Source organism: Cicer arietinum, chromosome 4 (assembly GCF_000331145.2).
Source record: "Cicer arietinum cultivar CDC Frontier isolate Library 1 chromosome 4, Cicar.CDCFrontier_v2.0, whole genome shotgun sequence".
Lineage (NCBI taxonomy): Eukaryota > Viridiplantae > Streptophyta > Magnoliopsida > Fabales > Fabaceae > Cicer > Cicer arietinum.
Window position 1 is genome coordinate 28,625,334 of NC_021163.2, and position 54,486 is coordinate 28,679,819.

At 27.8% G+C, this 54,486-nt stretch overlaps 2 protein-coding genes across 4 annotated transcripts; both read right to left on the reverse strand.

Annotated features, from left to right (window-relative positions):
• Positions 1 to 12,270: 12,270 nt before the first annotated feature.
• LOC101509517 (uncharacterized) lies at positions 12,271 to 14,783 on the reverse strand. 2 transcript variants are annotated; one of them, XM_027333283.2, is made up of 2 exons: positions 14,586 to 14,783; positions 12,271 to 13,363 (listed from the first exon to the last, which is right to left on the reverse strand). In XM_027333283.2, the coding sequence occupies exon 2, from the start codon at positions 13,351 to 13,353 to the stop codon at positions 12,520 to 12,522; it is 834 nt and encodes a 277-aa protein (XP_027189084.1). In that variant the 5' UTR covers positions 13,354 to 13,363; positions 14,586 to 14,783; the 3' UTR covers positions 12,271 to 12,519. The 2 variants fall into 2 exon arrangements, with proteins under 2 accessions (XP_027189084.1, XP_004497877.1); XM_004497820.4 differs by having other exon boundaries at positions 12,271 to 13,358; positions 14,586 to 14,780.
• A 15,725-nt stretch (positions 14,784 to 30,508) lies between these two features.
• On the reverse strand, positions 30,509 to 38,765 carry LOC101509839 (uncharacterized). 2 transcript variants are annotated; one of them, XM_004497822.3, is made up of 9 exons: positions 38,673 to 38,765; positions 38,191 to 38,400; positions 37,226 to 37,603; positions 36,886 to 37,145; positions 34,567 to 34,708; positions 34,044 to 34,415; positions 33,786 to 33,917; positions 33,224 to 33,352; positions 30,509 to 33,092 (listed from the first exon to the last, which is right to left on the reverse strand). In XM_004497822.3, exons 2-9 carry the CDS (start codon positions 38,308 to 38,310, stop codon positions 30,864 to 30,866), a joined length of 3,762 nt encoding a protein of 1,253 aa, XP_004497879.1. In that variant the 5' UTR covers positions 38,311 to 38,400; positions 38,673 to 38,765; the 3' UTR covers positions 30,509 to 30,863. The 2 variants fall into 2 exon arrangements, with proteins under 2 accessions (XP_004497879.1, XP_027189912.1); XM_027334111.2 differs by lacking the exon at positions 38,673 to 38,765 and having other exon boundaries at positions 38,191 to 38,566.
• Between the last annotated feature and the right edge of the window lie 15,721 nt (positions 38,766 to 54,486).

Here is a 54,486-nt window from a genome sequence, read left to right on the forward strand (position 1 = left end):
AGCAATCATTCTTCCCTTTTTGTTTGGTTTATCAGCCAATAACAATGGTTCTTGAGCTCTTAGAGTTCCAACCAAATCTTTTAATTTCATGTTGGTGAAATCTCTTGCTTCTGTAATGGCAGTTACCATTGGCCTCCATTCTTTTGGTAAACTCCTTAGAATTTTTCTTATCCTTTCTTGAACGGAGGATACCTTTCCAAGAGATCTCAAGTTATTCAATATGATGGTTAACCTTGAGAAAATTTCATCAATAGTTTCATCCTCCTTCATTTCAAATAGTTCGAAATCTCTTACTCCCATGTCTATCCTTGCTTCTTTTACATGGCTTGATCCTTCATGATGAATCCTTAGAGTATCCCAGAGCTCTTTAGCGTTTTTGCATTCTTCAACTCTGTCATACTCTTCCCTGCTCAAAGCACACGTTAGAAATAAATGAGCTTTAGAGTTTAGGAGTACCTTTGCATTTTCATCAGCCGTCCATTGTGCTTGAGGTTTCTCATCGGAGGTTGCATCTGCGTTGTTGGTTCTGATGACATGATCTCCATTTTCCACCACAGACCACATGTTGTTGTCTTGTGATATAAGAAATAGCCTCATCTTACCTTTCCAATGATAGTAATCTGTACCGTCAAAGTAGGGAGGTCGGCTGGATGATCCTCCTTCGGGAATATACTTAGCTTTTGACATTTTTCTTTTTGGATCTTTTTCTCTTACACTGTTAGGTGTATTTTTTAGAGAATCTTGCTCTGATGCCAATTGATGTAGCTAAATATCACTAGAAGGGGGGATTGAATAGGGATTTTGCTGTTTAAAAATAATTTTCAAGAGATTTTAAAACTATCCTCTCACTAAGGATGGTAAGTCCGAGGATGGGTTTTTCAAACCTTCAGTTTTGAGTTGAGCAAAAGAGTGAGAGATAAATATGAGAGAGACACACAGAATTTTATAAAGTTCAAAACATATCAACCTCACGCTGAGGATGATTACACAATGTGTATTCTTTAGCTTCACCAAGCTTACAATCAATTTTCAAATATTTCCAAGTGTATCTCACTTGGAAATTGCAAAGTAATATGAAAGTGATTGATTCTAAATACTTTCTCAAAGGATTCACAAAGATATAGTGTAGGATTGAAGAAAGTATGTAGTGAGGATGGGTGTTGCTCTTTATAGCTTTAAGATGTTTGATCTTTTTATGCAATTGTGTTGTGTGTCGTATGATGAAGAGCTTGCTGCATTTTATAGAGGTCCAAGCTCTTTGATGGCCGTTGGAATTCATTACAAAAGATCCAAGGTTTTTCATCCTAATTACAGAACTGTCATTCAGTTTTTTTAGGCCAGGCAGAAGCCATCCTCACGCATGCACAGCTTCCTTGTAACTTGATCTTGAGATGTCTTTGTCTATTCTCTTTTATCAAGAGTGCAAAGCTGTTTCTTTGGCTATGTGAGCTGCAACCTTTTCAAAAACTTTAAGGACTAGGTTGATTTCAACTTTTGAGGTGATGTTGACAAGAGAGAAGGTTACCCTCTTACATAGCACTGTCATACTCGGTCCGAGGATCAGATCTGCTTTCACATGTGATCTTCCATTTTTGGCTTGTTTGTTGTTGCCTTTCGTTAACTTGACTTCTTCATGTATTAATTCGTGCAAGCACAATAAATGATCTGATTTTAGCCTTTGCACATGCTTGATGGGTTGCTTTCAACTTTGTTAGACCATCCTCAGCCTATTATGTCATCCTCTAGACTTAGATCTAGCTATTCTTGTCCTTTTCCTTTTGGCCTTCTAACTTATTTATTTCAAATACTTTTATTTATTCATTATTTGACTTTGTCGTGCATTTGTTTAATGAATAAAAGCATATGTTCTGGAGAGGACAAGTATGTGCAGATTTGAGACTCCATCCTCTTCACGAGGCCATTCTCAGGAATTTCAGTCCTTCAATTTTGTATCAGATTTTTCTCCTTTTTGCCTTGGTGATTAATAACCTATTTTCTTATATGAATACACTCAAAAGCACATATTAGTCATTAACTACAATCATAATCTTTTAAGTAATTTTGTTATCATTAAAATCATTTGAGAGATTTTGTCTCAACATGCTTGTTTGTGGGTAAATATATTCCTACGAGCGAAATAGCTACGAACCCGTGTCCGTGGGTAACCTGTGAGTAATTTGACGTTACCTACGGACTTGTCGTGGATAAAGATAAAATTTGTTGTAGGTAACAAGAGTTTTTCTTGTAGTGGAGGTCATCCTCACGAATTCCAATCCTCCGTATTTGAATCAGATTTTTCTCCTTTTTGTCTTAATGATTAATAACCTGTTATCTTATATGAATTCACTCAAAAGCACAGATTAATCATTAACCATAACCATAATCTTTTAAATAATTTTGTTATCATTAAAACCATTTGAGAGAGATTTTGTCTCAACAAGAATGCCATAAATAAAAACTAGAAGACGAAGAATTCAAGCGAAAACTAGATAATAAGTTAGCAGTAGTTGTTGAGGCTGTAATATATGGCACTTGCATATCATCCAAAAATAAATTCCCTCTGTCTATGGCCTGTCTCAATCAGCCTCTTGGAATGTGGATCCTGCAGACAACAAGAAGTGGAAGAAAACATAACTGAATAACCGAAATCACATATTTGACTAACAGAAGCAAGACTCAAAGTGAGATTAGGAATATAATAAACATTAGAAAGAAACAAGTTAGGTGTGGAGACAGAACCAATGCCTGCTAATGGCATATGAGTACCATTCGTTGTCATAACCGACACAGACGAGGCATGATTCATAGACACAAGATTTATCATCATATGTCATATGGTGAGATGCTCCAGAATCAAAACCCATATGGAAGAAGACATACTTGACATACTAGAGGAGTTCAAACCTTTAGAAGTGGTGGCAGACATGGATGGGATTGAGTGGCAAGAAATTTTTGAAGTTGTTCTGCAATATCAGATATATGGGAAGCAATCTCATATGAGTATACAAAACCAGAACTAGAGCCAGTGGTAGGAGGAGCAGAAGCAACAACATTGGACAATGGCCCCCTAAAATTCTTTTTATGTGTTATCCCCAATTTTGGACAATGTGTTTTCCAATGACCTTTTTCTTTGCAAAATGCACATTCATCATTACCAAGCCCAACCCTCCCTTGAGATTTTCCTTTTTGAACAGGAGCAACAAAAATAGATGGAGGAGTTAAGAGAATTTCTTTATCTGACACACTAGAATGAGTCTTAAATCTGATTTCTTCTGCTAACAATTCACTAACTACTGATTCAACATTTTGAAGAGGGGAACGATGCAAAATACCTCCACGAAGGCCCTCAAAATCATCACGAAGAGCCATCAGAAACCAAACCAGACGTTGCTCCTTTCTCTAATCAATGTACACTTTGACATATTTCAACTCAGTTGATTCCATAAGAGCCAATTGATCCTACAAATTAGTCATTGCCGAGTAAAATTCCTTAATGGTCATATTGTTCTGCTTAAGGGCCCTAATATCACTTTCCAACTGATAACGTTTGGCAAAGTTAGGTTCAACATACAAACATTTTAAGTGACCTCAAATCACTTTAGCAGTATCATATTTTGCTAGTTGCACTTCGATAGACAACTCAACAGAATTATTAATCCAAGTAAAATTTTTTGAATTACTAACATTCCATGTTTTCATATCTTTTACATATTTAGCTTCATCCTTTTTTTATCTGTAGGCTTAACAGAAGTTCCATCAACATAACCCCACATATCTTTTCCAATCAAAAAAATTTTCATCACATAATTCCAATAAGAGTAATTTTGTCCATTGAGGTGGACACTAACAGCTTGAAGAGAATCATCCTTAGCACCAGCCATAACAAATAATGACAGAAAAATAAACCAAACACAATCACTAAGACAAAATAAATTAGTGATAACTTGTCAATAGCATAATCAACAAAAAACCAAACAAAATCGTGCCGGAGACAGAAGAGCAGAACCACGCTAGAAACAGAAGAACAGAATCATACCGGAAACAGAGGGATAGAATCGCGCCGGGAAACAAAGGAAGCAAATTCGTATCGGCCGCAAAACGGGTCGAAAACAGAGGAAGCAAATCGGTACTGACCACAAAACGGGTCGCACAAAATAAATCCACTAAGCTTTGGACTACTTTATAGTAGATCCCAAAATCAACCAAAGTTCTTTGATATCATGTTAACAATGATAATCTAACATAAACATAGAAGAGGAAGAAGAGAAGGAACCCTTGGATAGGGTTTCATAAACAAATGAACCAAACTTAAATGTAATAAGATTACAATATATATATATATATACAAGATAATAGAAAAATTTAAATTACCCTTATTAATATATTAATAATATTATCTAATAATATCCACCCCACCATTTTTTCATGCACCTCAACATCAATGTCTAACACACAACACAAATCTTAACCATTTCCATGTTACGTTATGCATGCCGGTGATAAGCAATTAAAAGAGTACAAAAAAAATAACTAACTATAGTTTTGAATTGAAAGCATGGTTTCTATATACAACACAAAGTAATGACTCAACAACGTACTTATTGACTTCTTGAAAACATTTATCGATAAACTTTTTTTAAGAATATTGTTATAGATATTTATGATCACATATTAAATATGGACTAAAACCAAAAAGATGTTTTAGAATCTATGAATCTTGGAAGAGAAAGGAAAGAAAACTCTTCCCCTATGTCGCTTAGTTAGACGTCAATAACGACATGAGGCATCCCTGCTTGAGTTTAAACTTATTCTAATTAAGCCCAATGTTCGAATTTACAAACCTAACACAGCTCACAAGGAATGAGTTTAATCTAATACAATAGATTTGATATACATTCAATCGCGAACTACAATCAAATAACAAAAATAATTTCTAACTATATTTTGTTTGGATACAAGCCACGTGGAATTTTGAAAATTTAGTGGGTATTTTTAATTGCTTAATTTTGGAGAATTTACTATTCTACCTCAAACTAGGGAATTCTAGAATTCTCTCTATTAAATACTCTAATAAATTTTATACCTACAATAACAATAATATTTATAATATCAAAAAATAACTTTATTTATTATTTTATAAACTTTGTTAGTCAAAATAATTATTCAAGAAAATATTCTTTAAAAAAAATACTGTTTTTATATTATTAACAAACAATTTCATATTTTGTTTGAGAAAGAAAATACTTTTACTTATAGAAAAATAGTGTTTTGTTTTAGAGAAAACAAATGTTTTTAATTAATTAAAAAATTTGTGTTTTTATATTATTTTTAAAAAACATTTTTTTAATATTTATAACTTAAGTAATTTATTGTTATTTATATAATTTAGTTTGAAAATTAATAAAGTAAACTCAGTTTTTAATACTAATAAACAATTAATATTTTTCTGAAATAATAAAGTAAATATTTTTTATAATAATAAATAAACAAGATTTTTCTTTTGTAAAATAATTTATTATTAAAAAAAAATATTTTTATGTTTACTACAAATATTTTGTTAAAATATCATTGTTTTTTTTGTAAGTTGCATATTTTACTTATTTTATTTTATTTTTTGTTTATAAAAGTTTCAATTTTTTAATTTTAATAAAAAGTTGCTACAGTTTTAATTTAATTTCTCTATATTAAAATTGTACAATCTAAAATTCTATTAATTTATATAATATTTAACTTTTTAATGGTCCTTCTCCCAAATTCTAATAGCCACAATCATTATTATTTATGTAATATTTGACTTTTTATATTCAAGATATGTGCGATATTTGATATTAACAGATATAATTATATTTAAATTTTTTTCGAAGTTATTATTAATATTATTATTATTTATGTGTCGGTGACGTACTATTATTAATAAAAAAAATTCGTCTTCATTGGATTGATTTTTGGATTTGTCTTAACCAAATAAAAAAAATTAAATCTCTATTGATATGGTATGATTTTACGTGGTTTAAAATTGACCATTAATATTTAAACAAAATCATTATATTTTTAAAGTTGTGTTATTTTATTTTCTACTGCTATTAATTATAAAATATAGTCACACATATATGATATATCAAACATATTTTCCAGAAATTAACATTTAATAAAGAGTATTTAATCATTGGAAATATTTAATCACTTTACATATTTTTACAAATAAATATTAAGTAGTAGACTTCTTATTTAATTGGAATATCAAACATCAATTTTATTTAATACAATACTAATACTTAAGAACAGTTAAAATTTTAACAGCATCTCATAAATCATCTTAAGTTAATTATGATACATGTAATTTAACCATGTAGGTATCAATAAAAAACCTTAATTTATATTTTTTTTAGTTATTGTTAAGAATATACTTTACTAAAGAAATATTTATAACAAATACCGCTATATGTCAATAAATATTAACAATATAAATAAAACTAATTATATATATGTTTTTACTAATTACTAATATTAAAAAAAATTATTGGCACCATAAAAAAAATATTTAATATGTTTATGTAGGGTAATTCATATATATAAAATATGATATTATTTATAGATAAGATACTAAGTTGTTTTTTCATATCTACCTAGTTTTAAATTCATTATTTTATTATTAAATATAACTATTATTTTAATATTTTTAAGGTAACAATGGCAATATTCAAATCAAGTTAAGAATCAAATCATTTAAGGTATTATCAGAACAATAACTTTTATATAATTTGAAAATATTTAAAACTAAAATATTACTAATTAGAAAATAAAAATTATCAACGAAGAATTATCAACTAAGTAGAAGTCCCTTAAAAAAGTATCAAAATTAGACCATTTAAAATAACTATAAGAAGTAAAAACAAGTATATATATAATTTATAAAATAACTATGATATAGTTGGAAATTTTCTTTGAAAGTTTTAAGAAATGTAGAAGAAAATTAATTTCTAATAGTAACTATTAAAAAATTTACATTCCTAATAAAGTATTATATAGTAAAATCATTTGATCAAAGTTTGCTCTAATTAATTGGACAACTTGAATAAAATTGCTTGAAATTAAAATAATATATCTATCTATATAGTTCCAAAAATCTAGAGAGAATTGGCTTTACCAAATTTTATCATGCACAAACTGTAATTCAAAGAAGAATGAATAATATTGATAATCTTATTATTGATGAGATATGGTGCTCAAATGAGGAGGTTTTGAAGAGAGAAGCGTCTAATTATTTCAAGAAATTATTCCAAGCAAATGCTCAAGTGTGCTCCTCTTCAAAGTAGCTTTATTCCCAATATAGAGGCACTGCAGATAATGCATTTATTGCTCAAGAGCTTTGTCATCATAAGCATACTAAGAAAGGTAAGTAAGGCTGGTTTCATTATGTATAAGATTGATTTTGAGAAAGCCCATAATAGTGTTGATTAGAACTTCATGAGACCCATTCTCTCTGAATTTGGTTTTCCAACACCAACTATTGATCTTATAATGGAATAATGAGAAACTTGACAACTTTGCTCCTATTCGCGGTTTGAGGCAAGGTGATCCTAAGTCTCCCTAGTTATCTTTGTTATATATAGAAAATTTGGCTCTTCTTATCAAAGAAAATATTGAGTTAAATCAGTGGCTTCCCATTAGAAAATATATCACCTTTTCTTTATTGATATCTCACATTTTCTTTGTTGATGATTGTTTACTATTTATGAGAATTTATCAAGTTGGGCTAGTCCATGAAGTTCTTCAAGCTTTTTACAAAGCCTTTGGTATGGAGATCAATATTTATAAATCCAAGTTCCTTCCCTCTAAGAACTTGTCTAGGAAAAAAGTGGTTAAGTTTAAAGGTATGAATAATTTCCAGCATACTTACAATTAATATTGGAAAATATCTTGGGTTTCCTTTGTTTTCTGGTAGGTTACAAATTCAAATTTTTCTTACATCATTAATAAGATTAATTATCTACTAGTCGGCTAGCAATGCAGATTTCTAAGCAGGTCTGGTAAGGTGACACTTGCTAAATTTGTCCTTAGCTCTATGCCTATTTACTCCAGAAGGCGTATGCGATGACATGGCCGACTATGGGCATGTGCAAGCGGACCAACTATGCAATTTCGAAATGAAATATTTCAAAAAAATTTGAAACTTTGGATGAATATAAAATTTTCGAAGTGTGTTTTTTCAAAAAGTTTGGATGAATTTGAAACTTCCGAAGCACATCTACTTCGAAAATTTCAAACCTAGTTTCGAAACTTTCGAAACTTTCAATTTTTTTCTAAAAATTACTGAAACTTCCGAAATTATATATCAAATTTATTACTATAAATGAATTACTATTTATTACTATTAATTTATTACTATAAATTTATTATTATAAATTTATTATTATTTATTACTATTAATTTATTACTATTTATTACTAATAAAAATGCATTTCGAAACTTTCCATGAATACCAAATTTTCGAAACTGGACATATTTCAAAAGTTTTGCAAAGTTTTGCATTTCGAGACTTTCATATTCTTCGAAAGTTTTGAAAGTTTCTGTATTTCGAAACTCTCTTGTTCAACGAAACTTTCATTATTTATGGAAAAAATATACTTCGAAAGTTTCATCATCGTAGAAACTTTAGAAAATTTGGTAAAAACCAGTTTTGAATATGGTCTTTTTCATATGACTGGGGGTGGGAGGTAAAAGTGGGGGTGCACGGTACAATTCCCTTATACCATGCACCCCACACTTAAACTTGTCACCCCTCAATACATATGAAAATACAATTTCAAAATTGATAGTTTCAAAAGTTTCAAATTTTCGAAAATTTAGAAAGTTTCCAAATCTAGAAAGTTTCGAAAGTTTCCAAACCTGGAAATGTTTGAAATAAGGATTACATTTCGAAAATTTGGAAAGTTTCGAAAGTTTACAAATATGGAAAGTTTCGAAATTTCTCTATTTTGAAAGTTTTGAATTGTTTGAAAATTTCGAAAATTATGAAATTTTATATTTCAGAGGTTTCGAATTGTTCGAAAGTTTCGAAAATTCTAAAAATTATCATTTCGAAGCTTTGAAAATTTTGGAAACTTTCGAATATTTTGGAAAGAGGGGTTGAAAAAATAAGAAGTTAAAAAAGTTGAAGGTTTTATAAATGACAAAATTGAATTTTCACGTTGATTGAGAGGATGACAGGTTTAGACATGGAGGTGCAGGGAAGAATCTTCATAAATTTTTTGAATAAAAAAAAAGGTCCAAATTTTTTCACAAACTGGCTTTAGGAAAAAAAAAGGTCCATATTTTTTCACAAAAAAAAAATATCTAGAATCAAATTATCAATGTTATTGATGTTATTTACAAGTTTTTTGTTTTTTCTTTATGTTATTTACAAGTTTTTTGTTTTTTTCTTTATGTTATTTACAATTTAAATAAATTTTATTTTTCGTTTTTAGTGTTTTTTTATTATGGGTCCAATTTTTTAGATTAGAACAAGGCATCCAAAATGTTTAAGACGATCACATGTGATAATATTGATGCTTGCATCAGACAGTTCATATAGGGAGGTAAATGTCATTGGATTAAGTGGAGTACAATCACTCAACCTTCTATTAGAGGCAGTCTTTGCATTATACGAGCTAGATCATTGAATGTTGTTATGTTAGGCAAGCATGTTTGGAACTTCTTCGTAATCCTGATATGTTTTGAATTCAATTAGTATCAACCAGATATCTTCATGATTCCCATACCCTCGAGTAGAACAACTACCATGATGCCTTTTGCTTTTGGCAGTCTATCGTTAAAGCAACAAAGGTTCTCAAACCTATTTATATTACAAGAGTGCGAAGAGGTGATATTTATATTTGGTATGATAAGTGGCTCCCGAATGGGAGACTTTACGATCAAATATCTCTGGTGGAGGAACAAGGTATTGACCTACATGTTGATGATGTATGTTATTATGGTAATTGGAATTTTGATGCCATTTTCCACTCATGTTCCCTTAGAAATCAAGATGGAGATGATGTAACAAATCAGCTTACTCTAAGTTAACATTGGGGTCTAATCTCTTGCAAATTCAAGATATGGTCTGGTCGTGGATTTGGAAACTCAAATTACTTGAGAATATTCTTCGTCATTGTGTGTGGATTATTATGCATGAAAAATTACCTATCAATCATACTTGGTTTACTCACCATTTATCGTCAGATGCTTCTTGCTATAGATGTGGTGCAACAACTTAAACAATCTTGCATATTCTGAGGGATTGCCCCCAAGACCATGCAAGTTTAGAATCATCTTAATTTTCCATCTCACATCCATTTTTACAAGGATGATCTTATCACCTAGTTCAAAATGAATGCAATTGATTAATATGATCCATTTTTCTTTTGTTGTTGGTTGATCTGGAAGTCTTGCAATGAAAATATTTTATTGATAACAATCACACTTTGTAGTATGTTTTGAGCCAAATTAATACTCTTTTTCACTCCACCGTGAAGATGTTTGGTGGTTCCAATAAGGTTTTGATCCCTAGAGTTATTTCTTGGCAATCACCCCAAAGAATTTGGTTATAGTCAATGTTGATGGTAGCTCAATTGGTACTCTGGAGAGTGTTGGGTTTAGTGACCTTCTCAGAAATTCATCTGGAGGATAGATTACATCTTTTTCTTGTATTTGTGGATTCACTTCTAACATTATTGTCGACCTTCAAGCCATCTCATTTGGTTTGGACATTGCTTGGAATCATGGGTTTAGAAACATGATTTACGAATCTGATTCTCAAACGGTGTTGCACTTTACTCAATAGGGTGTATTGTCTACCCATCCTTATGCTCCTTTGTGAAGTATATTCGCTCTGTGATCTCTAACGATTGACATATAGTTTTCATTCACACTTTACGCGAAAGCAATGCTTATGTTGGTCGACTTGTTAAATTAAGTGATTCACTTGACCAAGAGTAATGAGTTTTATGTATGTCCCTCCTCTTTGTCAAATACTTGTTTAGTCGACTCAATAGAAATCCAATTTCTCAAAATTTAATCTCTTAGTTGTTTTTTTGTTTCTATTCCCTCTTGATAAAAATAAAATAAAAATTTGTTTTATTCTCTCCTCTCAAATGTCCTATTAATTTTTGTAACTCCCAATTAGTATCATTAATAATTATTGTAACTTCAATTATCATTGCAATGTTTTCACAACAACGTCGTCTTTTTTTTTTAACATAATCATTTTAATTTATCTTACAAAGTCATTGCAAATTAAACAACAAAACATCATTCATTTATGAGTAATAAGAAAAATAATTCCGGTACAAAGAAAAAGAAAAGGCACAAGAAAAAGAAAAAGAAAAAAAAAATGTATGACTAATAAATGTCTGATAATAAGCCACTCAACTTTCTGGATTTTATTATATAATACTCTATGTAATGTAAGTATGAATTTTTTTTTTATTTAGAGATAAAATGATAAAGAAATTTGCATATAACCGTGAGATCTCAAATCCAAATCTTAAATATGATATCCAACCTAATAATATTAATATTTGTCATTTAAATTATAAATTATGATATTAGTTCTGTTTCTTCAAGGCAAAAGGCTTGAATTATGCTCTTTTTTGTTGTGATGAGTTTTGAGTATCCCTTATATTTTGATTAATACAATTTTGTTTATGAAAAAAAGTTGTAATTTTGTGGGTTGAGTACCCCTTGTATTCCTTTTAAATACATTTTGATTATAAAAAAGATATAGTAAATATAATAGAAGAATCAAGAGGGTTGTGATGTATTTTTATATTTTTAGGGGAAGAGGGTTGAACTTGTTTCTTAATTAGAAGTTATGGCAGATATATTTAAATTATAGCAATTAAAATAAATAAGACAAATTCTGCACAGAATCATTCTATCAATTAAGATTCTTTCTTTAATTTATCAACAATAGATATCCATCTCTATTAAATTATCCCAATGACTCTAACTAATACTATTCATTACAATTTATGCTTACATAAATTGTTATTACTGCGGATTATAATTCATTATTTCTTTTAATGTTTAATTAATGATAGTCTATTACTGTTTCCGAATTCTATTTATTTTGGGGTACAGTAGATTCTGCTTCTAAATTCTGTTGGCATATATATAATCTGAAAGTCACTTCTTGTTGTCTATTTTGTATTATAAATTGTAAAAAATGTATATTATATCTGGACAATGACCACCAATATGTAAAGTACTCATGTAAATTACCAGTTCAAATAGCAGACTAATGTTAAAGACTTAAATTGAGAACTATACTCTAAAGATGAGTTTATATCTGTAATATCAATCTACAAGAAAACAGAGTAAAACATATATACTAGAAACCCATATTGGAATCCAAAACATTTATACCCCAAAACAAAGCTCCAACTACACAAGTTTAAGAGGGCATTCCCTCAATCACCTTCAAGTTCAAAAACCAACTTCTTACCCCGAATACTTTCAGTTTTAATCCATTCAACTTCGTCAAGGTTTAAGTTGTGATGCAAAAAATACAACTTGTTTCACTGCCTTATCATAGCCAGCACCATAGCCAGCTTTGTACTGCAATGAAATTTCACCCTTCAATTCTTCAATTTCAGCTTTCAACTTTTCAATAGTAATCTTGTTAGCATCTTCTTTGATGAGTGATTTTAATCTAATCTTGGAATTTTCCTCCATCAAGTCTTTTTCTCTTGCTACCAGTTGACTTTTTTCCAAGTTTGATTCTTCCAATGTTTTCTTCAATTTATTCAGCTCATCTTTAAGACTAGTCATCTGAGCCATATTTTTCTCAGATTCAGACAACTTCTTTTTCAACTCAGTAATCTCTCCAACATAAGTCTTCTTTTCCTTTTCCATATCACCAAACTTCCGCCCGATAACACGAAGAAGGAAGGTTGTTCGAAAGCAATCTGCCAGGCTAGTTTGGAGTGCACTTTCTAACTCTAACTCCTTTACTTTTTCATGATACTTTTCCATTCTGAAATGTTTCTCAATAAGCTCTCCAAATGGAAAATGGTCATCCCAGATTGATGTGGCATCACCATCACCACCGCCACTGCCATTGATCTGTGTATAAAACGAAGTCCACATTTCATCCACACCAGATAAACTAGGCTGGCTGCTTCCACGAACCTGCACAGGAGGTGAACTGGAAACCTCTAGTCGAGGTCGTTTTGCTTCAACATTCAAAAAGGGTGTGGCCGGGGAATTATTGGTTAGAGCTTTCTGCGGAAAACTCCTTATGAGATCAGCCATTCTCCTACTTTTTCCATGGAATTCTCGCATCTCTTTCCCAGACATATCTTTCACTAACATCGTGACTGTTCTTCATGAAAAAGCAAATGGAAAGCCAAGTTATAAGTAGAAAGCAAAAAATCAGAACATGAATGAAGGAATATTAGAAGAAACTACCCAAATACTGCCATAGGACATCTTCATCATCCTCCAACTTCTTCATAATAAATGAAATATTTTATGAAAGTACTACATCTTTCTGCTCAACAGGGGATAACAATTGTGCAACACTAAAGGGGAACTTGGAATCATACCAGTAGAATTAAGTAGTTACTAAGGGAAAATGAGTAACTTGCTAAGATACTAAAGACTTTCGTTTTAAAATCTTTCTAAGACAAATTATAAGTTGTTAGAATACATCTTCTAGGGATGTTATTAATGGATATATATCCACCCTACAATGTTTTCATCCAACTCACTGTCAACATCTAACACACAAATCCTAACCACTTCCAAAGTACATTATGCATGCCACTGACATGCAATTAAAAGAGAACGACATAAATAATAATAATTACCGCAGGCTTTGAATTGAAAGCATACTTCCTATTTTGATTGAATTTCTCATTATTCATTTTCCATATACAGCACAAAACAATGACTCAACAGCTTATTGATTTCATGATAACATTTAACCAGGGACCGACCGAGAAACTTTTAGTAGTGGAGGCAATATACTTGCCTTTCTCTCTATACATATAAGGATTTGTTAAGGTACACCCGCCTGTTTTTTAGAAGGAATATGTTAGCAAGTTATCACTAAAAAGTGGTTAATACACTTGAAGGTGTATGCTGCTAAAATACTCCTAAAAAATAAGTGGGTGTATGTTAGTAACCCCCATAAACATTTGCTAGAATACACCCAATACTCTAAGGTGCATGTTGCAAAATACTCTTTTACAAAAACTAGTAAGTGTAATCTAGCATTCCCTCTCTATGTATATATATAGTGAAAGCAATAGAAACTCTTCTCTAGTTTTCTATGCCTTCACTTGTGCTAACATGGAGCTGCATTTAACCATAAACAATTTAAAAAAATATTGTCATGGATATTTATGATTATACATATTAAATATGGACTAAAAGTTCATGTTAGCACAAGAGATTTGACATACATGAAATCAACCCATGCATGTTACAATCAAACAACAACAGAAATCATTAATAAGCACATGCAAGTCCAAATCCCTAATTTTTGGAGACGTTTGTTCCTCAATCGAAATTCCAAAGTAGAAATGTATGAGAAGACTCACCACACTTAAAGAGAGAGAATGATGGTGATGATTTCGAAAACATGCACCTTAGCTTCTTCTTTTTTCTACTTTCTCTTTCATTTTCTCTATGCACAGATTTTCTGTGTGTTTCTCTCTCGAATCTCTTCTTTCTCACTCTCTTTCTTTTAAAGTTGTGCAGAGAGAGATGTGTCGTGAGTGATGTGGAGTATTTTTAGTATGATTTTCCCTTTTTACCCTCAAGAATTAATAGCTTGTTCATAATCATGGATAGTTTGATACTGTATTTATTTGGAATTGGATTCTATCTTTCTATGGATATTTGGGCCAAGCTAGTGATTTGTAACTCCATTAATATAAAAAATCCAGCTTAAACCGATTAAATTCATTTTATTTTTCACATGTGTTTTTAAATGGAACTAAATAAACAAATTTTACCTTTATTCATTTTTTGAAAAATTAAATTGACCAATATCGGTTTCATGGTAATAATAATTTGAAAGATGTTTCTTTATATAAATTATCATTTCAAAGGTATATTAATGAGGAGGAAATGTTTGAAGGACGTTGCAAAATCAACTAATTAGGATAATTATTAATAGGTAATTTCTAAACTAATTAAAAAGAAAAAGTTCAAGAACAATTGACCCAATTGTAGTTGTATAATACTTATTTCAGAGTGGGTTCACAAAAATTAATCAATGAAAATCTTCTATTAGAACTCTTGAACTACTAGTAATCTTTGTACTAGTTATAGTAAACATTTTTTAAGTTGGATATAGAGACTTGAATTATGTTTTTTTCGTTTTAATTAATATTTTTGTTTTGTTCTTAAGAGTTTTGGTTTGGTGCTCCACATTTTATTTTCTCCTTTTGTTTAATATATTTTAGTTTGCTCTTTTTATTTAATGTATTTTAATTAGTTTGAAGTTTGACGGTTTAAATTACTTGTGCTAATATGACAGCTTCATGTTTTCTTTCTATTTAAATAAAAAATATTATATTTAGTATTAGAATAATACTTTATTGGTCATTTAATTGAATGTTAGTTTTTATTTTTTATTTTAATTTAACTCTTTATTTAATTTTAAGTAATGATTTGATTATTTATGTCTTAAAATATCAACAATATTATTCTTTGTTTACAGAAATTTAGAAAATCCAAATTTTCATCAAATTCATAGTTCAAATCTTCAAATAAACTTATATTTTTATCTCAAACAACAACATCAAACTCGTCAAATAAATAACTCACATTTTAAGATTTAGGTTAGAGATTTAATTTGGATAAAGATAGAAAGAAGAAGAAGAAGACATTATCTTGGGGATTTGGAGATCAAATCTTAAAGTGTGAGTTCTTTATTTGATGGATTTGATGTTGGAGATAAATATATGAGTTTATTTGAAGATTTGAGTTATGAATTTGATAAATATATAAAAAAAATTGAAATCGATAATGAATTTTCTAGGTTTATTTGAATATGATGATGAATTTTTCTAGGTTTTTGTAAAAAAATAATAAGATTATTGACATTATAACACATAAATAATCAAATTGTTACTTAAAATAAAATAAATGATCAAATCGAAAAGAAAAAAATGAAAAGTAATTACACTCTCACCAGAAATTAAGTTAAGAGACTCTAATAGATATTTTCCCTTAGTATTATCCTAAAAATATATTGAAAAAAGTATATAGATATTATTATTTATTATTTTTCTCACTCTAGCTTATGTACTTACTTTAATAGTAGTATAAAAGATATAATTTTTTTTTATAAGAAAAATTTCTTAATATTTAATATATTACTCGACTGAACCAAACCAAACCAATTTATTCTTCGTCATTATCTTGATTTGTTTCCGATTTCATAAAAAACTATTGCAAAAATCTAAACAAACAAACTTTTTTAATTTGTTTGAATTTTTCTCTTTATTGTTACACCCTTTAAGAATAAATAGGGGGAATGAGAGGAAGAGAGAAAAGAGAAGAACAGATAATTAATAGTATTATTCCCTTATTTTTCTTTTTTTTTTTTAAATCGATACTAAGATTAAATAGATCGTATAGATTTTCATCATGGTCTAAGTGTATAGTTCTTTAGGAACTCAACCACAAGTCTTTTGTATTTGATAAATCTTTTACTATTTCAAGAGCATATTCAATGAACATAAATAAGTTTGTTTCAAATCATACAAATATCAAATAGATTTTATATATTTCAATTAAGGGTATTAAATTCTATTTCATCAAGGACCCAACCACTAAATAATTATCAAGAAAATCATATTTTGAGCAATCCAACATAGATACTTTAATATTAAAATCTTCTACAAGAACTATATCACAAATGATGTTAATAAATAATTATCAAGAAAATCATTATTTGAACAACCATATATAGATGTTTTAATATCAAAATTTTAGTTCTTGGTGAACTATATAAAATCTCCACAAATGGTAATTCAAGAGAATCACACTCTTGCAATCCTTCTAGAATTTATCATGTATATCATAACTATACAAACTAAATAAAATTCTTCAAAAAACTTCTTGTGCTAGAAATATACAAGATTAACATTGATATGAAGTATAAAAGATTGACATGAAAGAAAAGAAAAAAATTTATGAGAAAAATGTAGTAATAATGATATAGTTAATATGCAATGAAAACATTCTAAATTCAAATTTTAATTTTAACATTCCATATTATATACCATAACTAATATAGAAAACAAATTTAATTAATTGTAAATCATTCCTAAAAAAATAAAAATTTAATTGTAAATCAATTTCAACAAAAACCTTGCATTTCTTTTTTAAGGTAATTAAAAAAACTATTTGATGTCAGTCATACCATTATTATCAAATCAAAGTCAAAGTAATAATCACTAATAAAATCAAATAGAAATTTACTCAATTGATTTTAAATTATTACACTTTAATAAAGAGAAATGAATTACTGTAGTGTGAATCAAACACAATTGGAAATTGTTTATTAAACATAAATAACAATTGACAATATAATTAACTATAAGTTTGATTTATAAAATAATTGTAAAGTTAGTTTGAGCAGATTCATTATTTAATTTATAAAACATAAAGATTGCAAAATATCGAAATCTTCAAAATAAGGCCGATAAGACAATCATTCAATGATATATGAATAGTGAATTATTTTGAAATTTATAAGGAATAAATATTAGTTTTTTTTTTTAAAGTTATTCAAGAACTATATAATATATCTAAACAATTTATAACACAATTATACGTGCAATCCTTTAAGGATGCATGAATATTGAATTCTTCCAAATTTTATAAGGAGTAAATAAGCATGATATATTTAAAAGATTAATATGGAAAAATTATGAAAATATACATTCATTAGACTTACTATTAGTAGAGTTTCATGTTGATAACGTGTTGTGAAATGAACCAAATCAACATCAAGGTATTGTACAATACATATGAAGGAGAGGAATATAGAAATAAATATATTGTGCACCTTTTTTCCCTTCATTGTGGTTAATTTTGTCCCATAGGGTTTTTCCGATAAAAATTTTAATGAGGCAGTTAATCACACAAATAATAATGTACTCTTTTTCTTTCACTAGATTTTTTCTATTATGGTTTTTCTAGTAAAGTTTTAATGAAACATATTGTTGTCGAACATTCAAGGAGGAGTGTTATGAATATTAAGCCTATTAGTGAATGTCCATTAATATTCACTTATTTACTTGTGTCTTGTATAAGACTTACATTGTAATAGAAGACAATAAGAGAATAATGCTATTAGCCCTATCTTTTCTTCTTTTTTCTCTCTTCCTCTTATTCATCTATCTTCTCCAATACATAGATCTTGAAATGATTCGTTTTATGACACCTTTTAATTTCTACTAATAATAATTTATTGTTCATATTTCTTACCAATAATAAAGTATTCTTATCTTACTCCTTATATATATATATATATATATATACACACACACACACACACAAATAGTTTGTTAATTTACAATTTAAGGTGTCATGAAGTCCTAACTCAACTGACAAATATCAATATTGTTAGGTTGGATGTTTAATTTTGAATTTGCACATAAGACCTCACAGTTGTGTGAGTTAATTATGGTGGAATTTACCATCTCTTTTAAGACAAAAAAAATTACAACTTAAAAGATGTATTGCACAATTTTTTTAGTTATGGCTTGCTCAATTACACCCACTAAAAAATGAGTGGGTAAATTAACAAACCCCTTATATTATATTAGATGAAATTTTATTGACTTCAGAAGTAAGTCTGAGATAAGTTATTCTTTTTAATAATTTCATACAAACGACGAAGCATCAAATTTGGATAATCAAAATTTAATTTGATTATTTCTCTATGGTTCAACTTCAACTTATATTAAATCTATTTAACGTTCAAAGTTGAATATTATGATAAATAACACTTTCAGTTTATCAGATTCTAAAATGGTCAACATAATTCAGATTTCTATTTCTTCTGTTTTTTTTTTTTTTTTTGCATCTTCAAAATATAACATAGAGTTTAGACTCATTTTAACCACGGTGAAAAAATGAGATATCCAATTTAGTCCTTATAAAAAATAAAAGTAATGTTTAGTCCTTTAAAAAATTAATTAGAGACAAGTTAGTTTTTAACATTATTTATACTTTATTTGGCTGATGAATGAAAGATGGAGGAAACAAAAGAAAATGAAAAGAAAAAGAAGTGATAGAAAATAAGATAATTATGTAGTTGTTTAGTGCAAAAGACAAAGTTTAATTTATATGTACTGAAAATTGAAAATCATATTTTATACTATTATCCCATAAGAATAATAGATTTTACAACATCAGCAAAAAGTCCGTTTGGTACAATTACTTAATGAAAAAATTGTCATTTTAAAAAAATAATCACTTTGAAGAGTTTCATCCATTTGTATTATATGATACTAAAACGAAAAAACTCTTCTCAATAAATTATTTATCATAATTAATTTTTTATAAAATGTAATTTTCATTATAGGTAACAGAAATAAAATAGATTAATTTTATTTCGATCTCTATAAGTTAATCTCAATAAATTATTAAACACTAAAATCACTTTTTTTTTTTATCGGTATCAAACAAAAACTTAAAATATTTCAATAAAATTAAAATAAATAAAGGGCTAAATAGCTCCCGTGGTCTCTTAACTTAATTTCAGTTAATGTTTTAGTCTTTTTTTTTCTTTTTGATTTGGTCCTTTATTTTAATTTTAAGTGATAATTTGATCTTTTATGTTTTAAAATATCAACAATGTTATCCTTTTTTTTACAAAGATTCAAAAAATTCATCAAAACTTTCAAATAAAACCCATAAAATTAATTATATTCTTTAATATAATACAAATTTCATCAAATTCGTAACTCAAATCTTCAAATAAACTCATATTTTTCATTCTTTATTTGATGTTGTTAGAGATGAAAATATGAGTTTATTTAAAGATTTAATTTATGAATTTGATGAAATTGCATTATATCGAGGATGATAATTAATTTTATGAGTTTTATTTAAAAAATTTGATGAATTTTTTGAATTTTTGCAAAAAATAATGATAACATTGTTGACATTTTGAAATATAAAAGATCAAATTGTCACTTAAAATTAAAACAAATGACCAAATCGGGAAAAGAAAAAAAGATAAAAAACTAAAACGTTAACTGAAATTAAGTTAAGAGAACACAAGTGTTTTTTGGCAAAAAAATATATTACAAATAATAATAGTCTTCAGTTATTGGGTTAGCTATCCCTTTAGATTATTTTTAGGTTTTTTAATTTTAGTTCAATTAAAATGTGTCAAATTAATGTGTCAAAATATCAATTTTTATTGGATGATTGTGTAAAATAATTTACGTGTTAGTACATATAAATTAAACTCTAAGAGAAAATAAAAAGAAATATGTGTATTTATAAAATCATATAAATATCCAATAAAAAATTATATATGATTAAAAAAATTAAAAAATATAAAGAAAATAAAAATATGATATTTTTCAGTTTATTAAATTTAAATATTTTCTTTGATTGTTGTATAATTTATTTATATACTTTTCTTTTTATATTTTTTTTATTTTGTTTAATGATATATTTCTTTTTATTGATTTTATCCTTTCCAATTTTTCTTAAGGACATTTATGTTATTTTAGAAATATATATATTATTTTCTATTATAATTTATTTTTATTTTATCTAATATCAAACTACTAAAAATTCAACTTATTTTTTATTCCTTTTGCTTTCTTTCATTCATCAACCTGACAAAGTATAAAGAAGTTTAAAATTAAGTTGTTCTGGTTTAATTTTTTTAGGAACTAAGTTACCTTTATTTTTCTCAATGACTAAATTGAGTCTCACAATCCTTTTTAAGGACTAAAATGAATTTTTAGTCGATAACATGTAATATATTAAAATTAACATTACGGAATAACATTCATCGATTATGCTTAAAATATATAAAATGGTAACAAAAGTATATTAAATTAAACAAAATAGGTATTGTTAAAAAAATTAAAACTAATTCAATAATAAATTTATAAAAAATTTCATACTATAAATAAGTGAGTATTAAAATTTATATATAGAATTTGGTTCTGACTTTGAAAAAAAATATATAATTTGAAATGATTCCAGCGGCTTGTACAAAAAATATTCAAACACATCCAAATATTCAATTTTTGGTTTTTGGATGTGAATCTAGTCTTACATTTCACAATTTCACCCTATATAGCAAAGTATTTGAACGAGGGTATTGTTTTTCATAAACACATGCAAAATCTACGCGACATAACACACAAATATAAGATTGGATTGATTAAACTGTAACAAGATTACATAATTAAAATATGAAATTAAATACCAAGATATGATGTATAGATCATACTTGATTAGACATGACCAAATATAAACGAGACTAAATTTCACAAACTCTAACGAAAATAAAGGAACAACAAAAGCATGAATGAAGGAAAACTCCTTATTTATGAAATACCCAAATGAAAACTAAAAAGTAATTTCTTGTAGTGTTGCATTGACACCAAAAACAAAAGAACTCTCAAATAGAAGTCCCTAGCCAAATCATATTCATAATTGGATGAACTTGTTAGAGCTTTAACTCAAGACTCAACTCCAATGGATCCTTCACTCCATTTGTTAGGATTGCATTTGGTGGTGTATGTTTTTTGGGTCCTCTTTTTTGGAGGGATCCATGTGGTGTGGGTAAAATACACTCAAGAGGATCAAGTTTAGGAGAAAGGGTGGTGGATATGATTGGTTTGTCCAAGAGGGATATAAAATCTCTTGTCTCAAGAGACTTGAACTCATGTGTAGGTGGGGGTGCAAAAGGGAATTTTGGGATTTGATACTCACAATTCATTTGAGCTAGATTGACACCCCTTCTATTTGCCAACTCAATAGTCATCAAGTGATTCAATTCCAAAAAATAGTGATGGATAAAATCCTCCCTAGAGCAAACAATATTAGAGATATTAGGTCCCATAAAAGGGCCAAGACGACCATAGTCATCATAGCTAAAATAATTCACCTCATTCTCCATGGTGGGTTCTATTTTCTCCATGTTGAAATGGAGTTTTACAAGGGGAAACAAAGGGAATATAATTTTATAAGAAAAAGTTTTAGATATAAAAGAATGAAGTTGTGATTCTTTCGAATGAGGCAGAAAGACTTAATGAAAGGTTGTATTTATGGTGGGATTTTTTTTAGTTTTTATTTATTTATTTATTTATTTCAGTTGAAAATATTTTAGATTGCAATTTAAAATAATATTTACTGCGTTAACTATATATTTAGTGTTTCTCATAACTAACTTTTCTTAATGGTTATATTTTTATATTTTAAGATGAATTTTTATTATATTAATTTTAAATTTATATTCTAATATTTCTTCATAAAAGAAATTATATTTTAATATTTCACTTGTATTTTCAATTTATCATTCAATGAACATATAATACTTTTGTGACACAATGAACAGAATACTTGTTTATTTTTTTTAAAATAGAACAGAATACTTGTTAATTATAAAATTCAAGTGATGACAATGTTTTTGTAATAGTTATTTACTATGAATTGATTCATGTACCAAATTTTATACATAACAATGAACAGAATATACTTGTTTTTTTTATTTATTTAAATAGGACAGAATACTTGTTAATTATAAAATTCAAGTCACAATGTTTTTGTAATAGTTATTCACTATGAATTGATTCACGCACCAAATTTAATATATAAAAATTTTATTTTATTTTGATAGTATAGAAATTTTATTAAATAACAGTTTTATTTCATTGTAAATATACTTTTTTTATAACAAAAATGTGATTCTACATATATTCTTCATTGTCGCAGAAGTTTAACTTCTTCCTTCTCCATTGATACTCGAAATAGGTTTTATAAGTACATTTTAGTTTACCTCAAACTATGTACATTTCCTTTTACAGAATTATATTAATATTTATTTTTGGTTTAATTATATTATTTATTTTTAATACTCCTATATATAGAAAAATGAGAGAACCAAAATTAATGACGATTTTATTAGATGCATACGTAACTCTAGCTGTAAAGGTTAAATAAAATAAACACATTTCTAGAAGTCATAAATAAATTAATTATTTTTTATATGAAAAAAATATTTTAAAGGTGATAAAGATAACGATGAGAGATGGTTAGGGTGTTAAAATAACTTATATGTATATTATTTTTATTATTATTTAAAAAAAAATAGAAAAAAAATTATTATTAATAACATTGACATTTATGGTTATTTTACAACTACTTCATATGAAATTTTAAATTATTATTATTATTATTCTCTTTCCTTTTTTATGTAAAAAATTATATTTAATTGGAATTTTAGTCTTTGTATTTTTCTCAATTTATAATATAAGTCCTTCTATTTTAAAATCTGACAGTTTTGGTCATTTATTATTATGATTATTTAACTAAAAAATAACAATGTGACATACTTTAAATAACATAACATATGATATGATGTAGAATAATTAACATTCGTAATGTCTCCATTAAAAAAAATATATATTGTTTTCAAATTTCACATTTATCCTATAAGGTGAATCAAGCTTCTTCCCTTTCTTATTATCATAGTCTTAAAAAAAACATAATACAAATAATTATATACAAGTTTATTGGGACAAAACCAAGTATCATTCATCTCGTTGTGTAGTCTCTTCCATTCTACAAGTCCTTGAACAACCCTTAATGGTAAAGAACTTACATGAGTGTATTATAAGTGCACACATTAAATCCAATTATGTTCATATTCATCTCCATCTCATTGAAAAGGGTCATAAAAGTAGTCAAATCACCCTAAGAATAAAAACGTGAATGCAAATATTGTAATCCTATTTTTTTTATTGTAATAAAAGTCCCTATGATGTGACATTTTTCTAAACAAGCCACATTGAAATATAACAAAACAGATTATCATACAAGATGTGCATGAATAATAAAAATACAAAACGTTTATTCAACCCCACAATAACAACAAAAACACATAATCACCTAAAGTGATATGTTACATACTAACTACTAAATGGAATAATAGTGTATCGCTCCATTGTGAAGATATCATAAGAAAAATTAAGCTCCTTCGATTTTAGCCAAAACCATAAAATTAGGTATTTCACCATTTCAATTATTTAAATATTTACTTTTTTCGTGGAGAAAAATCTTGTTATTTCTTGATTTTCTAATAGTTCAAATGAATGTCAATCATCGTTCTCACATGATTTTACCACGAATAGTCAATCATTTAAGTTGAATATCATTATCCAAACAATTATTTGAGAGAGGACAATATATACCCCCAACCATTCAAAATATCACCTCCACATTTTACCATACAATGAACATTCAAATAATAAGAGTTGAGAAGTTTCAATTGTTCTACATTTCTACATACACCCACACACAGTTGTGAATCTATGTGAACAACTCCACGCTGAACCAAATTGACCTTAATTTGTCGATAATCTATTATAGTCATGCCAACAAAGATATCTATGATATGTGAACTTTACGTAGAATGCTAGAGAGGCACTTAATGTGCCACTTCATATACTTTAATAGAAGAAGTTACACAAGAACTAAAATGGCTAACATCTTTCAATTTTAGAAAGGAACCTAATTAAGAATTGGTTAGTGCTATTAGAGAATATTAATTATGTTAGTGTTTAGTTAGTTTGTTTCTTAATCCTTCAATAAAACTTCATTTATATAGACCATCTAGTATAAATTTTTTGTATCTTTCAATATGATTCATGAGAAATTTCTCTCATTTTCAAACTCTCATTCTTTGAAGCTCATTCTAAAGTTAGCTAATACTGAAAAAGAGAATCAACACAAATAAATTCACAAGATCGAGTACAAGCATTTTCATTATAAAGTGCTCTCGCGATGCACGTCATTAATCAGAGTCTTAGATTAGGATTCATTTATTTTCGATCTTTTATTGGTTTCATCATGTGTACTTTTAGTTCATTATGTAATAAATAAATTTTTAATTATTACGTCTAAGTTTTTATAAAAATATTGCTTCCTTATATCTTTATTATTAGAGTAAATCATTAAATTGATCCTTAAAATTATAAATATTAATCATTTTAATCCCTTAAATTTAAGAATAGGTAACAAACAACATGATTCTGGTGTGTGCACTTAGAATAGTAGTGTTTTTTCATAAATGTTACTAAAAATGCACCCATGGGTAACATACTACATAGTAGATTCTAATATTTAACTTGTATCCAAATTGATTTTTTATTTAAACAAACTTGTACTATAATTTACTCATTTAAGTTTTGCTAGATTTTGCTATATAGTTAAAATAAATGTTTAAACGAAACATCTTTTGAATATTCATGGTGTATGATATATAATAATAGCAACAAAGCGTGATAGTTGAACTGAATAAATAAACAAAAAAGTATAATTAGTTAATTAGAATCTTACGTTCGATGATCATATTTCTCTAAATTAAACAACTCATTTTAGAGAATAAGACAAATAATATTATATGTATATGAATACCAATAATAGATCATTATAATATTAACTTTTTATGTATTCACTTTATTATTTTGTTACTTTAGAAGAGTCAAATTTATATATAATCATGTAATAACATAATTATTTGTATTGTACTTTTAACAAAAGGGAATTTTCAATAGATTGTGGCATATTAATAAAAAAACGTATTGGACTTTCAAAAGATGAAAAAATTAACCTATATCTTAACCTCTACCTCCACAATTTAATGTGTAATACCCCAATTATCATCTTTTATAAAAATCTGACCAAATTTGGAATACATATTTACCATTATCCTTAGTACAAAAATAAATAAATAAATGTGCTATCTTGTTCAACCCCTTTTTTTCTCTTCAGTCCCCCTTTTCCTTTTTTCATGTTACTCTATAAGCTAAAATCTTCACTCATAATTACACTCAATAAAAAAGGTGAGCAACTTTTTTTCCTAATTATCTAAGATTGTTTGAGGTTTGCTGCAACAATAGAAAAATCAGATATTAATTTATCTCATGAATATAAAGGTTCATCTAGGTAGTTTATAAATTGAGATATTTTTCTTTTTTTTTTTCAGAGAAAAAAGTTAGACGAAATAACGACCTAACTCCATTGAAAAAAAAGTAGAAAACGAGAAATATAAAGCATCACTGTCATTTCAACTTCCACCAAAAGCCGCGCGTTAACCACCATCAACCATGCACCACCGCCGCCTTCATACCACAGATAGATATGTGTCACTATCATGTTTTTTGTTCTGTTCTCTATCTTATTACTATTACTATAGGATTTCATTTGGTTTGTTTGTCCTGAATTCACATTTAAAATGAAATTTTTATTTGTTGGTTTCTAATTTCACATTTAAAATGAAAGAATGAGTTATATGAAGCTTATATTCGAACTAAAAAAAATGAGATTTTGATTAGCATGATTTATTGAAACTTTGAGTTTTTGAAATGATACCGGTTGGTTTATGATTTATTGAAATTTTGAGGCTTACCTTCTGTTTTGAAACGATGGTTGGCTGTTTTGAAATGTAGCCAGACTATTTTGAAAGCATATTTAGCCTTACTCTTCTGAAAGATGCCTATTGCCATTTTTGAAATTATGCTTAAGCTTTTACTTTATTAAATCTTTATTTATTTAATTTTTTTCAAAAAATAAAATATCAATAAAATATTGCTTCAAAATAAATTACATAAAGCTCTTTTTTTTTTTTAAATAATTATAAAAAAATATTTTAAAGTGATTAATTAAATGTGACATTTTTTTAATCTTTTAGCGGTTATAACACAAGTTGTACAACTTAAAAATTTTAAGGTTTATTTTTATAACTAAAATAATAAGATTATTCTTAAACGAGTTAACAAGATGTGACATCTTTAGTCTTTGAGTTTTTTTAAGACATGTGTTGAACAACTTGATTGTTTTAAAACTCGTCATTTTTAAATCAAACAAACTCATTTTATTTCGTCAAACTTTTTTTTTTCAACAATAAAATATTTTTTTTAAAAAAAAAAATCAACACATCAACATTTTTTATCCAAAAACTACTTAGTTTTGATTTCTCTATCATACGTAGATGTATGATCGCATTCTTATCAAACACATTAATAAAAATTTCTTTTTTTTTATTTTTTTTACTTAAGCACACATTTATTTCAAAATCACATTAAAAAAAACAATTAATATTCACATTTAATGATAAGGAGAAATTAATATATTTAAGTTAATATTAATTTTACACAATTTATTATAAGTAATCATATTTTAACGGATGTCTAATATATTCTTTACACATAATCGACCTCTGAACTCAAAATTTGGTTTCAAAGACAATTTTTTTTTTCTTTCTATTTTTATGAATTTTTTAATATTTTTTCTATTTTAAAATAAATTTTAGTAACGACTCTATTTAATTCGAAAAACACTCGAAAGTTTAAAATGCGATGTGAAGAAAACTCTATTTTACTCTTTATTTTTTCAAAAAAAACAATTTGAAAAATCACAATTTAAAAAGAAACAAAAATTTGAAATTTGAAAAACTAACCAAAAAAAACTTTTAAAAAGTTTCTCAATAAAATTTTATTTTTCATAAAATACACCGTTAAAGTCTGTAGCAAAAAACTTGATTAATTCTTGTGAGTTTAAATGTCTTCTAAATAAATTTAAATTCTGAATTTTTCGGAACACAATATTTAAAAAAATTATAACTTTAAAATCTTCAAAATATTTGTGTATTGAAAATTTTAATTTTAAATTGCTTGAAACACATTACATTTGAAAAATAAAAAATAAAAAACTTACAAACCGAGAAGCTTTATGAAAGTTTTTAGCAACAGTACAAAAATTTCAACAAACACACATAGTTAAATTATGTATCAAAAAATTTGATTTAAAATAGAAAAATGTGTTCTAAAAAGCTTCAATTTTGAATTTTTTAAAATACAAATATTTCAAAAACAGGTTTGTACTCTCAGAAATTTAATTTCAAGTATTCCAGACTATATTACCATTTAAAAAAATAAATAAATAAACAAAAGAAAAATTGCAAACTGAGAAAACTTTATGGAAGTTTCTCGAAATAGTAAAGAAAAATCGAAACACATGGGGTAAGACTGTATATATATATAAAGGATTGTCCACCGTTTCCACACTATTCCTAATTCCCATCTCTTTCTTTCTTAAAAAGATAAAATATTTATGTAAAATGTAGAGATAGAAATATAATAAATGGGGTATCGATAAAATTTTCTCAAAAGAGGCCTATAGATCTTCAAAGCAGCTAAGGTTTGAAAATTATACCTCAATGCTCCATTAATTATATCTTTATTTTTTGAATAACCATTAATCATACCCCTTTTCGCATATTTTATTTACACTACCGATTTTACCCTTTTTGAGTTTCGGAAAATTAGAAAATTCAATTTAAAGTTTTCTAGATGATAGATGTGTTTTAATAAATTTAATTCAAGTTTTTTAAGATATAGATATATGTACTAAAAAAACTTAAAGTTCAAGTTTTCCATAATACAAAATAATGATGTTTCAAAATACTTAAAATTAAACTTTTAAGTACTAAAAAGTGTAAAATGATTTATATATTAATGAAAAGTTAAGAAAATGTTGTTTTAACATTTTCGATTATGTAATTTTTAGTTTTTTTTTTTAGAAAAAAATTATATGTACCATCATTGTAAATTAATTTTACATTAATGTCTAATAAAAATTGAGTATAAAGTAATTATTTAAAATAAAGTAATTAATAAATAAATATAGATGACAATATAATAGATTCTCATTGAACATAATGTAAAACAATTTTAAATATGATCATTAAGCTCTAGTATTAAAAACAAATGGGGAGGTAATGGTATAATTTTAGAGGTACCAAATAAAATTTTCCTAATGTTTTTGAGTGAGGTCTAAAGGTGGAAAAATAGAGAAACCATTCATCTGGTGATATTGTTTTCCAATATGTTGTATTACAATAACGTGTTCCTAGGGATGGGAATATGCTAATCTGTCCGTCATGGGCTGATGGTTTGGCCTACTTATGGTCTGGTCTGGCATGACTTATCTAATAAAAAGGCTAGACTCGTTTTTAAGGTCTATTTATTTAAATAGGCCAGGCTCAGACTTATAAAAAAGCCTATTAGGCCTGACAAACCGGCCTATATATATTTTATTATTTATTAATATTATTTATGATTATTATTATATTAATAATATTATTTCCTATTTTAAATTTTATCAACTAGGTAATCACTTAGTAAGCATTCCATATTCAGTAGTTGTTCTATATTCGATAGCAATTTCATATTCGGTAGCCGTTCAATTAGTCAATCAGTAGTCGTTCCATATTTGTTTAAGAGGTAATAATGAGTGTGTGTTTCAGAAGAAAAAAAAATCTATTATTTGACACAAAAAATTATTTTTTACGGTTTAAATGATATTTATTTCATATTTTTTTAAAATTATTTTAAATAGGCTTTTAAATAGGCTGACAGGCCAGACCAAACTTTTAAAAAGATCAGACAAGGCCATAAAAAAGCCTATGATAGACCGTAGGCCAGGCTTAGGCCGAAAAAATAAATCGTATATCAGACTCAGGCATTTCAAAGTCTGGTCTGCCCTGGCCTATTCCCACATTATTTGTATTGTACTTTTAACAAAATGGTCTTTTCAATAGATTGTGGCCTAGCCTATTCCCATCCTTGCAGAGTACCAATTTCTTATCAAATTCCATTAGACTCTATTTGAATATTTTAAAATGAACGGAACGAAACAAAGAAGAATAAAGTAGAGTGAAGCAAAATAGAACAAAGTATTTATTCCATTTATTTCATTGTTTAGTTATTTGATGATATAGGGGAACACAAAAAATAAAATTTCATCTCTTAACATTCCAAATTGGAGGATGAAATGAGATGAAATAAATTTCATTATGTTCCACTTCATTCCACTCTTTTTTAAAATATTTAAACAATGGAAATTCATTAGTTTCCATTTCATTCCATCCATCCAATCAAAACTTTAGTTCATATTAAGCATATAGATTTAAGAAAATATAGAATTTGGATCATTTCTCTCTAAATCTAAATCTAACAGTCTCTGCAGCTTGCACCATCCAACAAAGACAGAATCCAAGTTCAAACTTATGGGTTTATACTTTTACTATATGAAACCTACAATTTCTGCAAGACAAAATACACATATTCAAGAATTTGCATATCTCAAAAGTCCAAATTATAAAGTTCAAGTGAGATGCTCACAAATAAAGGTGACAGGATTTTATTCAGAATCAAATTACCACATTGGTTGAGCAAAACCATTGAGCAAAGTCAAACAAATATAGCACTTTAATCACTGATATGTTCATTCAAAATCCTCCATATAGCTTCCACAATGAAGCAGCTTTGGTTTGCAATATGACAAGGAAAAAATTGGCACAAACAAATGCCACCCTTAAACTTATAACTGTGATCTCACATAAAAAATATAAAAAATAAAAATCCTTCAAATAACCAGCACTCACAATCTTTTTCTACATCAAAACAAAGAGACAAATTGGGTAAAAAATCAACTGACAAATCTATAAAATAAAATTAAAAATTGCTGAAGGAAGCTTATTGTTTCCCAAATTACAAGATACCTCAACAACAGTCCCCTTATACTTCGGACCTCATTTAGAAAATTGAAAACCTTAAGGTATTACTTGCCGCAAACAAGTTGTATTCCTCTACGAAAGCAGTCTCTTTCTTACTGCAACCACGGTCTTTTTCGACTTGATCTAACGAAATTTTAGAGTTAAAATCTCCAACATTTTCCGAAGATGCAGCAACTGTTTTGCGTTCATTTGAAAAGGCTACAGGCCCACCAAAATGAAACAAGGAAAATCCACCATTACTCTCTTGTGATTTCGCAGAATTACCATATCGGTCTTCCCCATTCAATGCTGATTTTCTGGAATTAGCTGCAACTGGAACAACCCTTTCTGCAATAGATTCATTAAAATGATCTTGCATGGATGCTGACTTAGATATTTGACTCAGTTCCTCTCCGTTTAAGCCCTTAGCTCTCGCAACTGGATGATAAACTGGAATAGCAGCAGAATTAAATTGAGGTGTTGGTTGCTGTAAGGCACCATACTGCAAGCAGAAGCGCGGGTCCTCGGTTAAGTTATATCCAAGAGGACCAGAATATAAATAGTTATTTGGGTGTACGAAGGGCATTAAACCGTTTGCAGGAGCCGATTGCCATGAAACTGGATTTTGATGATAGTAACCCATTGCCGAAGGAGTCTGAAACACAGGAAATTGTATGTTTCGGTTTGGCATTGGAGGAAGCATGCTTTCAGGTTGAGAACATACATTAGTGGAAGTAAAACCATTTTCAAACACATGATTCCCAAATGCTTCACTTTCAGCTACATCCAAGGACGGAACAGATGGCGACCTGCTTGACAGATCCTCACCATTTGCATTGTGAGTTTTCTCGATCACAGCTTTGTAACAGCCAGACAAGCCATTGTCAATCCAGGTTGAACTATCTCTTACTTCGTATTTTTGGCTAGCATCTTCTGAATCTGAATTTGAGGATTCTGTATTTTCACGGTTTGAAGAGGTTGTATTATTATCGCCCTCACTTAGGCACGATGAACAGTTATCAGAACTAGAATTGCTACCTTGACTGTGATCCGAAGAATTATTCATGGCAGATCCTCTCGTCGCACTTATTTCACGTTCCTCGGATCCATTTTCTGTGGAGCTGCATGATCCTTCAGCTTCTGCATCAAGATCATTCTGACAGCCTTCGGCCATTCCACTGCTCTTTAAATCACTATCATCATTGTCACTTTCACCTGAATCATCAACTTCATCAACAGGTGACCTGACTGCTTCAAACTGAAATACTTGACCTGTGGAACTCAATGTAACATCAGAGTCGGAATTACGACGGGCATACTTATTGAGAGATTCCGTAGGCTCCCAAACTTTCTTCAAGTGAAGCAAATCCCTGCTCGGATAGTTCCCTGCAAAGACTCGGCTTTTGGGTCTTCCGCCACTGTCATGCATTAAGTCTACTTGATTATACCTACTACCACGATAGAACTGCCTAGATGTATCAACTGCAGATTCAGACTTGCTAGCGGCTTTCATCTCCCGACTACCTCTGGTCATTCTACCATTCAGGCTGCAACTGCAAGAATGGTAATCATATTTGTCACTCATCCGGTAGTTGGAACTATAGAACCTCTCAGTACACTTGTGACTGCCATTATGACCAACATTTCGACCATTTATTTTTGATTGTCGGTTCAATCCACTGACTCCCCTGGAAGATGTTCCAAAGTTGTCTCCATAGTGTCTTGGCTCAGATCTTCCTGCCATCCCTCCATTTTCTGAAACAACTGCATTATGGTGCTTGTCACACCACTTTGAAGACATATCGAGTTGATATTCATTCCTATATCTAAGTCTTTGACGATAAAAAGTTGGTTGTTCAACTTTGGAAGTATGATTCACGTCATGTGCATTTGCAATGTCTTCATCGTAATCATCATAAGCATGTTCTTGTGCTCTGAGAGTACTACACTCACTCGAGAGATCGTCATCTTGGAGGTTAGGATAATCACCCTGCGATAAATTAGCCTCATCTGCTGCAACAACTGAATTCTCGCATGTAATAGCATTATCATTTTGCTCAATATCAGCCGGTGCGGACAGATTTTCCTTTGAGGCTTCAGGAGAGCTAGGAACATCGATTGACTCAGAACGCTTTATTTCTTTAATTTTATCCTTTCCTTTTAGTCTTTCCTTTCTCCTAAGCTTTTTCTCCCTTTCTTTTGTTCTTTTCCTCTCCTTGCGCTCTTCTTCTTCACGTTTTTCCTTTTCTTCTTCTTCAAGAAGTTTCGTCTGCAAAAATATCATATACTTGGGATTTAGGAAGTATAATCACAAGACAGATAGAAGCAAAAATCACTTTTTTTTTTATCATTTTATTCTCAAGAAAATTATGTTCCTTATAAAAGCATAATAATTAAGACCTGCTTTTCTAATGTAATGATCTCTTTGCATGCTACATGAACTCGTTCCTCCAGCAGTTTTAGTGCAAGACAAACAAATATGCTATGCGCATTTTGACGTGCTGTTCCTTCTCTGAAAGCCTTTTCTACCTGAAAAGATGAACATAGTTAGCAGTTGAACAAGATGTCTACAAACTACAACCATGGCCAATGCAAAATAATCCAAGCAGCCATAAATTATAATAGATTAGAGATCAAAACATAGTTTGCAAACTGCATTAAACTTCTTGACATTATAAAGTGAAATAGATTAGAGTTCAATATGAAGTTCAACACACCTATCCTACAGATAGAACTGAATAATACCCCTACCAATATAAAATTCCATTCATTTGTCATAATGATTTCTACCCCTCACCGCACCAATTATACTGGTTCTAAAGATTACCATATTATCCTTTGACTTTGATAACTATTGACGATAAATCCTCAAACTTCAAAATATAACGTAAAGATATTCATAGAAGGTGGAATCAAGACAAACTATTATTAATCATGAAAATAACAATAAAGCAAAACATGCCTGCTCTTTGAAAATAACAACAGCAGCATCCAAAAGAAATTCTCGAGCAAGTTCAGGGCTCTTTGCATGCTTTTGCGGACGGGTGCAGTCTCCATCAATCTCATTCCCATCTTTGTCTGTCAAATCATCATCCTAGAAGCAAGCATATTATAATTAACTGATGGAACTTATAGACAACATTCCTCAAATAATTTTTGAAATTCCATGAATTTTGAACATTGTAAGGGAATCTAATTTCCTTAATGAAACTTGAAGTACCTCTTCTTCTTCTGCCTCTTCAGCATGCTCAAAGAATCTTTTTATACTTTCCCCTTTTGTGATTGTAACATAGCCATCCCCTACAATTAGCCTGCAATGTACGCACTGTTGACCCTTTAACGCATGAGCTTTAACACAAAATTCAGAACATCGACCATCTAGTTTCCAAGCTCGGAGGGTAATGAAGCATGCACTCAAACCACCAAGATCTAGGCCACTGACTTGAACACGTCCTTTTGTTCCAACATTTTCGAATTCCAAAATGTCTGATTTTCCTTCTGTTGTCCCCACAGCCCACTCAAAGTGATGATACGATCCCATAGTATCCGCAAATGTTTGGCGCCAATCAGCTTGAATCGAGTCATCAGATACCTGACGAAAGCATATGTATTGAGTTATGAACAATATATAATCTAGTCTCAACATGTAGCATCATAAGCCACCTATTTCATACAAATATTATTACCCCCAATGAAATCCCAATCACAATAGATTTCACAGCATAGAAATATGGAAGTCAAACCTCATACTGAAAGGCAGTATCGGCAACACAAAACCAACTGGTGCAACGAGGTTCTCTACGCATACGCTTCAGTTCTTTTAGCTCCTTGAATTCTCGAATAACATTTCTTCTACAATCTCGGCAAAACCTCTTGCTATCAAACCTGATAGATAGATAGATAGATAAAAGGTAATCTTTTAGTAAAATATAAAATATAAAATTTAATATATATACACAAACACGGCCCTCAAGGAAGGCTTCATATGGTTTCAACAATATAAACTTTATGACATTTTGATATATTCTAAATAGCACGAAGAAAGTTTAGGAAAAGAGTTTTGTTAAGAACCAAAGTAACATTTTTCGAAATCTAATGGCATTAGGAACCTCAAAACAATAGAAGGCAACAAGTCTCTTTGGAAGTGGAACAAACCTTAAGACCCTCAAAACACGGCCCTCAAGGAAGGCTTCATATGGTTTCAACAATATAAACTTTATGACATTTTGATATATTCTAAATAGCACGAAGAAAGTTTAGGAAAAGAGTTTTGTTAAGAACCAAAGTAACATTTTTCGAAATCTAATGGCATTAGGAACCTCAAAACAATAGAAGGCAACAAGTCTCTTTGGAAGTGGAACAAACCTTAAGACCCTCAAAACACGGCCCTCAAGGAAGGCTTCATATGGTTTCAACAATATAAACTTTATGACATTTTGATATATTCTAAATAGCACGAACAAAGTTTAGGAAAAGAGTTTTCTTAAGAACCAAAGTAACATTTTTCGAAATCTAATGGCATTAAGAACCTCAAAACAATAGAAGGCAACAAGTCTCTTTCGAAGTGGAACAAACCTTAAGACCCTCAAAACAATAGAAGTCAATAAGTTGTCATTGGAAGTGGAACAAGCCAGCAACCAAGCATAATGTTGAAAAAAAATTTAAAATTGCCAAGCAACATAAAACTTCAATATCTATCTTTTGGCTAAAAGGTCATGTAACTCCTGAGACAAAATGCTACACAAAAAAATCTAAATAAATAATTAAGTACTTTGGTCATATACCTATCCAATGTAAGATTTTAACACAACCCTAAAATTGAATATCTAAAGCTGCAGGACTGAAAGCCTATAGGTGACACAATATTAAGTCTATAATAAACTCAAATACCATATAAATATTATTGTTTTAACTACAGAATTTCGTAAACACTCAATAAGATACAGCAATCATCACTTGACTGGAGAATTCAGTTGCGTTCAACCCTAAAAACGGCTCATCAATTAATTTATCTTCATATTTGCATGATACTCATAAATAACATCATACCTTCTTACCATATTGTCCATGCCTACAGTCCAAAACGTCAAAAATAGGTGATTGTTCTATCACATTTTTTAACTTAGGCGAAATCATAAGAGACTTAATTTAATGTAAACAAGCATCACATTGAGATTTAACTAATTTTTCAATTTTTATTTTCTTCAACTTTTCAAAACCAGACTCATACTTTCTATTTGAAATTTTCAATTATTACAAAGTAGAAAATTAAAATATAAAAGTAGCAATAAAAAATATAAATAAAATAGATGTTGCAAATAAATAAAAAATAATAAAATGATAGAATTTGGAAACGAAGAAAACGGCACGTTGATATTATCTACTACAACAATTTCATATCAAATATCTCCCTTAAAAGCTCACTTCAAAAGAATATGGGAAAAGAGAAAGAGTAAGAGCAAAACCATATGAGTACAAAAATAAATTTTCTAAAATATAAAGAAAATCAAATAACCGTACAAATATTTAATAAATTTTATCTGTTAGAATCAATCAATAAATGTTTAATTATTTTAACTTTATAGAATGAACCTATATGGAAGTCATCACGCAGTCATGCGTGAAATGTGTTTTCGGCCTTTTCCAAAATGCATTCAATGAAAGCAAATTAACGGCCAACTACAAGTACCATTATGCACTGCACATAAGGAAAATATACTCGAGGCAATAAAGTAAAATAGGTAACAAAATACTTTATACTAACTACAATTACTACTAATTATTGGGGTTATCGATTGCGGAGGGTAGACCACAGTGAAAAGCAAAAAATCCGTCATTTTATACCGCCGTGGCACTGTTATCCATCACAAATTGGCCACGGCAGGTATCGAAAATTCCGCCACCGCAATCAACCATGGCCTATCTTTGACAACAACGCTAATTATTATCATAAAGTGGGGCCTATGTGGCTGCTACGGCCCTGCATTATCTAGAGTTAACACATTAAGCAGAAGATTATTGGAAAAAAAACAGTAAGCGGAATGTTCAAATAAATAGCCCACCTGAACATGAGTCTCTCAATAAAATCTTCTTCCTTCATCCTTAGAAGAGATTGTCTTGTCTCCTCGCCAAGTGCCGACCAAAAATCGACCAGCGTATCACATGAAAGTCTGGCAGTATGCAGGGCACAGGTTTCCCTTGTCCCATGCCCTCTACCATAGCTCACTATTCCTTGGCTTATCCAACCACGACCTCCCCCACCACAGGCATCTGGATAAAGCAGTTCTCTTTCCCGCTCCCTAGCACGTGCTCCATCAAACACCTGATACGATAAAAAGTTAAGCTACCCAACAAGGAAAAGGGTTGCATCACGAGAACCCAATACAAATACTCCACACTTACAATTTGCAGTCCTTTCAGAGACTTTGAATACAAATAGCAGTCCATAAGTGTCAGTGAACCCTCACGCGTTGTCGTCAAACCTCCCCAAGGATGGACAGATGGATCTTGAATATCATCTTTGGCTCCATTGGAAATGGATGATGATGATCCACCACTCTTTTGATTTTTGAAACCCCCAAGTCTGTTACAAGGAAACTGAACACCTGCTCCTCCTTCTTGATGCAAAGATTTTCCATACATAACAATCTGCAAAAATCCTTCAAGAAGCAATCCATTGCATCTCGAGCAGTACATATTTTTTCGCGCTTGCTCAAAAAGGGTTTGCTTGTCAATCCTCAAAAGTTCCTGCCGAGCTTGTGGCGACAGCTCACTCCAGAACTATATTACAAAAAAACAAAAACAACCATACGCGCGAAAAAGACAGTTAAAGAAGTTACGAATTGAAAATTTATCCAAAACAAAATGGCAACATGCACAACACATCCTCAAGCAATTTCACTAGCAATGCTTTTACAACAACAAAAAACAAAAAGCACATACATATAAGTACAATACTCAATGATTAACTTATGTAAATAAATACCTTCAAGTACTATAAATTCACATCACATGTAACATCAATTTATTTTTATACAACATTACCAATCACTAATGACAACACAAGAAAGTAAACTGAATAACCATTTGTCAAACAATCAAAGAATATTGCATCCAACAATTATACATCCTAACAAACAAAAAACCAATCAATCAATCAATCAAGGAATTTTCGCAACTGCCAGATCCAACCAAACCTCAATCAACAACTAATCATTAGCAACACAACAAACCAATACACACTAATAATGATCTAGCACAATCCCAAATGATAAAAAACAAATAAATAAATCTAAGAACTAATAAAAAAAAACAATTCTTATAAAAATTAAATAAATAAATAAAATGGATCGAGTAAATAAAAATACCTTGTGAAGCTGATTGTAACCAACATCGTCACGATTCTTGGACCAAAATCCATTGGCGGAAAGAGAGTACCTAGCTGGTGATTGCGATGAACCATTACTGAATTGGGGTAATCCTGGCATTTTCTTTATTCAATCTCTAGAAGATTCATTCACCAATGCTATCATTCTTTTTCTAAACCTGATTGAATTTGTATCGATGTAAATCGGAATCTAAAAAAGCATGAATAAAAAAGAATTGTTAAAAATCTAGAACAATAATTCACAGATCGAGAATTGGTAGAGATTTAGAGAGAGAAATTAAAGAGAGAGAGAAAGGGGTGTGGTGTGGTCGATGAGGATGAAGATGAGATTTGGTGTCATGTGTGAGACTGCGTGTGTTGTGTGTTTGTGTGTTGTGTCATGTCATCATATCATATACTCATACATATAGATACACATTATATTATATATATATAATTGTAGAGAGGGAGAGAGAAACATACACACTCAAGGTGAGAGATTAGATTTTGGTTATGCTTATGCTTAATGGTAAAACCAAACCTTGTTTCTTTTATATATACTACTAGGGTGGATAGTCTATATCCATTTTTCTATTGTATTCAATTATCTATTACTTTAATATATTTTGGTATATGTTGATTAGTTATTTTTAGACATAGTTACAAGTAAAATAAAATATTTTGTAAAAAAGGATTCCTTCGAAAGAAAAAAGTCACACCGAATTGAAATTTTGTATTACACTTTTACATATGTATGTTGTGAAAACAATCAACATTTGGTTAGTTCTTGTAAAAAAAAAAAGAAAAGAAAAGAAAACATTTGGTTAGTCTATTTTTCAAAAAAATTACATTTGATTAGTATGAGCGATATGACATTCGGGCATTTTAAATGATTAAAGATCTATTCTTGTTAGTAATTATGTGAATATTATGTACTTATAATATAGTTAAGAAAGGTTGAATGATAATATTATTTTGCAGTAAATTATTATTCTGGTAAATTATCATAAAATAAATGTTCAAAATATCAAAATGAATTGTATGTTGAATGCAATCATTACCTCCATTGGATGGAGAAAATAAGCAAGGTCGGGGATTTGACTAATGTTAAATGACAATATATAGGTCAATATTATTTCTCAAGTTAAATGAGTTCGCCTAATGTAATTATGTGAAAATAATTATATAATAAATAATACATGAATATATAAAATTTATATAAATGTGGTAATTTTAGAGTAAATACACATCTTACTTATATGATTCGTTTAGGTAGTTTTTCATTAAAAAATTCTATATCAAACTTTATTTCTATAATTGATATTGTTGAAAAGTGTGTACAATAATATCATCCATTTGTATTTTTTTTTTATTATGTAAGACTAAAAATTATTTAGTTTGATTAATTCATTATAAAATGTAATGACTGTCAGCAACCGTTATTTTGCGCATAATCAATAAAAGTGTTAGGTTAGTTAATTATATCTACATCGTAAAAAAATATATCAATAACTAAATAATTTAATTTTGTCCTTATTATAATACAAATTAATTAAAAAAATATATAATAATAGAAAAATGCATTTATTTTTACTCAATAATAGTTTGATTAATTCATTATAAAATGTAACGACTGTCAGCAACCGCTATTTTGCGCATAACCAATAAAAGTGTTAGGTTAGTTAATTATATCTACATCGTAAAAAAATATATCAATAACTAAATAATTTAATTTTGTCCTTATTATAATACAAATTAATTAAAAAAATATAATAATAGAAAAATGCATTTATTTTTACTCAATAATAGAAAAATACAAGAATTTTGTAGGAAAAACTATTTTTTAAAGTAAATAGATATCTTAAAATGATCTTTGTATCTCAAAAAATTAGTCTCTAACTTTCAGTTAGAAAATAAATACTTTTTTAAAAATCGGGAAAGAGAAAACTTTTACATAAAAAATTTAAACTTTCTCTTTCGATTATAATGTCAAATTGTTACCACTTCGTATAATTATAATGTTAAACTTTTATGACTAAGTAGAAACCAAGACAAATTATCTGAACCAAAGACAAAAAAAAAAAAAAAAGTAAATACATGCCTTTTATGTGTGTAAATGAATATCTTGGTAAACATGTCCTTGCAAAGGACATTAAACATATTTATATATTTTGTGATTAAGAAAATTCTAATTTCTACTTTTTATTATTCGCCACAATTTTTATATGTCAAACTATATATTAAAAAATTATATAAAAAGAACAATTATTTAATTGAATTATTATTTTAAGTTATTTAAAAAAGTTTTTTTTTTAAGTTTTTAAACCTATATTTTATAATATTGTAGGTCAAATCAAATTACTATGAATGAGATAAGTTAATATTAAAATAAACTTATTAATTCAAATTCATTTAAAAACAATTTCCTATGATTTGTCTTTTGGAGTTTTATTTAAAAAATCATTAGATTAGTTCAATAAATTAAAATACATTTATTTGATTACTTGATATACTATATAAATCATAAATTATTAATAGTTATGCTTTTTCTACAACAATTAATTAGTATTCTATTTCTTGAAATATGCATATATTGTATTCAATTAATAGATATAGAAATATAATTAAAAAAATTAAAATTAAATAAATAACAAAAATACCATATTATCCATGACTTGGCATTTAAAATATTCATAAACAAAAAAATTAAACTTAATGAAAATTAAAAAAAAAAATGAATATTAAGTGAAATAAAATAATTTCAAACGGTATATAATGGGTACAGTAAAAAAAAATTAATTTTTTATATTTTAAAACTAAATATTTGTTTATAATATTTAGGAATGGATTAATTAATTTCAATCAAACTATTTAGTATTTATATAACTAATTTGACATGATTTTTTTAAAAATTAGCATAATTCAAAGTTTTCATAATATTTTGAATAATGTCTAATATTATGTTAATTTCTAACTTATAAAACTATATTCTTTATTAGTTAGTAAATATTTTTTGAAGAAAAGGAGATAAAGTACAATGATAAAGAGTTGTGAACAATTGTATAATTAACAAGTTTTATGATACAAAATAAATACTTAATTTTTATAAAAGTAAATTTTTGACTGAATTTATAAAAGTATTATGTATTTGTTGTTAAGGCAAAATATATTTGTAAATCCTCTTTGCAAGTATTTGGGCTTGCCCATTTGATTTCTAACGGAAGCATATTCAAAAAAATAAAGCAAAAAATATTTGTGAATTGATGTATATTCAAGAGACCAAGAATCCTTTGTTAAAAATGAATACAAATGATGTTAAAACTAGAAGCAAATGTAATGTATTTCTAAAGTTGTCACAAAAAAATCATATTAAAATAACGCCGAAGAAAATTTTGAACAGCAAATAATTTTTAAAAAAATAAAATAAAAGCTCTACTATATAATGAATGCTTTCATTCTCTTAATTATCAAACTTGTTTATTGTTATAAAATTTAACATATCAATAGTAAATAAAGTTAAATGATGTATTATTTAATACTTGGATACCTCATGACTTATGTATTGACTTAATTTTGTTGTGACATTTACTTATAATGTTTTATTGTAATTAAATTGAAAAGGAGAAAGATTCATGTACATAAGCAACATAACCAAAGATATTTAGAAGTGACTATTGCTCCTAGGTTCTATAACAATGTTTGATTTGTGATTAAATATTTATATCTATAATGGAGCATGATTAGATCTCTTGATCTCACATGAAGTATCATCTAAGTATGACTCAAATCCTGTTGGTATAACTCACAAAGTTTATATAATGTATCTTAACATGTACATTTCATAGAATTCAGATATAACAATAAGAGATAATGTGCATATCAAGTCATAATTATGTTTGATTTATAACAAAAATATGATATGAGGTCAATTAAGAAGACACGCCATAAAATACTATATTTTGACAAAGTAAAGAAATATGTGTTATTTGAACTTTATGAATTTTGTAAGATCAAATACGCTATCAAATTTTAAGGTCCGTCAAAAGAGTGTGAGTTATATTATAAGGATATTTCAAGTGCTATATATGTAGATAAGAAAAGACTTAATCACAATGACAAAAAAATTTATTCTATTACAAGTCAAAATGATAAAGTATGAGAGTCCTTTGATATTGCATTTGTTTATTAATGTGTTTATTCAGACATAGCTATTGTAATAGTAATGAGGAGTAATAGTCACTTCTTGGTATATTTGGATATGTAACTTTTCAACATCTCATAAATGTTAAAAGTTGAAGGAAATTGGAAATTATAGTCAGCCAACTATTACTATTGATTATGCTTCAGACATTATAAATGTTTATGATTTATGCCTTGTATGTTTAGAGATATTTTTCCATACCTTACACACCTGTTGTGATTACAAACATTAAATGAAATTGTTTTTATTTATAGATTTTATATTAATGAGTTGTAACGCTCATTGTGTTTGAGTTTATATTACCATGTAGAAAGTGAATGTTAGAAAAATGAGAATATTGTGTGCCAACTATCTAATGGTTAAGTGTAGTATATCATCATATTGCATAGCTCGAGGTATCTAATGGATTGTTCATACCATAGAACCGGTGGAAACTAGTAAGACTCGCTCATTTTGCCGATTAAATTAACGACTCGATACATACAACAATCTAAAGCAATCATGCTTGCAACTTTTCCCCGTGCCAAAATGACAACATTTTGATAAAGAAAAAAACTTATTATTATTTATCCCTATATATAAAAAGTAGAAATATACTTTTCTTCTTCCTTTTCAAAAAAACATAGACTTACACATACATGGGCAGATCCATTATATGCACTACACACTAAAAAAAATTTGCACCTTAAGTCCAACACCCTCAAATTTGAAATGAATTATCATATTTAGCACATCAGAAATTGTCCACACAAAGTCATAAACCCTCACAATTCCTTGTGGTATCCCCTCACAACTCTTGTTATGGCCCTATGTCACCCCTCCTTCACAAATCATCTTGACTCCTTCATAAGTCCCATAACTATATCTTATTTCATCTCCATTATTAAGGAGATGCTAATTCTCTTTGGCATTGTTTTTGTTTAATTGTTTTGGCCTCTATTTATGTCTATGGTTTGTACATTTTATGTCTCTGATTTAAGCATACTAAATATATATTGTTGTGCTAATGTTTTATGGATGTTTCTTGTTTGCAAAAGTTAAGTTTATATACTGCTATGTAATTGTATCTAATTTAAACAAATTGAGCTTATTTTTATACCTCTTATTTGCACAAATTAAGGCTATTTTTATCCCATTGTGTTGTCTTTTGAATTTTTTTTTGACATTTTTATATGTGTGATTAATATTTTGTTATTTTTTAGAGAGTGAGTCGTACAATTATATTTAATATAGAATGAGTTATATAATGAAGTGATTGGGGTTCAATCACTAAGTTAAATAGGATACCCCTTGATTCAACTAGTGGCCAAGTGACATACTTACCTAACTGAGTTGATGATCAGTTGGTTTTTTAAAACAATGATTTTGTTAATTGAATTATAGTATGGTTGTTATAATTAGTTTGGAAGTATATGCATGTTTTAAATAATTAAATGCAATTGATATTATTCATGTCTAGTGTAAAATATATTTTTCCAATTCAAGAACTACAATGCATACTCAATAATATCCTAATAAGGTTAGGGCACTACAATTTATGTCAGACGAGAAGATAACTACTGTTTAGTTGAATAAAATTTTGACATGGAATCATTCGTATAAAATATTTATAAAACTTTTTGTATTGTATATTATTATGCTTTTTTTCTTACTCGTATATCATAAAGGTACAAATTAATGAATGAATGAATCAATATAGTCATAATAACTTTTAAAAGCATAAGAAAATTGCATCAAAATTTAAAAGGCAAGCCAATAAATGATTTTTCTTCATTTTATACCAATTTTTTATAAGAAAATGAAAATAATTACGTGTAAATAATTATATACAAATGCATGACATTAATATAAAATTCATTTGAAAGTAAATACATGTCTTATTTGTATACACTTAATAATTAAACCAAATTATGAGAAGCCTTTAGGTTTTCTACTTGTGAAAAGGTTTTTCAAGTTTATTTTTTCTCTATACTTAGCTTGATTATTTTTCATGGAACCTAATACGAGTGGGTTGTCTATAAAAAGAGATTGAGAAGATGGTTTTTTTTATATGTCGATGAAGAAGTTGTGGAATGTCACCATCATCAATTGTTTTTGATTATAGATACTTAACTAGTCGACACATCAAGACTCGTGTAATGAAGGAGGAGGAATCAACCAATATTTTCTTATTCTAGTTTACTTATCCTCTTAATTTAAAGAGTATTGTTAAAGGTATACCCTGAATTTTTTATAATCATCTTTTGATATAGAGGAGGATGTTGCTAGGTTTCAAGTCCACAAAATTCAACATAACCACATGTATTTTTTGGTGAAAGTACATCATTTTTATGATGGTGTTTTGACTCCATGTCTATTTTGATATCCAACTTTCTCTCAAGAAATAGTGTCAAGTCAACAAACCTAAAGGAAAATGGTGCATGCATGATTTTCAATTATGATATGTTTAGTGTTTTTTGTTATGTTTGTCATTGGCTAAGGCATATAAAGCAGAAGTGTGCAACCCTATTTGAGAATGTGAATGGCACTAGAGTTCATCAATAGGGTATGAAGGCATAGACTAACAAAAAATGAGGCAACACAACAGACTATTTTCTCAATAAAGAAAAATGTGTAAATTCAAATATTTGTGTTCGAAAAGGTGAACGAACAACTTTGAATATTTTTTCTTTCTAGAATTGCAGAATTCCACCATGTAAAAGAAATGCTTCAATCGTTACAAATAAAAAGGAATCATATTATGGTTGGTCTATGATTGATGAATTCATAGATATTATCAAAATTGATCTCTACAAGTATGGTCTCTAAGTACCTTAATACTTCTGACTATTTCAACCCCTTGAAAATATTTTAATATATAAATAAGAGAAAACACGAGGACTTTATAAAAAATATTATGAATAATAGAAATTTATATTTAAAAAAATGAAAATAATTTTATTCTCACATAGATAAAAGGCACAACATGCATCTTTATGTAAAGTTAGTAGGACTACATAATCAATTCATTTTAAAATAGAAAAATTAAAAAGAAACCCATAACATATAATACCATATAATCACGAGGACACAAGAAATATAGTCCCAACATCTGAGAAGTAAAATATAGTCCCAACATCTAAGAAGTCATTGTGAACTAGACTCAATTGAAGACATGTACTTCAACAAAATTGTCTAAAAATGGTGGTTGTATGGTGGGAATCATATTCAATTCATATTAAGGCGACAAGATAAATATCATATTAAACAATAGTTTCACTTAATAAACCACAACAATGTAGTTAGTGAACAACACATAATAACAAACTTATAAAATAATATATAAACCAAACACATAAGTTAAACAACTATTCATGTCCACTAAACTAGGGCTAAAAATATCACGTACTAATGTGTAATGTAGGACAAGTTAGGGTGCATAGTACTAGCTAAAACATTATTCTCGACATGCGCTAAGTATTATGTTATCTCAAAGTAAATTTCATTTTATATGTTTGCATTAATAATCAAGTATATCTAACTATGAGATATAATCATAACTTAAGGTCATACCATTTCATCATCAATGCAAGGATCACATGTACAAGTTCAACACAACAATCACATAATTCATATACTTACCAAATAATTCAGTATTGTTCTATTATAATAACATGAGAAAGTATTTCCTAAATATCATAAACTAAGCCATCAAGTTAATTGTAAATACATGTTACTATTTAAGCAATTAATGACAAAATAGAATTCTGAGTTCACTCACAAATTAATCTTATAAACATACATAAAGGTGAACAATAGTCAGGTTAGGTTACATTCAAGCTCAAAATTCCTGATTTATAGAAAACCTGTGATGATATATTTGCATCCATTTTCAACCGATTGAGGGAATGAATAAGGTGGTGTATGTAACACCTCAATTTTACAATTATCATAAGTGTTTTGTGCAGAATTGTTGTAAGCATTAGAATTTTTGGATGAGGGTTGATGTAGGATACGTTAGATAACAGTATAAACTTCTTAGAGTAAGGTAATAAGAGTTTTTGAAGTTTTCTGATGATTTTCGCACAACAATAACATTTCTCGCAAAATGGACTAAATTTTTAGAGAATTAGAGCTCTTTGTCTAATTTTGCACACAAGGTATCATGCTCACAGTATAAATATGTCGTTTAAAATTGAGCAGTATTTAAAAGTATCGCAAATCATATCGTTTAGGTAGTTTTTACCAAAAAAATCAACGAATTGTATTTATATAATTGATATTGTCGAAAAGATATGTCCACCAATATTGTTCTTTTTCATTTTTTATACTGTTTAGGATAGTTACAAAATTATTTAGTTTGATTAATCCGTTACAAAATGTAATGACGATTGCAACTGTTATTTTGTGCATAACTAATAAGATTGTCTGGTTGGTGAATTATATTAACATCGTAGAACAACATAACAATAAGTGAAGAATTTAATTGTCCATATTATAATACAAAATAAAATACATAATAATAGATAAATGCATTTTTTTGACTCAATAATAGAAAAATATAAGAACTTTGTATGAAAAGTTGTTTTTGAAAGTAAATAGATATCTTAAAAGGATCTTTGTACCTCAAAAGACTAAAAAGTTGTTTTTGAAAGTAAATAGATAAATTAAAATGATCTTTGTACCTCAAAAGATTAGTCTCTAATTTTTAGTTAGGAGATACTTTTTTTTAAACAAAAAATGAGGAAGCAAAAATTTTTACATAACGAATTTGATCTCTATCACTTAAAGTTATAATTTCAAATTATTAACAATAAATTGACACAAATTAGAGTTGTGTTAACCAATACCCAAATATATATTGCCAAAAAATATTTTAATATATTTTTATATTTTGTAATTATAAAATATTGATTTTCACTCATTTTAGTCGTTATAATCTCTTATATGTCAAACTACAAATTAAAAAATTTAATAAACGAAACAAATACTTAATTGAATTAATTTTTAATATATATATATATATATATATATATATAGCCAAAAAATCTTTTAATATATTTTTATATTTTATAATTAGAAAATATTAATTTTCACTCATTTTAGTCGTTATAATCTCTTTTATGTCAAACTACATGTTAAAAAATTTAATAAACGAAATAATTATTTAATTGAATTATCTTATAAACTTTTAAACCTACATTTTTTAATAATGTGGGTCAAATCAAAAATAATTTGAATGAGATAAAATAATATTATTATAAATTTATTAATTATTTAATTAATTCAATTTCACATAAAAACTATTTTCTGGTTTCTCTTTTTGTAATTTTGTTATAGAAAATATCGCTACGTTAGTTCAATAAAATAAGAACACATTTATTTGATTACTTGATATAATATATAAATCATAAAGTATAAATAGATAAGGTTTTTTACAACAATTTATAATTATTCTATTTCTTGAAAAATACACATATTGTATTCAATTAATAGTAATAGAAATATAATAAATTTTTAAAAAAATCGAATGAATAATAAATATATCATTCTCTCCATGATTTGGCATTTAAAATATTCATAAATATAAAATTAAACTTAATGCAAATAAAAGTATTTATCATTAACAAAATAAAAAATGAAAGGATTGAATATTAAACCAACTAAAATAATTTGAAATGGTAAATAATGGAACATAAAAAAATTGATTTTTTTATATTTTAAAATTATAAATTTGTTTATAATATTTAGGAATGGATTAATTAATTTTAATCAAACTATTTTATATTTATATAAATAATTTTACATGATATTTTTAAAAATTAGCTTGATTCAAAGTTTTCATAATATTTCAAAACTACTAATTTAAGATATACTTTCTAATATTATGTTTGTTTGAATCTTATTAAACTATATTAATAAGTATTGAGTTTTGGAAAATTTGATAATTAATAAGTTTTTTGACACAAAAAAGTAAGTACTTATTTTTATAAAGTTATATTTTGGACTGAATTTATAAAAGGATTATATATTTATTTTTAAGGCAAAAAATCTTTGTGAATTGATGTAGAATCAAGAGACCAAGAATCCTTTGTGAGAAAAAAAGAATAGAATTGATTTAAAGATAGAAGCTAGTGTAATAATGGTGTATTTTTAACTAAATTTCATTCAAAAGTTAAACTATAATTTAAATTTTTTCACAAAAATAAAATCTCTATTAAAATAATTCTTAAAACAAAATTTTTAAAGAATAACGAATTTTTTTTGAAATTCTAAAAACTCTATTATATAATTAAAGGTTTCATTCTTTCAATTATCAAAACTATTTCTTGTCATAAAATTTAATACATGAAAAGTAAACAAATTATATAATTTATTATTTTATACCTGTATATCTCTTGACTTATCTATTGTCCCAATTTTGTTTTTTGATGCCCTAAATTCTTAAATAATATATTATAATTTATACTATATTTTAAAAAAATATTTGCAATGGTATAAATAAAAATTCTTTTGGAGAAGAAACTTTTACAAGTTATTTAGGATATTACATTTCTCATAATTCAAAAGGAACACTGAACTTTTTTCCTCTTATAAAATATTGAAATCTCCATAAACTTGATTTAATTTCAAAAACTTACTAGTACTTATAAAGTTTTTATACAAAAAATTATTTCTAATTAAGTAAATAAAAATACAACTTATGACTCTAAACTTAATTTTCACGACTCATTAACTTGTAATATTTACGATTTTTCCAATGCATGACCAAACTAGTTAAACACAAACAACGAAACACTTTTAAAATCATGTATATAGTATAATATAAGTAAGAAAAACATGCAATTAATCACAAATAAACTGTATCATTATACAAACAGTTTTCAAGGAAAAACATCGCATTATAAAGTCAAAATCACTCAAGGAAAATCAATACATTTCACTATAACATCAAATCATCTAAGAGAAATTATTATCGCACACGATACATATTAATCACAACAAGACAATCACAAGAAAATGCAATGCTATGCATACTTAGACTCTACATCACAATGTTGCATCATTCTAACACTGAAATACTTGGTTAGGAGGCTTGATACTACTCCACCACCCTAGTGGACGGACGATTCAAATTGATCTTTTCCTCATATATCCATTCAACTCAACCCGAGACACATATATGCGACTATCGAGGTAAACGTGTGTTGCAGGTAGTTCTCGACAATTAGAGTGCTACCTCCAAGTCATATAGGAATTCCCCACCCGTATACCTCCAAGATTTAACAACCTTGCCTTAAGGCTCAATAGCAGACCGCCACGATCAGACTCATTCAACTGTACTTCCCCGAAATCACTGTGCTTGTCAGAATCTACCTATATGATGATAAAATAATATCCACATAAAAAATTCTCAACATCTATTTTCTTCCTTCGTTGGCCTATGATAATCTATTAAGATCGTGATCTCAAGTACAAATTGAAATCACCACTATTTGATCAACTATGGAGTTACTTCAAAATTCTCATCACAAATTTATAACATCACGATCATTAATCATATATCTTCATCATCATCATCATCATCACATAAACTCATCACAAATTTATAACATCACTATCATCAATCATACACCATATTATCACATAAACTTGTCATAAATTTATAACATCATTATCATCAATCATACAACACCATCATCACATACACTTATCACAATGCATTCATCTTTTATCATCACATACATAAACTTATATCATACAATGCATTCATATTTTATTATCACATCATATAAACTCATCTAATCAAACGTATGCACAAAATTCATTCAACACTCAATATCACAATAATATCAAATACCACACATTTGATCAACTATGGAGTTACTTCAATATTCTCATCACAAATTTATAACATCACGATCATTAATCATATATCTTCATCATCATCATCATCATCATATAAACTCATCACAAATTTATAACATCACTATCTTCAATCATACACCATATCATCACATAAACTTGTCATAAATTTATAACATCATTATCATCAATCATACAACACCATCATCACATACACTTATCACAATGCATTCATCTTTTATCATCACATACATAAACTTATATCATACAATGCATGCATATTTTATTATCACATCATATAAACTCATCTAATCAAACGTATGCACAAAATTCATTCAACACTCAATATCACAATAATATCAAATACCACACATTTAGCACAATTAAATCAATCAACACCTTATAAATATTTCTATTTCACATTTTTATCTCACAATTTCCATATTTTCACATTAATTAATTTATCCTTTAAAGGGTTACTCCCATATGTAGCGAGCCCTAAATGAATAGTTGGGAAATACGACTTTTCAGTTCCTTTCACAATATATTATACTCATGAATTCAAACGCTCTCTCACCCCTTACCTTATTTTGACGCTTTCACACGCGAATACAAGTTTACAAGCAAAAAACTTTTGTTCTTTGACTATTTGTCCTTGAATCGATCTAACACGATAATTTATGGGTAAATGTCAAAATAAATTATGAGAACACATTCTAAAATTGTCAATTTTGAAATTGAGTGAAGTAAACTTACTGTAAATTGGAAAATAATCAATGGATAATATAACCATTGTTCACCCGATCGTTTTGGCATTAGTTTCACTCAAATCGGACTTACGGTGAAGAAGAATTGTACAAAATAACGAATGTAATAAACGAAGAAGTCTAGTATTTTATAGAAAAATTGAGATGGTTAAAAATATGAGAAACTTTGTTTAATTGACTAAATAAATGAATGAAATAATATACTGAAATCTGGATAAAAATGGAGAAAATTTTCTTGATAGACGTTGTTTTCTATTTTATTCTCTGTGGTGTGCGGCAGCCGTTTCTTCCACTTTGTTTCTAGTGTACCTCTACTATCTTTTTCTTATTATATTAGGGTTATATTTGACTTTTTTTTTCTCTTTCTTTTAACAACCTAACTCATTAAACCCATTTTATTTCTTTACCGCATTTTTTTTACACAAAACCTAATTAACTATCCACTTATTTTAATTTATTTATTTTACAAAATATCAAATTAAAATATTATCATATTTTGAGAATAGTTTAAATAAAAAATAAATAAATATAACATCATTGTTTTATATTAATTACTAAATCAATTAGATATTTATAAAATCGAAACATCATAACAAGCACACATATAAAGAAAATTAAGCGCAATATTATTAATATTTCAAAAATAATATTATAAAAAGTAGATCAATTAAAGTAATTAACTTTTAAAAAATATAACAATAATAACAAATTCTCATATTCAAAATTATTACTATACTTACTAATATATGCATTTGAATACCTAGAGCACATTTGAACACTTTTATAGTAAAAATAGATACTCTAAAATATTCACAATATATTCAAAATAATTATTTATGAAATAATTAATTAAAATAAGAAATAGTTAAAAGTAATGAAAATATAATTGTGTGAATATTTATCATTTCGTCAAATGCATATGGAAGTAATTTAAAAATTATCAATATCATATACACGTGAAATCACTAAAGTCTTATTCTCTAAAACCATCAAACCACAACAAACACATATAAAGAAAATTAATCACAAAATAAATCAACATATATTCTAAAACATTTTTAATACCAAATTAATTATTTAAAATCCTATTTTATCAATAAAATAGTTTATTATAAAAATTGCGGTGTTACAGTTTTGACATTACTTTTTATACTTTGTGGTATTTAAATTAAAAATGAGATAGATCGATGCATGTCTATATATTTATAGAATTCATATATGACAACAAGAGATAATGTGCATATCAAGTCATCATTATGCTTGATTTATAACAAAAATATGATATGAGGTCAATTAAGAAGGTAGGTCAGGTCATAAAGTACTATAATTTGACAACGTAAGAGAATATGTGTTATTTGAACTTTTCTAAATTTTGTGAGACCAAATACGCTATTCAAACTTTGAGGTCTGCAAAAAGAGTGTGAGTTATATTTTAAGGATATTTCAAGTGCAACTAAGGGCTATATACGTAGATATGAACATACTTAATCACAACAACAAACAATTTATTCTACTACAAGTTAAAATGATATAGTGTAAGAGTCCTTTAAGATTGCATTTGTTTACTAATGTGTTTATTTAGACATAGGTATTGTAATACTAACGAGGAGTAATAGTATTTTTTTTTTTTAGTATATATGGATATGTAACTTTTCAACATCTCATGAATATTAAAAACGGAAGGAAATTGGGAATTAGGGTCACCTAACTATTATTATTGGTTATGATTCAGACATTATAAATGTATATGCTTTATGTCTTGTATGGTTAAAGATATTTTTTCCATACGTGATACGCTGGGTGTGATTACAAACATTAAATGAAATTGTTTTCATTTATAAATTTAATACTAATGAGTTGTTAACACTCATTGTGTTTGAGGTGATTTTACCAAGTATCAAGTAAATATTGAAAAATGGTAATATTGTGTGTCAATTATTCAATGTTTAAGTGTAGTATCATCATATCGCATAGGTCAAGATGTCTAATGGATTTCTCATGCTGATTAAATTGACGACTCAATAAATACAACGATCTAAAGCAATCAAACATGCAACTTTTTTCCGACGCCAAAATGACGAAATTTTGCATAGAGAGAAAATTATTTATTATTTATCCTCATACATAGAAAGTAGAATTAGACTATACTTTTCTTCTTTCTTCTCAAAAAACTTAGACTCACACACATAGGGGTAGATCCAATGTATATAATTCACACTCTGAACATTTAAAATTTGTACCAATATCCTTTTTGTTTTTTTTGTCTTTTCTTTTTGACCATCTTATAATTTTTTTTTTGCACTCGAAGCCCAACACATCAAATCTAAAAACTCTCATATTTTGCACCCCAGAAACAAGGTCTTGGACCCACCACTTCTCACACAAAATCACAAGCCCTCACAATTCATTGTCCTCACGATTCTTGTTTTGGTCCTCCCTCACCCTTTACTTACTAATCATCTCGACTCTCCCATAAGTCCCACAACTCTGTCCTAGTTACCAATCAAAGTTGATGATCGATTTGGTTTTTAAAACAATGGTTTTTTTTTTAATTGAAGCATAATGTGGTTGTTATAATTAGTCTAGAATTTTATGCATGTTAGTTGATTAAATGATTAAATGTCATTGATATTGTTCATGTCAATTGATAATTAAGTACGTAAAGTTGTTCAATTCTAAAACATAAAGTCATGTCTAGTGTAAAATATCTTTTTTCTAATTCAAGAACTACAATGAATGCTCAATAGTATCCTAATAAGGTTAGGGCAACATAATTTCTATCATACGAGAGTATAACTACTTCTTGATTAAGTAAAATTTTGACATATAATCATTCTTATAAAAAATTTGTAAAACTTTTTATTGTATAGCAATACAAATCATTAAAAGGTACAAATCGATAAATGAATTAATTAGTATAGTAATAATAACTTTTAAAAGTATAAGAAAACTGCATCAAAATGATAGTTAATTTTATACCAATTTTTATCAGCAAAATAATAATTTACGTATATAATATATAATAATAAGATACAAATGTATGACATTTTGTATACACTTAATCATGAAACCTCATTATGAGAAAGCTAGATTTTTCTACTTGTGAAAAGATTTTTCATGTTTGTTTCTCATCTATATCTTGGTTATTTACTTACCATGGAACCTAATACGAGTGAGTTGTCCCTAAAAAACAGATGGAGAAGATAGTTTGTCTTTCCATGTCGATGAAGAAGTTGTGAGATATCACCATCATTTATTATGTTACTTTAGATTCTTAACTAGTCGAGAAATCAAGGCTCATGTAATAAAGGAAATAATGGACATGGTTTAGCAAGTTGTTAAAAGACTAACAATCAAGGAGGAATCAACCAATATCTTCTTGTTCTAGTTTGTTCATCCCTTTTTGGGCGCAAATACATATTTTTCACGATGATTTTATAATTTTATGTCTATTTGGATATCCAACTTACTTTCTAGAAAGAGT

What these genes read in the sequence shown, in the direction of transcription:
- LOC101509517 (XM_004497820.4), bottom strand. Translation starts at nt 14,628, where the DNA reads ATGTTTTCGAAATCATCACCATCATTCTCTCTCTTTAAGTGTG. An exon ending in ATTCTCTCTCTTTAAGTGTG is followed by an intron (nt 13,359 to 14,585) that starts GTGAGTCTTCTC and finishes CATGAAGAACAG; the next exon opens with TCACGATGTTAGTGAAAGAT.
- LOC101509839 (XM_004497822.3), bottom strand. Translation starts at nt 38,310, where the DNA reads ATGCCAGGATTACCCCAATTCAGTAATGGTTCATCGCAATCACCAGCT. An exon ending in CTCTGAAAGGACTGCAAATT is followed by an intron (nt 37,146 to 37,225) that starts GTAAGTGTGGAG and finishes TTATCGTATCAG; the next exon opens with GTGTTTGATGGAGCACGTGC. An exon ending in TCATTACATTAGAAAAGCAG is followed by an intron (nt 33,093 to 33,223) that starts GTCTTAATTATT and finishes ATATTTTTGCAG; the next exon opens with ACGAAACTTCTTGAAGAAGA.